This window comes from Bombina bombina, chromosome 7 (genome assembly GCF_027579735.1).
Source record: "Bombina bombina isolate aBomBom1 chromosome 7, aBomBom1.pri, whole genome shotgun sequence".
NCBI classification, from domain to species: Eukaryota; Metazoa; Chordata; class Amphibia; order Anura; family Bombinatoridae; genus Bombina; species Bombina bombina.
The window spans coordinates 441321049-441393137 of record NC_069505.1 but is presented as its reverse complement, the minus strand read 5'-3'; positions in this window follow the sequence as shown (position 1 = coordinate 441393137).

Here is a 72089-nt window from a genome sequence, read left to right as displayed (position 1 = left end):
CGGATATTGTGGATAGGGAGTGGGAGAGACCAGGTGTACCCTTTGTTCCCCTCCCTATCTTTAAGAAAATGTTCCCCATAATTGATCCCAGGCGGGACGCATGGCAGACGGTCCCTAAGGTAGAAGGGGCAGTTTCAACACAAGCCAAGCGCACAACCATACCAATTGAAGACAGTTGTGCTTTCAAAGATCCTATGGATAAAAAATTAGAAGATTTACTAAAGAAAATATTTGTTCAACAAGGTTTCCTTCTCCAACCTATTGTCTGCATTATTCCTGTAACTACTGCAGCGGCTTTCTGGTTTGAGGCGCTGGAGGAGTCGCTCCAGACGGAGACCTCATATGACGAAATTATGGATAGAATTAAGGCACTAAAGCTGGCTAATTCTTTTATAACAGATGCCGCTTTGCAATTAGCTAAGTTAGCGGTGAAAAATTCTGGTTTTGCCATCATGGCGCGCAGAGCGCTTTGGCTAAAATCATGGTTGGCCGATGTGTCGTCTAAAACAAAGTTACTGAATATTCCTTTCAAGGGAAAGACCCTTTTCGGGCCCCAGTTGAAAGAGATTATTTCAGATATCACTGGGGGAAAGGGCCATGCCCTCTCGCAAGATAGGCCTTTTAAGGCTAAAAACAAGGCTAATTTTCGTTCCTTTTGCAACTTCAGGAGCGGTCCTGCTTCAACCTCTGTGACCACAAAGCAAGAGGGTAACTCTTCACAGCCCAAGGCAACCTGGAATCCTTTGCAGGGCTGGAACAAGGGTAAACAGTCCAAGAAGCCTGCAGCTGCTACTAAGACAGCATGAAGGGGTAGCCCCGATCCGGAACCGGATCTGGTAGGGGGCAGACTCTCTCTCTTTGCTCTGGCTTGGGCAAGAGATGTTCCCGATCCCTGGGCATTAGAGATAGTTGCTCAGGGATATCTTCTAGAATTCAAGGACTCTCCTCCAAAGGGAAGGTTCCACATTTCTCGTCTGTCTACAGACCAGACAAAGAAAGAGGCGCTGTGTAGAAGATCTACTCAAGATAAGAGTGATATATCCAGTTCCAATTACAGAACAAGGACTGGGTTTTTACTCAAACCTGTTTGTGGTTCCCAAAAAGGAAGGAACTTTCAGACCAATCCTGGATCTAAAAATTCTAAACAAATTCCTCAGAGTTCCATCCTTCAAGATGGAGACCATTCGGACAATCTTACCAATGATCCAGGAAGGTCAATATATGACTACAGTGGATCTAAAGGATGCGTACCTTCATATTCCTATCCACAAAGATCACCATCAGTTCCTAAGGTTTGCTTTTCTGGACAAGCATTACCAGTTCGTGGCCCTTCCCTTCGGGTTGGCCACCGCTCCCAGAATTTTCACAAATGTGCTAGGGTCCCTTCTAGCGGTACTAAGACCGCGGGGCATTGCAGTAGCACCCTATCTGGGCAACATCTTAATACAGGCGTTGTCTTTTCCCAGAGCCAAGGCTCATACGGATATTGTTCTGGCCTTTCTAAGGTCTCACGGGTGGAAGGTGAACACCGAAAAAAGTTCTCTGTTCCCGCTCACAAGGGTTCCCTTCCTGGGAACATTAATAGACTCGGTAGAAATGAAAATATTTCTGACGAAGGTCAGAAGGTTAAAGCTTCTAAGCACTTGCCGAGCTCTTCATTCCATTTCTCGGCCATCTGTAGCTCAGTGCATGGAGGTAATCGGATTAATGGTAGCAGCAATGGACGTAGTCCCTTTTGCTCGAATTCATCTCAGGCCACTGCAATTGTGCATGCTCAAACAGTGGAATGGGGATTATGCAGATTTGTCTCCTCAAATCCAACTGGACCAGAAAACCAGAGATTCTCTTCTCTGGTGGTTGTCTCAGGATCACCTGTCTCAGGAAATGTGCTTAAGCAGACCGGAGTGGATCATCGTAACGACCGACGCCAGTCTGTTAGGCTGGGGCATGGTCTGGGGCTCCCTGAAAGCTCAGGGCCTATGGTCTCGGGAAGAGTCTCTTCTCCCAATAAACATTTTGGAACTGAGAGCGATATTCAATATGCTCCAGGCTTGGCCTCAGCTAGCGGCGGCCAAGTTCATCAGATTTCAGTCGGACAACATCACGACTGTAGCATACATCAATTATCAGGGAGGAACAAAGAGTTCCTTAGCGATGAAGGAAGTAACCAAGATAATCAGGTGGGCGGAGGATCACTCTTGCCACCTATCTGCAATTCACATCCCAGGAGTAGACAACTGGGAAGCGGATTTCCTAAGTCGTCAGACTTTTCACCCGGGGGAGTGGGAACCCCACCCGGAGGTATTTGCTCAGCTGACTCAGCTTTGGGGTATTCCAGAGTTGGATCTGATGGCGTCCAGTCAGAACACCAAACTTCCTCTTTACGGATCCAGGTCCAGGGACCCCAAGGCGGCATTGATAGATGCTCTAGTAGCGCCTTGGTCCTTCAATCTGGCCTATGTCTTTCCACCGTTTCCCCTTCTCCCTCGGCTGGTAGCCAGAATCAAACAGGAGAAGGCCTCGGTAATTCTGATAGTGCCTGCGTGGCCACGCAGGACTTGGTATGCAGACCTAGTGGACATGTCATCTGTTCCACCATGGACACTGCCAATAGAGCAGGATCTTCTAATACAGGGTCCATTCAAGCATCCAAATCTAGTTTCTCTGCAGTTGACTGCTTGGAGATTGAACGCTTAATTCTATCCAAGCGTGGGTTCTCTGAATCAGTCATAGATACTCTGATCCAAGCTAGAAAACCTGTCACCAGGAAAATTTACCATAAGATATGGCGGAAATATCTTTGTTGGTGTGAATCCGAGGGTTACTCGTGGTGTAAGATTAGGATTCCAAGGATATTGTCTTTTCTCCAAGAAGGATTGGAGAAAGGTTTATCAGCTAGTTCCTTAAAGGGGCATATATCCGCTCTGTCTATCCTTTTACACAAGCGTCTGGCAGAAGTACCAGATGTTCAAGCGTTTGCACAGGCGTTGGTTAGAATCAAGCCTGTCTATAAACCTGTGGCTCCTCCATGGAGTCTAAATTTAGTTCTTTCAGTTCTTCAAGGGGTTCCGTTTGAACCTTTACATTCCATAGATATTAAGTTATTATCTTGGAAAGTTTTGTTTTTGGTAGCTATATCTTCTGCTCGAAGAGTTTCAGAATTGTCTGCTTTGCAGTGTAATTCACCCTATCTGGTGTTCCATGCAGATAAGGTAGTTTTGCGTACCAAACCTGGTTTTCTTCCTAAAGTTGTTTCTAATAAGAACATTAACCAGGAAATCATTGTTCCTTACCTGTGTCCTAATACAGCTTCTAAGAAGGAACGGCTTTTACACAATCTTGATGTGGTTCGTGCTTTGAAATTCTATTTACAAGCAACTAAGGATTTCAGACAAACATCATCTTTGTTTGTTGTCTATTCTGGTAAGAGGAGAGGTCAAAAAGCGACGGCTACCTCTCTTTCCTTCTGGTTGAAAAGCATCATCCGATTGGCTTATGAGACTGCTGGGCAGCAGCCTCCTGAACAAATTACAGCTCATTCCACCAGAGCTGTGGCTTCCACTTGGGCCTTCAAGAATGAGGCTTCTGTTGAACAGATTTGTAAGGCAGCGACTTGGTCTTCACTGCATACTTTTGCCAAATTTTACAAATTCAATACTTTTGCTTCTTCGGAGGCTATTTTTGGGAGAAAGGTTTTGCAAGCAGTGGTGCCTTCCGTTTAGGTTACCTGTCTTGTTCCCTCCCTTCATCCGTGTCCTAAAGCTTTGGTATTGGTATCCCACAAGTAAGGATGAATCCGTGGACTGGATACACCTTGCAAGAGTAAACAGAATTTATGCTTACCTGATAAATTACTTTCTCTTGCGGTGTATCCAGTCCACGGCCCGCCCTGGCAATTAAGTCAGGTTAAAATTTATTGTTTAAACTACAGTCACCACTGCACCCTATGGTTTCTCCTTTTTCTCCTAACCGTCGGTCGAATGACTGGGGGGCGGAGCCAGAGGGGGAGCTATATGGACAGCTCTGCTGTGTGTTCTCTTTGCCACTTCCTGTAGGGAATGAGAATATCCCACAAGTAAGGATTAATCCGTGGACTGGATACACCGGAAGAGAAAGTAATTTATCAGGTAAGCATAAATTCTGTTTTTTCATTCCACCTTCTATTATCAATAGCAATATTTTTAGCCTTAATTTCAAGCATATCCATATAATCATTTAAATCACCCGCAATATTACACCTCTTTTTAATGTGGCCTATAATGTCCATCTTAAAGGTACCATTTTTGAGTCACCAGATCCTACTGAGCATGTGCAAGAATTCACAGACTATACGTATATGCATTTGTGATTGGCTGATTGCTATCACATGGTACAAGGGGAGTGGAAATAGACATAACTTTGAAATTTGTTATAAAAAAATCTACTACTCATTTGAAGTTCAGACTAAGTGCTATTGCATTGTCTTGTTATATTGCATTTGTTGATTATGCAAATCTAATGTGTTGACTGGTCCTTTAAGGACATCCCCCTGAGTGAGGGGAAATTTCAGGGGAACAAATTTCAACACTATGTACAGATTCAAATGATGCACTTCTGGTTACAGAATATTGGCTTAGTATTTAGTTAAATTAAAATGCTAATACAATTTTGGCCAATAAGAAGAAAGAAAAAAATATTTTCAAAATATTAATATTAATTTTGAGATATGAAAAATTAAAAATTTTTTTATCAATTTTTAAAAAATTAATTTTTAATATATATATATTTTTTTTAATAATAATTTCTATTTACTACAATATATATCATATCAATGTGATGAATATTAATAATATCTAAAGCAGTACCTCCAAATAATATGTTAGTATATGGCCTGGTTATAATAATTATTTTTTTAAATAAACCCGAATAAAAAAATGCATATACAAAACAATAAAATTAATGTAAATTCCTAAATTCTTTATATTAGTTAAAATTTATAGACACATTGAAATATATTTATAGAAAACCAGATATGAATCAAACTATACATGTTTAAACGTGTATAGTATTTAAATTCAACTCTGGTTTGAGAGATTATTGTGAATAAGGTAATTTTTATGATCTTTGCATAGCATATTATAACAGTTTAAACATGTATAGTTTGATTCATATCTGGTTTTCTATAAATATATTTCAATGTGTCTATAAATTTTAACTAATATAAAGAATTTAGGAATTTACATTATTTTTATTGTTTTGTATATGCATTTTTATTGGGGGTTTATTTTAAAGAATAATTATTATAACCCGGCCATATACTGACAAGAACTCAGTGAGCTCTAGAGTTGACCTTGCTGGGGTTAAACCAGTATCTGCAATAAGTGCTATAAATGCTCCTATTTCCTTCTATTATAAAGTTACTTTTTTCTCATGTTCTTCTTTGTTGAAGATACCTAGGTAGGTAGCGTGCACATGTGTCTAAAGCACTACATGACAAGAAATAGCGCTGCCATCTAGTGCTCTTGCTAATGCAGCAACATAGTGCTACAAACACGTGCGCACTCCTAAGTTTACAATCTCTTCTTTCAGCAAAGGATAACAAGAAAACGAAGAACATTTGAAAATAAAAGTAAATTATAAAGTTGTTTAAAATGTTATGCTCTATCTAAATCATTAAAGAGAATTTTGGGGTTTTATGTCCCTTTAAGGACATTACTTTATTAGCTTGGTACACACTATACACAAGGTATCCTCACTATACAGCGTACAGAGCCCTCCAACATTAAACAGTATGAGACTAAAGAATTAAATTGGGCTATAAAATTGTTTGTACAAACAAGGCTGTGTAGAACATTTTATTTTAAGTATAATATTTTGCTTTGAATACCTCAGACTGCTGTCTAGCATGTGACAGTCTACTACAAAATATTTTATTGTTTAAATAGATAATCCTTTTATTACCCATCCTGTTTTGCATATCCAACACAGTTATATTAATATACTTTCTTTCTAATGACACGGTGAGACCAAGGATCATCTAATTACTATTGGGAATATCACTCCTGCCCAGCAGGAGGCGGCAAAGAGCACCAAGCAAAGCTGTTAAATATCACCTTCCCTCAAACCCCAGTCATTCTCTTTTCCTACGTTAGAGCAAGGAAGTGGTAAAGTTAGGTGTCTGAAAAGATTCTTCAATCAAGATTTTTTTTATTTTATTTGCAGTACAAGTATGTGCTGTTTTTCCTCCAGGATGTAGCTGTAGTCCATTTCAGTATCTTCAGTAGAGCATTGGTGGCTTTTAAACAAAGGGAACTTGTGGGACATAATTCTCACTGCGCCTCCCTCATATTTAAATAAAAGTGCTGCCCTTTTATTTTTTAAGACACGATGAGTCCACGGATCATCTTAATTACTATTGGGATATTCACCTCCTGCTCAGCAGGAGGAGGCAAAGAGCACCACAGCAGAGCTGTTAAATAGCTCCTCCCTTCCCTCACACTCCAGTCATTCTCTTTGCCTACTAGTGATAGGAAGAGGTAAAGTGAGGTGTTAGTATAGATTCTTCAATCAGGAGTTTATTATTTTTAAAGTAGTACCAGATTGTGCTACTTTGTCCTGGGTTGTAGCCGTAGTCCATATCAGTCTCTATAGTAGAGCTTTTGGTGGCTTTAAAGCAATGGGAACTTGTGGGACATAATTCTCACTGTGCCTCCCATAAATTGTATGCTGCCCTGTCTCTGAAAGTCTGAGGGGATATACTCAGTCCTTTCTTTTCTACACAGGCCCATGTGAGGGAGAGGACCTCGCAAGCCGGGTGTACTGCACTGCTGTCTGGCAGCAATTTAAGGTAAGTGCTGACTTTCTTATATTCTGGGGAAGGATTTCTCTCAGACTAAGTGGGCACTTTATTTGCTAAGAAGAGAATAAGAGGGGGCTGCTTAAGATTAAACTCCTTTCTTCTCTGGGACACCTTATCTCTCCTACTGGAGAGAACGTGACAGCATTGCAAGCACTGGGGCTCAGGAAACTTTTATTTGGTGACGGTTCTCTGAAGACTTAAGTCGCTAATCTGAAGAGATTCAGTGTGAGGTGTTTGTTTGTGTAGACCGCTGTCAAATAGCAGGCGGTAGACCCAATCTGTCTTCAGGTTAATTATCAAAGAATAAGGGGATAGCGCTAAACAGCTGAAGAGACTTAACAATTCTCTGAAGAGGTACAATATTGTGATAGCAAGTGAACTTTAATTAGTCTAATGTCTAATGTGTATAGAGCAAAAATTCTAAAGTGAACAAATAAATAAATATAATTTGATATGTTGTTTATAAATAATTTCTCACTACGATGTGTGCAATACAATATGTGATACGTTGTAAAAAATGTTCCGTAACAGTCTAGCTATGATTTATAATGTTCTGTACAATCTAGCTATTGTCTATAGTTTGATATAGGAAGAGAAAAGCAAATGTGTCTATATAATTGTATTTAATATTTAAATAAAATTGGTTAAAAAAAGATGCCGGCATCCGACAATAAACACGTTATTGAATATATAAAATAAAATAATATAATAACAATGTTATTAGTGACAAATATAGATAGTAAATACAGCTAGAAGTAGCTGATATAAATGGACACAGGTACCTGATACAAATACAGTTCTTTAGGACACAGTCCTGACTATAGGTATAGAGTTCCTGAAAAAGCTTCCAAAGATCGTGAGTCTCCTTGAGATTAATGCTCCAGTTGTCTGAGGTGGCTGAGAAGAGAATGAGAGGGGGCTGCTTACGATTAAACTCCTTTCTTCTCTGGGACACCTTATCTCTCCTACTGGAGAGAACATGACAGCATTGCAGGCACTGGGGCTCAGGAAACTTTAATTTGGTGACGGTTCTCTGAGGACTTAAATCGCTAATCTGAAGAGATTCAGTGTGAGGTGTTTGTTTGTGTAGACCGCTGTCAAATTGCAGGCGGTAGACCCAATCTGTCTTCAGGTTAATTATCTCCCGGTGGCGTTTTCTGTACTATAACAATGGCGACTGGGAGATTATTTGGTGTACCACCCACGATGGGCAGAGTTTGTGTGTTGCTCCAATTTGGCCCGTGCACTTCCTATTCAAGAGTCACTGGCCTAGATTTGGAGTTTGGCGTTAGCCATGAAAACCAGCGTTAGAGGCCCCTAACGCTGGTTTCTTACGGACTCTGGTATTTAGAGTTCAGTTACCGACACTCAAAAATCACCCAACGCTCAAATTTCTACCGACACCTCAGACCCAGTAGTAAACATATACCGACAAAATAAACATTCACGAATCACAAAACAAATATTACACAAAGTACACTTACACTCATACAAACACTACACTATGTTTATTTTTAAGATTTAATAATTTTTCATCAAAATACAAAGGATCAAAGTTGCGAGATCTCGGGTGTTAGAAAAAAAAATACACAAATCCATTTTCCCATTGACTTACATTGACACACGGGAAAAGACCCTCATATACCTACATCTAACTAATAACATTATCACAAATATACACTCATCGATGCATACAAACAATATACACCACATGACATACAAAAAATATTTATTTATTACAAAAAGAACACGATTTAGTTACTTTTTCACACAAGCTCATGATGTCACTCACTTTACGAGGAAAACCAGTCTTAGAAAAAAAAAATTACCAAATTTTAGAGCCTCCATTGACTTCTATTGGGAAGACGTGCTCGTGCACGCGAAACCCACATTTCCCTAACGCACGCAAATAGCGTAGACCGAAAAACTCCAAATACCAGCGCTAGAAAATACATACTTTTATGCGTTAGACCCAGCTATGATAAATAGATCAAGAAATGACTATTTCCCTATGGTGGATTTATGGATTTTACTTATTGAATATTCACAACACCATTAAATTGTTTCAGACTTTTCTATTACATCAACTACAAATCAACATCACTAGTAACAAACTTTTTGTTATCAAAATATTACATTTAAACGGACACAAAAATAATGTAAACTTTTCAGGATTCACAAACACTACACAATGGGAAACAATTCTCATTTACCTTTATTATTGCATTTCAGTTATTCAACTCATATGCTTGCAGCAACAGCATATCTACATAGGCTTAACACATGATCAGTCATGGATGCACATACATTACTTTTAACATTCACTCATACATGTGCATTCAAATGATGGGGGAAAAACACATTACATTCTCTCTAGGAATCACAAAACAGAACATATGGATTTTACTGTACTTTTAACATCATGATTCCATCACCAGAAACCATTAGGAATTACGTACAACAAGAACATCATTACACCAGATTACAGATGTCACTTTATGGGAAGGAACAACAATGCCAGACCGCTATATAGAAGTCAGCATATGTGGGACACAATCACAATATATACGTACATGTACATAACACGCATCACCCATCACGCAACCACAAAGCACACATTTAGATTTTATTCAGCACACAATAACAATGTAGCACAATACAACAACACAATGAGGATTTCAGAACTACATAGGCAGGTTAATAATATCATGACGTCATTAGAAGATTCAACCATACACATCACAGATTCACGACTGTACCGCCCCTTTCTGAACTTTAACACTCAATACTACAATACAACATATACGTAAAGAACAGTTTGGAACAGCATTATTAGGGAGATTTGAATGGGACAATTAATAAATATTGTCAGATCGCAAATCACTTATATATATAATACTACAGATGACAGCCGGAAGTTATTCAGCATTAGTGCGATTTGAAAGGGACGCATACAATATTGACATCTCGGCAATCACTTATATATACAATACTACAAATGACAGCCGGAAGTTCTTCAGTATTAGTGCGATTTGAAAGGGATGCATACAATATTGACAGCTCGGCAATCACTTATATATACAATACTACAGATGACAGCCGGAAGTTATTCAGTATTAGTGCGATTTGAAAGTGACGCATACAATATTGACAGCTCGGCAATCACTTATATATACAATACTACAGATGACAGCCGGAAGTTATTCAGTATTAGTGCCATTTGAATGGGACGCATACAATATTGACTGCTCGGCAATCACTTATATATACAATACTACAGATGGCAGACGGGAAGTTCTGAATTCTTATTGCGATTTTAAAGGGACGCATACAATATTGACAGCTCGGCAATCACTTATATATACAATACTACAGATGGCAGACGGGAAGTTCTGAATTATTATTGCGATTTTAAAGGGACGCATACAATATTGACTGCTCGGCAATCACTCATATATATACAATACTACAGATGGCAGATGTTAATTTATCGTTTACAAACAATATTGCAGCAACATTGATCGATCACATTCGATGCACATTATACACAACTATGCACTTTCATTCATTTTAGCCTGGACGTGTGCTTGTTACTATAAGATCGCGTTTAATAAATATTGATTACGCATATGATCAAACATTACAAACATGCACTGTATGTGTGATATTTGACACTTTCACATTGAGATTCATTGTTGGAAAACAACATTTCAGCAAACAACCAAAAAACGCCCACTGTGAAAGCATTCGCGCCGCTCACATACAAACAAGTGAATACAATTAGCAATCATTACAAACCACCATTGGACTAATTGTACTATAAATCCCCCAAACAACATGGCCAAAGCATCACTTGTGATCCACATCAGATCAAGTGCATACCTTGTTACGCTGTTTTGAAAGATGGATGACGATGACATGGTAGACGCTGCTGGTGCTGCTATTGGCGAACTAGCTGTTGGTCGAATCAGGCAGCCTCGGCGGCTCAGACTGAGACGAAGGGGTCGTCGGTTCGAGGTCCTCCTGTCTACAGGGTGAGACCCACCTTGGAAAACATGAGCGACTTTGAGGTTTATGATAAGTATCGTCTCAATCGCGAACAGCTCATTGGCCTTTACGATCTTCTTAAACCTCATTTGGAGCCACGTATAAGAATAAGGACTGCTGTTCCCGCCATGAGTAAGATGCTAAGCTGTCTATACGTCCTGGCCTCCGGGAGTTTTCAATCCGGAGAACTGTACATGCATGGCCTGGCTCAAGGTACATTCTCTGTGGTGTTTGATAACTTTCTGGACGCCATGGTACGTATCAGTAAGCAATACATAGGATTCCCACAGAATGATGGTGATTGGAGGCGCCTGAAGCGGGAATTCTTTGATATTGCTGAATTGCCCAATGTCTTGGGAGCCATTGATTGTACCCACATTGCGCTGCGTGCTCCAATTGATGACTTGCCCTTCAGAAATCGCAAACATTTTCATAGCCTCAACGTGCAGTATGTTTGTGACGCACAGATGAGGATTATGCATGTGTGTGCGAATTTTGGAGGGGCTAGTCATGATGCCCGCATCCTCTCTCTGTCGTCCCTGTGGAGACCGTTTGAGGAAAGACAAATGCCCCCTGGTTATCTCGTTGGTGAGTATTTGTGCACAACATGGTTAATTAGTTTGACAATTGCCACTGTAGTTTTAAAATGTTAGCGTAATGTTCAGCTCTCGGATGCAATTTAACCATTTATTTTTCCCCCGCTAATGTCTACTTTTAGTTCAATGCAGATATGTAGCATGTCTTACCTTAAATGCTCAGATAGAGAATGCAATGTAACCATTTAGTTTGCATTTTACACAAGGTTTGGTTTAGGAGAAATACGCATATGTAGCATGTCTTAGCTGAAATGGCAAGATATTAGCTAATGCAATTTAACCATGTCATTGTCTCTTTCCGCTAATGTCTAGTTTTAGTTCAATGCAGATATGTAGCATGTCTTACCTTAAATGCTCAGATAGAGAATGCAATGTAACCATGTAGTTTGCATTTTACACAAGGTTTGGTTTAGGAGAAATACGCATATGTAGCATGTCTTAGCTGAAATGGGAAGATATTAGCGAATGCAATTTAACCATGTCATTGTCTCTTTCCGCTAATGTCTTTTAGTTCAATGCAGATATGTAGCATGTCTTACCTTAAATGCTCAGATAGAGAATGCAATGTAACCATGTAGTTTGCATTTTACACAAGGTTTGGTTTAGGAGAAATATGCATATGTAGCATGTCTTAGCTGAAATGGGAAGATATTAGCGAATGCAATTTAACCATGTCATTGTCTCTTTCCGCTAATGTCTTTTAGTTCAATGCAGATATGTAGCATGTCTTACCTTAAATGCTCAGATAGAGAATGCAATGTAACCATGTAGTTTGCATTTTACACAAGGTTTGGTTTAGGAGAAATATGCATATGTAGCATGTCTTAGCTGAAATGGGAAGATATTAGCGAATGCAATTTAACCATGTCATTGTCTCTTTCCGCTAATGTCTTTTAGTTCAATGCAGATATGTAGCATGTCTTACCTTAAATGCTCAGATAGAGAATGCAATGTAACCATGTAGTTTGCATTTTACACAAGGTTTGGTTTAGGAGAAATATGCATATGTAGCATGTCTTAGCTGAAATGGGAAGATATTAGCGAATGCAATTTAACCATGTCATTGTCTCTTTCCGCTAATGTCTTTTAGTTCAATGCAGATATGTAGCATGTCTTACCTTAAATGCTCAGATAGAGAATGCAATGTAACCATGTAGTTTGCATTTTACACAAGGTTTGATTTAGGAGAAATACGCATATGTAGCATGTCTTAGATGAAATGGGAAGATAGAGAATAATATTGAACTAGATTATTTTTTTTTACAATAAACATTTGTTAGTGGATTATCGTGTACAAAACTTTTTATTGGACTCCAAATACTATTTTGAGGATTCTGTTTGAATTATGTTCTGTTCATAATTTATAGGTGATTCTGGGTACATGAGCCGGCCTTGGCTCATTACCCCCTTGCGTAGCCCGACTGATGTGTCTGAGGAGCGCTACAATAGGGCTCATAAGAGAACCAGGGCGGTGGTTGAAAGGATGTTCGGGCTCCTGAAGATGAGGTTCAGGTGCCTGGACAGGTCGGGAGGAGCCCTCCAGTACAACCCAAAGAAGGTGGCTAAGATCGTTGTAGCCTGTAGCGTCCTGCATAATATTGCACAGCGGGCTGGGATGCTGCAGAGCGTCCCGGCGCACCGAAACCTCCTCAGAGATGAGGAGGATGATCCTGTTCTAGAGGGGCCATTCCGGGACGAGGGGCTCAATGTCAGAGCAGACATCATCAACCGCCACTTTAGACGGTAAATAATAGAAGTTAGACTGGAGTATTGTCAATAGATGTGAACTCTAGGGAAATGACAAGTAGAGAATTGTGCAAACATGTTAGGATTGTTCATCAAATGCTAAAAATGTGTTTCATTTATTAATATAGGTGATGCTCTGGGCATTGGGTCCTGTAGCGAGTCTTTGCCACCTGGTTTTTAAAGAGGACATCAGATGGTAAGTATAAATGTATGGACTGTTGCTGGCATGAATTGTACACAAATACATCATATGGCATACATTTTCTAAACTAGTATTTAGTTTACACATTACTTAAAATGTAAATACTCAGAAAGGGATCCTCTAGCATAACTATCCTCTAGCATGACTATGGTTCAATGTCACACATTAGAGGTTCGTCCTGCTCAATATGACTCATCTTCACACTTGATAGAACATAACACAAGATGCTACACACGCTTAGTAAGCTAGTGACAGAAATTTATTCTGAAATGGGGGGTGGGAGAGGGGTACAGAACTGATTCACACACTTGTAGTAATTTTTATTAAACTTTTTCTGCCATTAGGGAGCTGACTTAATCTAAAGACTGAAAGGGAAGAATTAGAAGCCTGACAGTGAAGATTGCCCAGACTGACAGTGGAAAAAGCCAAGATTGAAATTGAAGTATACCAATGGGATCATGTCTGGCATTATCTTTCCAATCTGCTGACCTTGAAAACCATACAAAGACATGTTCACATGGTAAGTGCCAACTATTTGATAGAATAAGGCTGTGGAGGCATCCTATTGGAGACACTTAGATTATTTTCTAATTTTTAGATGGTATTTCACAGTCCTCTATTTTGGAAATGATGAATAACACACCTATTGAAGATCAACTGTTTACCCCTGAATTGACTTTCAAAGACCATGCATTATCCAGGTTGGTTTACCAATGCATGCTAGTTAAGAATCACAGGAAGAATGTTGAATATTAGTAGCTTACATACATTAGTCATATTTAGTTCATAATTAGATATTTAGGGATCACAATCAGACACTTAGATGATTTTACTTTTTTAGATGGTATTTCACAGTCCTCTATTTTATGAACTGATGAATAAGACACCTATTGAAGATCAACTGTTTACCCCTGAATTGACTTTCAAAGACCATGCATTATCCAGGTTGGTGTACCAATGCATGCTAGTTAAGAATCACAGAAAGAATGTTGAATATTAGTAGCTTACATACATTAGTCATATTTAGTTCATAATTAGATATTTAGGGATCACAATCAGACACTTAGATGATTTTACTTTTTTAGATGGTATTTCACAGTCCTCTATTTTATGAACTGATGAATAAGACACCTATTGAAGATCAACTGTTTACACCTGAATTGACTTTAAAAGACCATGCATTATCCAGGTTGGTGTACCAATGCATGCTAGTTAAGAATCACAGGAAGAATGTTGAATATTGGTAGCTTACATACATTAGTCATACTTATTTCATAATTAGATATTTAGGGATCACAATCAGAAAAAGGAATACATATTATAGTTGATATAGAGGTATTTGAATGGACATGAAATATTACATTTATGTTCAGCATACATATATATTATTGAAATGTGATATACATTATTATGTAGAATTAGAAATTCAGATATTTAAATTTATTTTTTATTACACAATATAATGGTGTATGTTTTTTTTTTTTTAATTTAATTAATAAATATCTTGATAAAATGTTGAACAAAGTTAGAGCATAGACAAAAGATGATTGTAAATGTATTTTATGAATATTTGACAACGTGTGTATTAACTTTGTTAAAAAAAAATTTTTTATTTCAGATTGTCATCTGATGACTTCCAGGAATATTTTTTTGTTTTTGTTTCAGAAACTTTTAATTTTTTAAATGGTAATAATAAACATTTTAGTATTAAATACACTCTTTTGAACAGATTATAATAAATATCCAGATAATCTGTCAATAAAAAACAATTTGACTCCCATGACTGGTAGTTGGATATTTGACAAGCACATGCATAAGATCAAATAATGCATTAATTTTAGAAAATCCACTGATTCAGAGAATATTACATTAAACTATCTTTTTTTAAATTAATTGGGGAGTGAGATCCATCGATGCTTTTCTTTTGAAATTCTTAGATGTTAAAATAATTTCGGATATGTAGTCAAAATTTGACATAAATTATTTGTTTTCACTTTTAAGAAGGGGAAGTGGTTCAATTACATTAAAGTGACAGTGTTGTTGAATGTAAAATTAATTTTATAAGATCTTGTATCTTCCTTAGGTATCTCAAAACATTATTTTCTAAATTCTTTTAATTTTTACATTTATAAATGTTAGGTCATTTAACTTGATATTTTTCACAAGCTAGTTATTGGATGCCAGGTTAATCGATTTAATTTTCTAGTGGAGTCATTTAACTATAGTTATTAATATTATGTAGTTTTTACCTCTTGGGTTAGACATCACATATCTATATATAATTTTCATTCCCCTTTAGTTTATTTTGACAATGTTAAATCAACATTCCAAATGTTTTGGTCCTTAAAGGGACATTCACAAAGTATATTGTGTATTGATTTTTCAATAATTCATAAAAGAATTTAAACATATTTAGAAAGTACTATAGAATTACATTTAGTCTTTAAATATACTTTTAAAAAGATACATCAATGCACATATCTTAGTCAATTACATAAGGCATCTATGTGCAACCAACAATCAGCATCAAAATAGCCTATGTAGATATGTATTTAATCCAAGAATATATAATTACAATCTAATGATTGAATACCAAAACATATTAAGTTGTTCAAATATTATAATCTTATCCAAAATGCATACATAACATATAGCTTAATGTCCCTCTAAGCTGAAGACTCCGAAATACCTCCTTTACAATATATATTTCAGTCAGTGTGTAAAACAATGCAGAAGTTAATTTAAATTTGCTTTACTCATATGTTATACTAATTTAGCAAAAGGAAGGTGCTTAGGTTTCTGATTTTTCAAGCATTATTGTGAAATGTTTCTTTAAAGGGACATGAACTCAAAATATACTTAAAGGGAGACAGTTAAAAAATTAATGATTTATACATTCTGAATGAGTATTCTATTTTAAGCAACTTTAAAAATTGTCTCATATTATGAATGCTCCTTGTGATGTTGCTATCATTACTTTAAAAATAAGGCATTAAATAGATCATTTATTTGCTTCAGTACTCTGGACAGAACTTGTTTTTTTTGGTTGGATTAATTTATCCAACAATCATCAAGGACAACCCAGGTTTTTGGAAACAATTGTCCGTAATCTAAAATATCATTATTGATTCGCAAAGAAAGATAACAAGATAATTCTTAACATTTGAGAATCGGATTAAATTATAAAGTTGTTTAACATTTCATGCTCAATCTGAATCACGAACGCTAAATTTGTTTGGACAGTGTCCCTTTAAGAGATTTAAAGAGTGTATTTACTACTCTTCTTATCTGGACATACTTTGCTTGAAAAGCATATCGAGATAGGCTCAGTAGATGAAGATTGGTGGATGCACAGAGATGCCTTATGTGATTGGCTCAACCATGTGCATTTAAATTTCTTCTGTTGAGGATATCTAAATACTAAGATAAATTGAGTTACATTTTAAAGTCTAAACAATTTTCTATCTCTACAGATCATTTGATACAATTGTTTGTTTGTAATGTCTATTTAAAAATAAAGACGCCATTGCACAATAACATATATGAGCACTTCAGACAAATACAAGCTCGAGGTTTATTTACTAATAACAAACAAACCTGTAGTTTAACATTTATAAACAGATTATCCAAGTTACTGACATTATAACCTGAATTTGAACATTCAGAAATATTGCGTGGGAAACGCATCTTGAAACACCAGATTAGCATCTTTAAACATTAGAGTCTAATGTCACGCAATAGCACACAATCAATGTGCATTATAAATACATTTAATAGAGCAATATCAATACTTCACAATAAGTCAAGAAATGGATTTTATGAACAATAAAGACATACAATATTAAATGTGTATTTGTATTAAAGAAACAGACCGTTATTAAACCGAGAAATGTCTACAACATTTAATAATGTGACAGTATTAGATTTTAAAGAGAATTTAATCATTAATATTTAATGGATCACGGATATTAAATCTGCGTCACACATATCCGCATGACAGGCCCATGAGTTACAAATAAGTCTACATGAAAAATGAAGTTACAGCACCACCAGGAGGTATGTGTATGGAAGTTGCTAAGATATGAAACATTAAGGAACGGCCAATCAGAGTTCATCACACAAACACAACTTGAGTCAGGATGGTCTCACAGACATTCTAACAATATTTCAAACTTTTATCCAATCAGATGTACAGATAACTTGTCCCATGGTGCATCTCATGTTTACTTCACCATATAAAAGTCCATTACACGTTGCCATCTTTGTCAGTTCTCTAATGCCTGCAGGCGTATATATATATTATTATTATTATAATTATTAGATTATTATACAACCCAGCAGGCATGAAACCTCCCAGGTTCACCAAGCAGGAGAGCGCTGCACTGGTCCACGCCATCAAGGACTTTTATCCCCAGCTGTTTGGGAACAAGAGGAGGTTGACAGATGCGCCTGTTAAGAAGGCCCTCTGGGAGTCTATCACCAATGTGGTTAAATTGGTGTGTGACGTCCAGAGGAGCCAGGATCAAATCATGAGGAGATTCGGAGATATGAGGTTGCGCTTAACAAAAAAAGTCAACCTCATAAGGGACTGGGTACAAGCCCGTAAAAGAGGGGGCCAAAGAAAGGCCCCGCGGAAACTATACCTACTCCCTTATGAGGTGACTTTATGCGAGCTCCTCAATCTCCGGGTCCCCAAAAGATTTAGATCCTCGCCATCCTCGGCCTCCTCTTCTTCCCTCCCAGCTGCGGGATCTGAAAGTCCTGACGCGGGGGCCAGGGCAGCTGCTTCTCCGTCCGGTGGCCTGGGAGGAGATGATGGAGAATCTGAACCAGGTAACTATCCAACTTCATATAATATCTTAATATTTGATTTATTTTTAAAAAATGTGTATATAGTCAGATACTAAACCTATACAGATCTCACAACATACACTACATATGATGTTTAGATATCTGATTTTAGATTAGTGACACATGAAATAGGAATGATGTTTCTTGCGCTCTACAGAATATGCGTCACAGATCGAAAATGGAATTGCGCATACACGTTAAAATGGGTTAGCTGTAAGTGGCATTGCTTTATACATGTTGGTCAAATGACGGATGCGTAATTCCGCTTGGAATCATTGCGCAATGATCGCGAAAATGGAATTGCGCATACACGTTAACATGGGTTTGCTGTAAGTGGCATTGCTTTATACATGTTGGTCAAATGACGGATGCGTAATTCCGCTTGGAATCATTGCGCAATGATCGCGAAAATGGAATTGCGCATACACGTTAACATGGGTTTGCTGTAAGTGGCATTGCTTTATACATGTTGGTCAAATGACGGATGCGTAATCCCGCTTGGAATCATTGCGCAATGATCGCGAAAATGGAATTGCGCATACACGTTAACATGGGTTTGCTGTAAGTGGCATTGCTTTACACATGTTGGTCAAAATGAAATGTGAATTATTATATATGTGAAGAATACAGTATTCTTATTTTCAATATTATACATAATAAAAAAAGAAGAATCCAAATAAATTATAACATATGCCCGTCAATTGATGAGAATGAAATAACACAAAAAAATAATTTAAGCTACAGTAAACAACACAACTGATTGAAAATAAGAGTACAGGATATATTTATCATGAATAGAATTGAGGAAACAATTAACTCATGGGACTACCAAAGGATTAATAGTTTTTAATTGATTTGCTAATAATGTAAAGATTTTAAACATGGCATGATTTGTATTAATGATATCCAATCCTCATTTAATATATTACAGATCTGGATGTTGGTGCTGGATCCTCAAGGCAGAGCTTGTCACAGTATGGTATGTCTCATTTTAATTGACATTTGTCTTTGAAACATGGACAGAACATTACATACTAAATCCACATTGTTCAATATTTATATGTATCTTCAAAATGGATTTTAAAACGTTTTGCAAATAAGAATAAATAAAACCAAAAAATAGGATTACATTGTAAGACTACTCTGATTTTGTTTGGAATTTAAGATATCCCATCTATTCTGGATGTCTTAATTTTAATGTAAGATTCTTTGAATGTCCAATTTATATTCTTCCCTTGTGTATTGCTTAATCTTATTTGTATACATTTTTAAAAAATACACACAATTTTGCATATGTTTAGATTTTAAAAATATAGATTCCATTTTTGAAATTGATCACGTCATTTAAGGGACATGCCAACTAAATTTTACATAGAATTATTTTTAAACGTGATTTTATTGTTTTGTTTAAACATTTTATGAGCTACATTGGTTCAGTCTATTGTTTTAGTTCTTAAAAAAAATTAATGGATTTTGGTTTAGGTTAAACAATGCATTACTGGTATTATCCGGCTGTTTTTCTATGCATAAATTGGCATATTTACAAAAGTTAAAATCATGTGTTCAGATAACAGTAGTACATAGTTTAAAAAAGTATACAATTACACATTTAGAGCTTCATGTCCCTTTAATAGATGAAAATTAAATAATTCTTAGGATATCCTTAAATAACATATTAGATTGGAATTGCATGCTCATTCCCATTCATTACATCAACATATGGAGTAGAGAATTCATTAACACCAACATTGTCAAATCAATATAATTTTATATTAAAGGGATACTGAGCTAAAATTATTAATGTTGTCATTCAGATAGAGCATGCAATATTAATCAACATTTAAATATAATACTATAATCATATGTGAAATATTCTATTGCTAAATGTATTTTAAAATCAAGAATGTACGTTTATCTGCAGCTCAATTTTGGTTGACCAACCTGGGTTTTGATTGATGATTGGTGGATACCTTCAACAAACAATATTTATTGAATCCAATATTGCTTATCTGCCTTTAAGATTAAAATGTAGCAACATTCAAATTATAATAGGAGTCAATGTTAAATCATTTGGAACAGTTTGAACAGTGAAATCAATGATTGAAATAAATCATGTCAGTGTCCCTTTAATAAACAATAGATTCATTCATCTTTACATTCTTTGGATTAGACAATATTGATATATAATTCACATATTCACTGTTGGAGTTACTTTATAGATATCAGCATACTCTAACAGCACCATGATTACATATTTGTACTAATCAATTTGGTTTTGTATTGTGATAAATATGTGTTGTGTCCTAAACAAGATTACTGTACATTGCACAAATGGCTCGATGTGCCACATGTCTTTGTTTATATTTGTCAACAGCTGTTATTCAAAATGTGGTTTGTGTGTATTCTTTTAAGAACATTGATCAATGGGTATATTTAGATATGCAATAGCATCGTATGAGATGAGTTTGATGTCTAATATAGTCAGAAATTAAACATATGTTCAATACATCATTTTTAACAGAATCCCCTTGATTCAATCAAGCATTTTTTTGTTTAATGACTGCTCTATTCTTCACATTTTCAAGTTGATTATTCTTAAAATTCGCTACAGATGTGATTTAGTGCTATCCCAAATGTGTTCACTAATATATATCTATATCATTCATAGAGAGAGTTGGTGTGGGGAGCCCAGAGGAATCCAGCACTGACACAGAGCCGCCTTTGCGGTCTCCTGGTAAGTCCATTGACTCATTTATATGTCATTGAAGGTGTATTGGTAATCAATATTATGAGCATGATTCTGATGAAGCATAACATTTGAAACAAACATATAATTTACTCCTCTGATTATATATTAATTTTCTTGGAATATTGAAAGATTAATAATTAAAACTTTCTTAGTCTACACCTTTGTTATTCAGAAGATGTATAGCATATGTTTGTTTCCATGTTCATTTTTGACAACAGTCATCAAGTGATACACACATGAGAAATCTTAAATGTTCTATGTACTATGCTTTTATGATTTTAAAATTAATACAAACAATACATCGAAAATCTGAATAATTGAGAATAACAAATCTAATGTCATTTGTATGCTCCATCAAAATGATGTAAATCATAACTTTGGGTGTGTATATCTTTAATGCAACATTGATGTGTGTCTTTGATCAACAGTAACATATGTTATAATATCTGATCTTAACGTGTACACAACATGTTATGTTTTACAGAGATTGATTTAACATGTGTGACGGAGGAGGAAGAGGCTGCCTTGAAGTCTGATGGTATGTGAAATATATCTATCATGTTTCCAACATGTTGCTTTATTGGAAATCATTTTATTGAAGACATTCAAAGTCTACAGCTTTTGCACTTTAAAAAGGAATATTATTTGTCTGTTCAAATACACTACTGCCCCCTTTCTATATCAGGCAGCATGAAAATATGCTTGGATGTTTTTTGTTTTTTTAATTTATAATTCATGCCATCATTATGTCACATGCATATTCCAGGCCAAAACACAATAATAATGTTATAATTTTACAGACAGTCATTGATATTCATCTGAGTGCCTATATGCATACCATATCCTCATTTCATAATTGTTTAGAAATTCAAACACACTTCTAAGTATATTGAAAACATAATCAATTTGAAATGCTTTGATTTGATTTCATGATGTATGAGATGTTAATATATTTGGATTATTTTTTTCAGATGGATCCTCCACCTCTGGTCATCTGGTTTCCGCCCCTGCCCAGTCCCCTGCCCAGTCAAATACCACTGCCCAGGCCCAGACTCCTGCCCAGGCCCAGACTCCTGCCCAGGCCCAGACTCCTGCCCAGGCCCAGACCCCTGCCGGCCCTTCCCATTTGTCATTTCCTGTCCCTCCCAAAAAACGCCCCTTCCCTGTCCCTCCCAAAACACGCCCCTTCACCCCCCTTTGCCGCTCTCCCCGTATTATGGCCCGTACAGCTGCCCAGACCCCAACTCACCACTCCCCAGCTGTACGGCCTACCCCGGAGCAGCAGCTCATCCCTCCCCAACCCAATCCCATCCCTCCCCAACCCAATCCCATCCCTCCCCCCTGTCTCAACCTTCATTGTCCTGGGTGTCGGATTGTCCTTCCCAGGCACAGCTGTAAGTATCATTAAAAATCCACATTATAAGATACTTAAAGGTACACTGAAGGCAAATTGTTTCTATTGTGATTCAAATAGAGCATGCAATGTTAATCAAATTTATAATTTACTACTCTTATGAATTATTCTTCATTCTCTTGCTATCTTTATTGAAACAAAGAAATGCCTAGAATTAATTTTAAATAGAAAATAATTGTGGACATCATTTCTTTATTGTTGGATGAATGTATCCATCAACCAGCAGGGACAACCAACGTTGATAAACAAATATGGCCTGCCCTATAAACCGACATTCTTGCATTCAAAATCTAGCTAGAGAATTCTAACATTTAAAGAATATGTGTAATTTTTTCATATTTGTAATGTCATGCTCTATCTGAATCAGTCAATTAAATATTTAGGTTCAGTGTCCCTTTAATTTGATATCACTACATATACCAATCACCACTACTTGGATCCAACAATTTATGTACAAATGTTGATACATTATCTCTTGTCTAACCCAGTGGGAATGTAATTTCTTCAGGTTGCTATGTTTACACAGCTTGTCCTCAACGCCAAAATGTTTAAGGATAGGTGTGCCTACCACAGTATAATTAAAATATTTAAATTGCTAATGTAAGTACAATGTAAATCCTTTAACAAGATTTGATATACTCAAGCTGTATAAGTGGATCATCGAAAACCAATTAAAGGGGACAACATGTTTGAGTAAACTGTCCCTTTAATGATTTCGGTCTGTCTGAATAACATATTTAATGTGTAAAGAATCAATTTAAACAAATTGATGTAAAGAATGATTTGTCTTTATGATGACAATGTATCTTTGCTTATTTTTTCGTCTATTGTGTAATTATCCTTAATATTTGATTTATTCTTTATTTTAGGCTGTGACTCAGCATGGCTCATGCTAGAAGGTATAGCACGAGTAGAGCAGGCCGTGTTGAGGAACGCAGCTGTCCTGAGAGGGATGAACGACACCATGCAGGCCCAGCTCCGGGTTCAGGATTTGACTCTGCAGCAGATCATGCTATTAAATTCAAGGCCTGAATCTGGAGCTGGACATGCACAGGACGATTAAGAGGATGACCAGTAAGTGGAGGATCTGGAGATGCTCCAAGGGCGCAGATAAGAATCCTCCGTCCACATGTTGATGTTTTTGTTATTGTTGCCATTTGGCCTTTTTTTAAGTTTATTGTTGTGCCTGTTGCACTCTTTTACCTTGTCATATGGCTCCAATGGGGCTATGCTGGCCCTTGGCAACTCTCTTCATGGACTGTGATGCACTCTGTTACCTTGTCATATGTCTCCAATGGGGCTATGCTGGCCCTTGGCAACTCTCTTCATGGACTGTGATGCACTCTGTTACCTTGTCATATATCTACAATGGGGCTATGCTGGCCCTTGGCAACTCTCTTCATGGACTGTGATGCACTCTGTTACCTTGTCATATGTCTCCAATGGGGCTATGCTGGCCCTTGGCAACTCTCTTCATGGACTGTGGTGCACTCTGTTACCTTGTCATATGTCTCCAATGGGGCTATGCTGGCCCTTGCCAACTCTCTTCATGGACTGTGATGCACTCTGTTACCTTGTCATATGTCTCCAATGGGGCTATGCTGGCCCTTGGCAACTCTCTTCATGGACTGTGATGCACTCTGTTACCTTGTCATATGTCTCCAATGGGGCTATGCTGGCCCTTGGCAACTCTCTTCATGGACTGTGATGCACTCTGTTACCTTGTCATATATCTACAATGGGGCTATGCTGGCCCTTGGCAACTCTCTTCATGGACTGTGATGCACTCTGTTACCTTGTCATATGTCTCCAATGGGGCTATGCTGGCCCTTGGCAACTCTCTTCATGGACTGTGATGCACTCTGTTACCTTGTCATATGTCTCCAATGGGGCTATGCTGGGCCTTGGCAACTCTCTTCATGGACTGTTATGCACTCTGTTACCTTGTCATATGTCTCCAATGGGGCTATGCTGGCCCTTGGCAACTCTCTTCATGGACTGTGATGCACTCTGTTACCTTGTCATATGTCTCCAATGGGGCTATGCTGGCCCTTGGCAACTCTCTTCATGGACTGTGATGCACTCTGTTACCTTGTCATATATCTACAATGGGGCTATGCTGGCCCTTGGCAACTCTCTTCATGGACTGTGATGCACTCTGTTACCTTGTCATATGTCTCCAATGGGGCTATGCTGGCCCTTGGCAACTCTCTTCATGGACTGTGATGCACTCTGTTACCTTGTCATATATCTACAATGGGGCTATGCTGGCCCTTGGCAACTCTCTTCATGGACTGTGATGCACTCTGTTACCTTGTCATATGTCTCCAATGGGGCTATGCTGGCCCTTGGCAACTCTCTTCATGGACTGTGATGCACTCTGTTACCTTGTCATATGTCTCCAATGGGGCTATGCTGGCCCTTGGCAACTCTCTTCATGGACTGTGATGCACTCTGTTACCTTGTCATATGGCTCAAATATTCCTTGTTTTTACAAGATTATTTATAAACTTTGTTGATGTTTTCTTACATACTAATAAAAGACATGTCATTGCACGATTCTTTGTCCTCATTATTCATTTTATTGATTGAAAGCTCTAGTTAAAGGGACCTACCAAAAATAATGGATTTTCAAGAATCATATATGTAATACAATTGTAAATGACTTTAAGATTAACATCTCCAATGTAATTTTATTATTTGTCTTTATATATTTTTCTCAAAGCTTTATCATTGCATGATTATGATTAGCATAGTAATTCTTTTATATATGTATATATAGATTGTTATTTGTGTATATATATGTATATTTCAAATTTCACATCCATGTGTGTATTTATAAACTCTGCATGAATTGATGCACCTTTAACAAATGATCTGAGGATTGATACAATGATATAATCCCTGTAAAGTGTTCATTTTATTGAAATAGTATTGTCTTTGTGTATCCTCTTTTTAAAAAAAAAAATCATGTCCCTTTAAGTGATGGTGAGCACAATTGTTAATGAATGTATTTCCATTTTTAAAGCGTTTTTGTCCTTTTTACATGAACAAGGAGATATAATCTTATTAATAAACAATCTTATTGTAATGTTGACAGCACATGTATTTCATTTTCAATTCTATGTTATTGTATAAGTGTAACCAAATAAATCTCTGTGTGTAATGCGCATATTTTAGATGATGAATATTTTTTACCAAATATGTTAACAAAATACTTCTCCTCCCATATATGGCTATAGGTAGGCTGACCATATTTCAACTTGAATAAATGACATGTTTAATCAATACATGTGTCATTATTGTTATTCCAAAACAATCTAAACATATCTTAAAACATCAATGGCATATGTATTTCTCATGTGTATCTTTTAAATGTTAAAGATATACACCATAGCTATAGTTCAAGGGACAGTCAAGTCCGAAAAGATGATTCATGATTTCGTGACATTCCTAGATAGCAATCTAGACACATACTAGTTACTAAAATATAAATACGTTTCTTAGTGATATGCCAAGCTGTCAACTGAGTCCTTGTATTGGCTGCGGTTTTTCAGCGATCTCGGATGCGCCATGTTGCTTAAGACGTCACCTGCCAGGCTGTCCAATGATTCCTTGTATTGGCTGACGTTCTTACGTGATCAAGAATGTGCCTTTTATTGGATGGCGTTTTGACGCGATCAAGGATGCGCCTTTTTTTTTTGGCGTTCTTACGTGATCAAGAATGTGCCTTTTATTGGATGGTGTTCTTACGTGATCAAGGAAGCGCCATTTTAATTAAGACGTCACATGCAAAGGTAAAAAAACGTCTGATTGTATTACGTAGTCCCGCAATATTTGTTTGTGCACGTTAAAAACGTTTGTGAATGAAGCCAATTTTAAAAACCTTGCGAATATGGATTTTTTGCATCATGTTACATTGTTGACCCGTAGCTGATAAAGACCACCACATTCTCTTTTGCTGGATGTCTGGTTGAATAAACGAACGAAAGCAAAATGTTTTCATGCATATGATATTTCGAGGCAAGTGCAAATCTCTATAGTCCATGTTGTTTAATATGTTTGTCAACAATATGTTCCTTTTTCTGAAAAATGACTGTTGTGTTTAATGTTAAAGATATCTAATTCATAAATATGCGCTATTGTGTTAGAATAAAGTAATCAATATGCATTTATCTTTATCATATGCAAAATATATGATGCCGACTTCTTCTAAATGTAATTTCATCGTATATTTTATTAAAGGTTCATTAGACACTCACATTATAAATCAAATTTTTTAATTTGGTCTCTAGTTAGATAGTCCATTGTTTAACAAATACACGTTTCATTTTGCTTCTGTTCAAATAAAATGTAAGTAACTTTCAGACTCCTCGCCAAGCCTCTAAGTTTCATGTGAGTACCATCTCCAGCTTTCTCCTGTTTTGTGTATGATGGTGTATTGTCTTGTTTTACGGTTGTAATGGGGGTTCATCTATATTTTCAATAGAGCTAACCCGATTTTCTTTGAAAGCGTTTAAAGCTTTGTAATATTGATATCAGTATATGTTAATCTTGTTGTTTCTAGTAGTGTCTATTACATACAGTTCTGTTAAAAATATAGTATACTGTCCCTTTAATGCAAATGTTTATTTTTGTATCATGTATGAGTTCCACATTGGTTAATCTCCAAATATATTATTGTTAGCATATTTTCACCCCCCACTCCTAAAAGGACTTTAAACCATATTCATTGTTAAAACAAATGTCTTTATAAAAAGAAATTAACACAATAATGTCTCTTTAAGAAAATAGACTTTATTTAACACGTCAATATAAATCTGATTTCAATATTTATTGTTTGAACAAGTACATGTAGATATACCAACAATCTTCAAATATATGTTAGCATATGTAATTTTGTTAAAGGGACAGTTTAGAAAACAAATAATGTTTTGCATTATTCTAAAAGTCAATTTTGTAATATCAATGATATCAAATGTTTCTCACCAATTAATCATTTGTCTGTGTTTATTTTAATTTGCTAGCTAAACCTATGAGGTTCGTGTGCTCATTTCTTCGAGCTTGAAGAGTGCATGTAATCATTATACAATTTGACCACTAGAGGGCATTTGGATAGCATTTGTATATGTAAAACCTTGTGCTCATACAGCATATTATTTACCATGTATTGATCATTGATATCTAAAATGTTGTTATGTCAGAACAACAAATAAGTGGTAATTTTTCATAGTCATAGATACAAGGGTAAGCACATAAGTCACACGTATTTCTCCATGTTTTGTTGTTTCCAACTTGATAATGCGTAATACAGTGTTTTCTTTGTAATCAATAATTTTCTGACTGTCCTTTTAAGCTGTGTTATTGGCATTCAAACAGTAATATGCCATCATGGATAATTGTAATGGTAATTTTGGTTGCGATTCGGGAAACAGTTTGGACATCACATCACAGAAACCAATCAATATCATGAACAAGGATAGGTATGTGATGATGTGGTTTTCACACACTTATAACCCACACTCTGCAAACAATCTGCCTCCATGGACCTGGTCCCATAGAAGTAGATTATATACAGAGTGTGGTCCACAAGTGTATGAAAACCACATCATCACATACCTATCCATTACACATTAAATAAAAAAAACATTAAACATGAAAACAAATACTTACTTCCTCTTCCTTCCCCTCTTCCCACGGGGCTGAGGCTCTGGGAGGGGCAACTGCCAACTCTGACGAGTTCTCCTTGGAGATGTTGTGGGAAGAGTGGAAGGAAGAGTACTGGGACGACCAAGGTGAGGAGGAGAAGATGGCTGAGGAGGAGAAGATGGCTGAGGAGGAGAAGATGGCTGAGGAGGAGGAGATGGCTCGGCAGGAGGAGATGTCCCGGCAGGAGAAGATGGCCCGGCAGGAGAAGATGGCCCGGCAGGAGAAGATGGGCCGGCAGGAGAAGATGGCCCAGCAGCAGGAGGCCCAGCAGCAGGAGGCGGACCAGGAGGCAGACCAGCATGCGCCTCCCGGAAAAAATTAAACATCTCTTGGTGTAGATTAATGATTCTGTTTTGCCCTTGTTCTATTCTATTAAGTATGTTTATTATTTGGTTTTGGCCTTCAATTATTTGGTTTTGTCCATCAAGAATTCGAGTTCGGCCTTCTATATTTTGTATCCGGGAGTTATGCATCTGGTCTATGTAGTCTAGTAGAACCCGCACCTCCGCTATTTCCTCTTGTTGTGCTTGGCGGGGTACCCGTGCACGGCGGGGTGCCCGTGCACGGCGGTGTGCGGGTCCTTGAGGGGCCTCTGGTTCCGCGGCCTCCTCCTCTGCTTCCGGGGCCTCTTCATCTGCTTCCGTGCCCTCTTCGTCACGGGGGGCCTCTTCCCTCCGAAGTGGAAATTCCTCCCCACCACTCTCATCCCGGGGAGATGGAGGAGGCTGTATTTGTTGTGCTGCCTCCTCCCCAGACTCTGTATATTTAAAAAAAAAAATGTATATATTAGCATATTTCCAAATGAAGCTTTAAATGAGCTTACGATACAATTACAAATGCAGAATCATTAATCCACTTTGAAATCTAACAATCAATACGATTTCCGCATTTTCTAAACCGTGTTTGTGATATCTCTGGTCAATCTGAATGTTTTAGCGTTTGTTTTCAGTCTGTTTAAATGCACACCTAACCTATAGCCTAGATACTGATGTAACCGCAAAGTAATTGTGAATGCGTGTAAACAGCGTAATAGCATTAATCTGATCCTTAAAGGGACATGAAACCCAATGTTTTATCTTTCATGATTTAGAAGCATACATTTATAATCAACTTTCTAATGTACTTTTCTTATCTAATTAGCTTCATTCTCTGGATATTTTTTGCTGAAAAGCATATCTAAATATGCTTAGATGCTGATTGTTAGCTGAATATAGCTGCCTCCTGTGATTGGTTCACCGTGTGCATGGCTATTTCTTCATTAAAATATATCTCAAGAATGATTCAAATTAGGTAATATAAGTACATTTGAATGTTTTGTCAAATTGTATTCTCTACCTCAATCATGAAAGTAAAGGTTTGCGTATAGTGTCCCTTGAAATACATTCGTATGTGAATTTATTCTTCAATGAGCTTACCGTCAGATGAGAATGGCAGGTTCCCGGTATCAATTACTCCGATACCGACTACATCCACCTCGGAGATGCTGGGCCGCAACATTTCCTCCCATCGGCAGTACTCGATTTCCAGGGCAGGGCCGCCACCGGTTTCTGCGGAATGTCGGGCCTCCAGGCTTAACTTTTTCTTGAGATCCATCTTACAGTCCCGGTAGCGATGTTTTATAAAGTCCATATCTCTGTTCCGGCCACCCACTGCATTGACTGCATTCCTTATCTCATGCCAGAGCTTCCTCTTCTCAGTCGGGGTGGTCTTCTGGTGCTGCAGCCTCCTATACCTGGCCATATAGGCCTCTACGAGGGCCTCCTTCTCCTCCATCGAAAACCTCGCCTCCCTAGTCGCCTTGGCCTTCCCCTGTGACGATGCCCTCTGTTTCCCGGACTGTGAAGCCCTACTCTGTCCGCCACTGGGCCCAGCCACTTGTTCATCTTGAACCAAGTGGCTGGGTCCACCCACCGCTTCCACCCCCGCTTCCTGCCCCCCTTCCTGCCCCCCTTCCTGCCCTGTTCCTCTCCCCCTCCCTCTCCTCCCCCCTCTACCTCTCCCCTGCCTGCCCTCCATCTGTTCCCTAAACTAAACCCCAAATAATCAAACAAAAAGTGAGTGTGATGAAATGAAAGGGGGTCAAAATAAAGAACTAATAAGACAAAAAAAGTGCTGAAAGTGTGAGAGGGATCTAAAAAAACAAAGAGGGTAAGGAGTATTTAAATAAACCAAAAGAAGAAGAAGACTAAAAGGAGGATATGTAAACTAAATGTAACTAGGGGATGGGTATGGGATGGGTATGGGGTATGGGATAAGAGTAAATGGGATGAAAGGGAATGGGACTACAGGGAATGGGGTATGGAGTGTAGTATGAGGGGGTATGGGGTATGGAGTGTATGTAGTGTTATTGATAAGTGTATGTATGTATTGAATGTGTTTGCGTGTAAATGTGTTAAGTGTACAGAAAAATCACTTGCTCGCTAACTCACACTACTAATAATTCTCACTAACACACTACTACTAATTCTCACTAACTCACACTCCCACTAACTCTCAATAACTCACACTACCACTAACTCACGCTCCCACTAACTGACTCACACTACCACTAACTCTCACTAACAACTCCCACTACCAATAACTCACTCACACTCCCACTAACTCCCACTCACTCACGATAACACTAACAACTGACTCTCTCACACTAACACTAACTCACTCACAATAATGCACAAACTCTCTAATCTTAAACCTCCAATCTCCAAAGACCCACCAGCAACACAGTCAAAGAAGCCATGCTTGTGTGGTGCTTATATACCCTGTGTAAATGTTTAATGATGTACCAATTTCCGTTGTAAATTGTGTTCAGGTGTGCTTTATTAGCAATTAATATTAGTGCAATGTGTATTAGTTGTGTGAATTTGCGCATGCTCATTTGGAGTTAGTATTTGTGGAATGTGTAGAATGCGATGATGTCATAGTGGTCGTTTTCTCTAACATTGTCCAATAGTATTCTGTTTAAATGTGAATTTGCGATGGTGTGTTATTAGTGAAGTGTTGTATATGTATGTTTGTCCTAATATATAGTGATATTGAATGCAATTATTTTGCTAGTGTATGTATATATTTTTTATTCCTTGTTGTTATTTTGCGAATTTCCGCATCTTAAAGTATATGCGTATTCCCTGTATTAAATTTTATTAAAAATCCCCCCGCTTGTGAATGTGTAATGCTTGTGTGCTTTGTTGAGTGATTGTTGTTGTGACATTTGCGGCGTGTTATTGTTGTGCATGATGTGGTATGCGTCATATGACCGAGCTGTGCGTATTTCTCGCGAGATCGAGTGTTAGGTGAAAAAAGAGTTTTTTTTGCTTTTCCATTGATCTCTATGGGAGACTGTCTAACGCGGGCAGGATTCCGCGTGTGACATACACGCGTTAGGAGCATCGTTAGATGGTCTTTTTTGTACTCTAAATACCGGAGTCAAACAATGCCGTGCGTTAGACATAAACCACGCGTAGCGTTAGCAGCCCATCTACCGCCAAACTCCAAATCTAGCCGACTGTGAATAAAGCTGAGACAGTGACGTAGGGGTAGAACTGGATATCGCTTCATCTAGACACCGGTTAATTACAATTAAGACAGTAACGTCCAGTGCTAGACTTGCAGTCTTTAACGTCTACACAGAGGTCGGACAGCGTTCAGCTGACTTCTGGACATGTTTCCAAAACATTGGTTACTTTCAAATAAGACCGTATCATCAAGTGCTGGACTTTCAGTCTTTAATGTCTACACAGAGGTCGCACAGCTTTTCAGCTGAGTTCCGGACCTTTTTTTGGGCTAAATTTCTGTGATATGTTTTTTTTTAAAAAAAAAATACACTTGGTAGCAGGGCTCCTCAGCAAGGTCAGGCTGAGGGGTAAATGTAATCTGCAGTAGTTTCGTACTATGATAGATTCTTTCAGCACTCAAAAAATAAAAAGTTACACTTTACAATTTAAAGAGACAGTAACGTTTTTTATGTATAAAAAATGTAACCTGTTTTCTTTGTCTAAATCATCTTTTGTGACTCAGAATGGACCTAGAGGCCCTGCTAGGGGTCTAATGTGTCATAAAGGTAGATTTTTATGAAACTACTCCTTCTAAGCCAGATTATTTAGGAGTCTATTGACAAAGGTAATGGTTGTAACAAATGTTTCCTATTATGTCCCACAACTTAACAGCCCACTCGCAGTGTCCTGCGCTTCCTCTCACGCTCCACCTGGAGTTTAATAACTTCTCATGCATTGTCTGTTTGTTTCCATACTGCAGGGAAAAGTACAATAGGACATTTATTCAATCAATGAATAATGTGACTAATTCAGTAGTATCTACGCTGAATGTTTTTTTTCCCTGTAACTCGAAAAAGGGGGAATTCTCGGACTCGGATGGGGTAATTCCTTTATCCGATTCTGAGATTGCTTCCTTTAGTTTTTAGCTTGGATACCTTGATTTGTGACTTGGAGGTTTTTAGCTACCCTGGACGGCTACGACACTACCGGCGTAGTCTATCTTAGAGAGTCCAGTAAAACTATATTAATATGGTGACGTGCCCTTCATGGTGTAAGTATGTTCTGTACCAGATAGGGTTATACAGATATTTCTTTAGGAATAGGAGAAACCAGGTTCCCCTGTTTTTATCCTAAAACCCCTATATTTAAAGGGATGGTTTCTATAGCAGACTCTATCAAGGAGTTGTTGCAGAAGGGAGATACTATTCCCATGGAGGATAGTAGTTTCTTTTAGACCCTATGCAGGAGAAGTACCCTTTGGTCAGAAGAGTTAAAGGGTTTACATTGTCAACCTGCAGTTGGTATGCTGTCACCAGTGCGGTGGTGTACTGGTTTGTTTTGGACACTCTCCCCTTTCGAAGGGATAGTATGAAGTACAGAGGTTTCTTAAACTGGGAGCTATAATTCAGGCTTTGATAGCTGTAGTAGCCTGATGGTTAGCCAAGCTGCCTAGCAAGTGGAAGGTTTGCCGTTGGAATCCAGCAGCAGCTATTTGCATATTAAGTGTACCTGCAAGGTGGCATTATGGTTAAAATTTTAGTCTGAGTATGTTTCATCCACAGGATGAGAGAAATAAGCGAAGGGACGTCAGAGATAATTTTAGGTCCTTTCGAGATTTCTAGGGAAATTCTTTCCCTCCTTTTCCCTTGCAGGAACAGTCTTAGTCTTCATGGAAGACCCAATCTGTCTTTGAATAGGAGAAAGCAGTCCAAGAAGCTTGCTGTCCAATTGAAGACAGCATAAGGGCCTGCACCCGATCAGTAAGGGGTCAGGTTTTACTACTTCTATCAGGCTTGGGTTGGTGTTTTTCATGATATGTACATTGTGGCCCAGGGCCTCACTAGGACAGGTGTCTGTTTTTAAGTCGACAGAAAATAGAGAGGCGATTTGTCGCTTGCAAAGCCTCTCTGACCTGAGAGTGATAATTCCTGATACAATCCAGGAATAAGACCTGGGCTGCTACTTCTATCTGTGCGTGGTTCCAAGAAAGAGGGAACCTTCAGACCTATTTTAGAACCCACTCAGGGTTCTTAGCCTGACGTATTTAAGATAGACGCTATCGTTCCATTCTTCTTTTGGGCCACTTCGTCTATTTCTAGATTTCTAGGGTTTGCCTTTCTAGACAAACATTCCAACCTGCCTTTCAACATGCAGGATATCACTATATTTTTCCTGTGGTCTCCCGGATGGGTGAATTTGGTAGAGAGTTCCTTAGTTCCTCCTACAATGGTAGTTTTTCCTTGGAGAGATATATTAGTCTCCTCATCAATGAAGCTGACAGTAGTCAGGAATCGAGGATCGACTCTTACCTAACACTTCAGTTCCAGCAGTGGTTCAGTGCATGGAGGTACTTGGGCTGATGGTAGCGGCAATGGACATCATCCCGTTTGCTCGGTTCCACCTCAGTCAAAGGAACGGAGATTATGCGGACTTGTCTCCTTGAATATCTCTGAATCAGGAGACAAGGGATTCTTTTCTATGGTGGTTGTCTCTGGATCATCTTTCCCAGGGATTGCAGACCATCTTTGATAATTGTGACAACAGTCGCCAGCCTTCTGGGATGGGGAGCAGTAGGGGGCTCCCTACAAGCTCAGGGAATTTAGACTCAGCCAGAGTCTATTCTTCCTTTAAGCATTCCAGAGCTGAGAGCTATCTTCAATGCTCTTCTGGCCTGGTATGATTTATCAGGTTTCATTCAGACAACATAACCTCTGTGACTTTCATCAATCATCAGGGAGGAACGAGGAGTTCCTTGATGATGTCTGAGGTAGCCAAGATATTTAAGTGGGCGGAGCCCATTTTTGCTGTCTATCGGCGATCCACATCCCAGGGGTGGAAAACTGTGAGACGGATTTCCTGAGTAGGCAGACCTTTCATCCGGGGGAGTGAGAACTCCATCCGGAAGTGTTCTCCAGCCTGATTCTCAAGTGGGGTCAGATGGAATTAGATATCATGACATCACGGCAGAATGCCAAGCTCCCAAAAGACGGGTCTAGATCCAGGGACCCCCAGGTGGAACTGATAGATGCTCTGGCGGCCCCTTGGACCTTCAATCTAGCATACCTGTTTCCTCTGTTTGCTCTTCTTCCTTGAGTAATTGCTCAAATTAAACAGGAGAGGGCCTTGGTGATCCTCATAGCACCGGCCTGGCCTTGCAGGATTGGGTATGCAGATCTGGTGGAGATGACATCTCTACTACCTTGGAGACTTCCGTTGAGGAACGACCTTCTGATTCAGGGACCCTTTCTTCTCCCGGATCTAGTTTCTCTGAAGCTGACTGCGTGGAGATTGAAAGCTTAATTTTATCCAAGCAGGGATTTTCTGATTCTGTTTTAGAGACCATGATTCGGGCTAGTAAGCCTGTTACTAAAAAGATTTACAATAGATTTGACGTAAATATCTCTATTGGTATGAATCCAAGGGCTACTCATTGAGTAGAGTTAGGATTTCTGGAATTTTGTCTTTTCTCCAAAAGGGTTTGGAGAAAGGTTTATCGACGAGTTCACTAAAGGGGCAAATCTCGACCTTATCTATTTTGTTACACAAACGTCTGGCTGATGTTCCAGATGTACAATTGTTCTGTCAGGCCTTGGTCAGGATCAGTCCTGTGTTCAAACCAGTTATTCCTCCATGGAGTCTTAATTTAGTTCTCAAAGTTCTTCAAGGGGCTCCGTTTGAGCCTATGCATTCCTTAGATATTAAGTTGTAATCTTGGAAAGTTTTTTTCTGGTTGCTATTTCTTCTGCTCGGAGAGTGTCAGAGCTCTCAGCATTGTAATATGAGTCTCCTTGTCTTATATTCCATTCAGATAAGGTAGTTTTACGTACTGAACTAAGATTTCTTCCTAAGGTTGTTTCTGATCGGAACATTAATAAGGAGATTGTTGTTCCTTCATTGTGTCCTAATCCTTCTTCTCAGAAGGAGAAACTTCTGCACTATTTGGACGTGGTCCGTGGTTTAAGGTTTTACCTACAGGTGACTAAGGACTTTCGTCAGTCTTCTTCTTTGTTTGTGGTTTTCTAAGGAAAACGTAAGAGACAGAAGGCTACGGCTACTTCTCTTTCTTTTTGGCTGAAGAGTATCATACGTTATGCATATGAGACTGCTGGACAACAGCCTCCCGAAAGGGTTACGGATCATTCCACTAGGGCTGCTGCTTCCTCATGGGTGTTCAAAAATGAAGCTTCTGTGGAACAGATTTGCAAGGTTGCAACTTGGTCCTCTTTTCACACTTTTTCAAAGTTCTGCAAATTTGACACTTTTGCCTCGGCTGAGGCCGCTTTTGGGAGAAAGGTTCAAGTAGTGGTGCCTTCCGTTTTGGTTTCCTGTCTTGTCCGTCCCGTATCATCTGTGTACTCTAGCTTTGGTATTGGATCCAATTAGTTATTAAGATGATCCGTGGACTCATTGTGTCTTAAAAAAGAAAAGAAAATTTATGCTTACCTGATAAATGTATTTCTTTTTTGACATGATGAGTCCACGGCCCACCCTGTTCTTTTAGACAGGTTGTGGGTTATGTAAACTTCAGACACCTCTGCACCTTAGTTTTTCCTTTCTCTTCCTAACGTCGGTCGAATGACTGGAGTGGGAGGGAAGGGAGGAGCTATTTAACAGCTCTGCTGTGGTGCTCTTTGCCTCCTCCTGCTGACCAGGAGGTGAATATCCCATTAGTAATTAAGATGATCCGTGGACTCATCATGTAAAAAAAGAAATACATGTATCAGGTAAGCATAAATTTTCTTATTATTATTCCACAGGTCCATGTGAGGGAAAGGACCTTTCAAACCTAGTGAGCTGCCTTGCTGCCAGGCAGATTTTATTGAGGTAAGTGCTAATTTTATTTTCTTAAGCAGTATTAAGGAAAAATATATAGCACTTTATTATTTCCCTGCAGGGGGATGTTAAGGGGATTATGTAAGGCAGTGTTTGCAGGGACTGGAGAATTTGGCTCAATGTTTGTGATATTTCTTTTATTTCATAACGAAGATTCACTTTAAATGTTGGACAGACGTTATTTGACATGCCCATGATGAGCAGGGCTTGTGTGGCAGTTATTTTAGCTGTTGCTCACTTATTATTCTCTCACTTTCTGTATAGGAGGAGAGATTCATTGCAGCTTGCCATTTTTTGTTCATAATGGACAAACAATCGTTTATGGTATCATTTGTAGCAGCTCCGATTGTTTACTCACACGGAGGCTGTTTTTACATACACATATTTCCTGTATAAGCAAGGTAGGCACCTCAGCAGAGCTAAAGCAGAGGTATAGAGGCTGTTTTTGTTTTTTTTGAAACTTTATTGTATTACATGATAAATCAATTTCGTTTTTTGCATTGCTTCAAAAATAAAGCAGTTTCGTTTTAAAATTTAAAGAAATAGTAACGGTTTTGTCTAAATAAAATTTTATTAAAGTTTGAATAATTTTAAAGATGGATCATAACTCTGCTATAGATTACAGATGTCATTTATGTTTGTATCCTAACATTGAACCACCAATCCTTTCTGTTCCTGAGTGATTGTGACAACGGACGCCAGCCTACTAGGTTCGGGAGCAGTCTGGGGCCTTCTAAGGGCTCAGGGGACATGGACTCGGCCTGGCCTGGCCTCAGTTAGCTTCAGCCCGGTTTATTAGATTTCAATCGGACAACATATCCTCAGCGGTTTACATAAATCATTAGGGAGGAACTCGGAGCTCCTTAGCCATGTCAGAGGTGTCCAAGATTATTCAGTGGGCAGAGACCCACAACTGCTGTCTATCTGCGACCCACATTCCAGGAGTGGACAATTTGGAAGCAGACAACCGGATCTAGATCTAATGGCATCTCGTCAGAATGCCAAGCTCCTGAGGTACGGGTCCAGGGATCCTCAGGCTGTACTGATAGATGCTCTGGTGGTTCCTTGGAATTTCAGTCTAGCATACTTATTTCCTCCATTCGCTCTCCTTCCTCGGGTAATTGCTCGAATCGAATAAGAGAGTGGCCTCGCAGGATCTGGTATGCAGACCTGGTGGAGATGTCATCTCATCCACCTTGGAGTCTTCCTTTGAAAAAGGACCTTCTACTTCAGGGGCCCTTCCTTCATCTAAATCTAGTTTCTCTGAAGCTGACTGCTTGAAAATCCACGCTTAGATAAAATCAAGCATTCAATCTCCAGAGTTGGTCATTGAGACCATGATTCAGGCTCGTAAGCCTGTGACTAGAAAGATTTACCATAAGATATGGCGTAAATATTTCTATTGGTGTGAATCCAGAGGCTACTCTTAGAGTAGAATTCGGATTCCTAGAATGTTGTCTTTTCTCCAAGAGGGCTTGGAGAAGGGTTTATCAGCAAGCTCCCTAAAGGGTCAAATATCTGCCTTGTCTATTTTGTTACATAAACGTCTGGCGGATGTACCAGACGTGCAATCGTTCTGTCAGGCCTTGGTCAGAATCAGGCCTGTGTTTAAACCGGTTACTCCTCTCTGGAGTCTTAATCTAGTTCTTAAAGTTCTTCAACAGGCTCCGTTTGAGCCTATGCATTCCTTAGATATTAAATTATTATCTTGAAAGGTTTTGTTTCTGGTTGCTATTTCATCTGCTTGTAGAGTTTCAGAGCTCCCGGCATTACAGTATGAGTCTCCTTCCCTTATTTTTCATTCGGATAAGGTAGTTTTGCGTACTAAGTTAGGATTTCTCCCTAAAGTGGTTTCAGATCGGAACATTAATCAGGAGATTGTTGTTCCTTCCTTGTGTCTTAACCCTTCTTCTCAGAAGGAACATCTGCTGCACAATCTGGACGTGGTGCGTGCATTGAAATTCTATTTACAGGCGACTAAGGATTTTTATCAGTCTTCTGCTTTGTTTGGGGGTTTTCTCTGGAAAACGTAAGGGGCAGAAAGCTACTGCTACTTCTCTTTCTTTGTGGCTGAAGAGTATCATTCGCTTGGCTTATGATACTGTTGGACAGCAGCCTCCTGAGAGAGTTACGGCTCATTCTTCTAGGGCTGTTTCCTCTTCCTGGGCATTAAAAAATGAAGCTTCTGTGGAACAGATTTGCAGGGCTGCAACTTGGTCCTCTCTTCACTCTTTTTCTAAGTTTTATACATTTTAATACTTTTGCCTCGGCTGAGGCCGCTTTTGGGAGAAAGGTTCTTCTAACAGTGGTGCCTTCCATTTAGGTTCCCTGTCTTGTCCCTCCCTTATCATCTGTGTCCTCTAGCTTGGGTATTGATTCCCAATAGTAATTAGATGATCCGTGGACTCACTGTGTCATTAGAAAGAAAACAAAATTGATGCTTACCTGATAAATGTATTTCTTGACACGATGAGTCCATGGCCTGCCCTGTGTTCTTATGGACAGGGGAGGGGGGTTTGTTATAAACTTCTGACACCTCTCCACCTTGTTGCTTCCTTTCCTCCTTTGCTTCGGTCGAATGATTGGGGTTGGAGCGAAGGGAGGTGATATTTAACAGCTTTGCTGGGTGCTCTTTGCCGCCTCCTGCTGGGCAGGAGTGATATTCCCAATAGTAATTAGATGATCTGTGGACTCACTGTGTCAAGAAAGAAAGAAATTTATCAGGTAAGCATAAATTTAGTTTTTACCTCTGTGATTACATTATATCTAAGCCTCTGCAGACTGCCCCCTTATTTCACTGCTATTGACAAACTTGTATTTTAGCCTATCAATGCTAACTCATAAACAACTTCAGAAGTAGGGAGCACAGCATGTGCTTCTGAGACTGCAGTTGGTGCAGAAGGCATCTGCCTTCATATAGTAAGGGAGCACTGAGCAAGCACCCTTACCATATGAAGCAAATTGACAATTGTTACAGAGAGAGAAGCTGTCTGTGTCGCTGTATCAATCATTTGTTGGTGCCAAGTGGGAGTGGTAAGAGGGAGGTAGGTGGGTGGTCCAGTGGAGGAGATGCGGGGTTCCTTACACTATGGAAAAATTATGAAGGAAGAGAGAGTGATGGGGCCCTACACTACAGTTAAAAGCAATCTGAGAGGAGGCCCTACGCTACAGTAAAAAAGAGAAGTCTAGCTGCCAGTAACAAGCATGGCAGACAGCAGGGGGAGAGTTAATGAGCTATTTGGGGGAATCAGAGAAGGAGGAGGGAACCCTACACTACAGAAATATTTTTAAAAATATATAAATACCCTACTAAACTGCAGACTGTCTGCTAGTACCTAAGACGGTGGTGACAAGTAGGGGGAGGAGGGAAGAGAGCTCTTTGGGAGGATGATCATTACACTAGAGCAAATTACCCTTTCCAGCTAACTGATTAACCCCTGGACATTTCAGAAGTGTGGTGACCCCTCATAAGCTGTCACATCTGTCTTATGACTGCAGTAGTTCTGTGTAAATCTCAGTGAGAAAACCAAAGTTTGCAAAAAACATTTTATTTTATCATCTAATATACCAAAACGGACCTAGATCAATACCATATGTATATTTCATAGGTAAATTAAAAAACAAAGGCTATTTCTGTTTAAATGGATGGATAGCAAATTTGCTATAAAGTCTCCAGCAAGTTTTTCTCTGAAATTGCCAGTAGCGAAGGGGTTAAGCTTGGATCCCAAATATCTAGTTCCTTCTGCTTCTCTTCTGGCTTGGTATCTGGTACAACTGCAAAACACATTTTTATACTTAACATTCATTTCATGTCATCGTCTTGTGTTCATCAGGGCAGCGTGCGGAGCAGGTGTATTCTAAAACAATTCTCTTAATACTGCCCACTTGTCTCTCCTCCTTCTAAAATGAAGCTGATTTTCTATAACTGGTCTGACTGCATCTGTGCCAAAGGACGGATCATCAATATAGATTAATATAAAACAAGACCCGGGGGAACCTCCCTCCTCTATCAGGCCTGGCTTAGCTATTGCTTCCTTTAGGCAAAAGCAGTGAGTGTTAAAGGGACAGTCAACACCAGAATTTTTGTTGTTTAAAAGATAGATAATCCCTTAACTACCAATTCCCCAGTTTTGCATAACCAACACAGTTATAATTATACACATTTTACTTCTGTAATTACCTTGTATCTAAGCCTCAGCAAACTGCCTCCTTATTTTAGTTCTTTTGGCAGACTTGCATTTTAGCCAATCAGAGCTGTCTCCATAGTAAATTCACGTGCATGAGCTCAATGTTATCTATATGAAATACGTGAACTAATGCCCTCTAGTGGTGAAAAACTATCAAAATGCATTTAGATTAGAGGCAGCCTTCAAGGTCTAAGAAATTAGCATATTAACCTCCTAGGCTTAGCTTTCAACTAAGAATACCAAAGAACAAAGCAAAATTGGTGATAAAAGTAAATTGGAAAGTTGTTTAAAATTACATGCCCTATTTGAAACATGAAAGTTTTTTTGGACTTGACTGTCCCTTTAAGCAGTTACCATTATATATTTTTTATGCACACAATCACATAACAGATACCTCAGACTGCTGTGAAAGAAGATATTGTACAAGTAAGGAGATGTCACCCTAAAGCAGGGGTATCAAGCTCAATGTATCCAGGGGCCACTCGCCAAGTGTTCTTCGCCAGTGTGGGCCACTTTAACAGAATGAGTGCTCTGGAATTGCATATACTAGAAATTGGAAGTGACATTTACCCAAACATTACATGGTAGAAGTTGCAGTCCACAATAGACATACATAGTGTATATAGTGAGTGCCAAGTGAAGTGATCATTCTGGAACTGAAGAAAATGTGACATTTATCCAAGCAGTGCACATTGGGCAATACATGCTTGTCTTTATATATATATATATTGTGAGTGCCTATATAGAACATCAACTTGTTACACCTCTTAGAACCCTAAAAAATTGATGAGGCCAAATTAGTTATTTACCTAATAAACAAGGAAGGGCCAGATTAAACTATCTTGAGGGCCACATATGGCCCCAGAGCCAGTATTTTGAGACCACTGCCCTAAAGGGTTGTGGTGTCAGGTAGCAGGGTCACACCAGAATAAAGGATGGTGGTGTCAGGTAGCAGGGACACACCAGAATAAAGTATGGTGGTGTCAGGTAGCAAAGTCACATCAGAATATGGGATGCTGGTGTCAGGTACAAATGTCCCACCAGGAAAAGGGATGGTAGTGTCAGGTAGCAGGGTCACACCAGAATAAAGGATGATGGTGTCAGGTAGCAGGATCACACCAGAATAAGAGATGGTGGTGTCAGGTAGTAGAGTTACCCCAGAATAAGAGATGGTGGTGTCAGATAGCAGGGTCACACCATAATAAGGGATGGTAGTGTCAGGTAGCAGAGTCACACCAGAATAGGGTATGGTGTAGGATAAAAGAAGGTGGTGTCAGGTAACAGGGTCACATTATAATATGGGATGGTAGTGCCAGGTACAAGGATCACACCAGAATAAGGTATGGTAGTCTCAGGTAGCAGAGTCACACCAGAATAAGGGATGGTGTAGAATAATAGAAGGTGGTGTCAGATAGCAGGGTCACACCATAATAAGAGATGGTGGTGTCAAGTAGCAGGGTCACATTATAATATGGGATGGTAGTGTCAGGTACAAGGATCACACCAGAATAAGGGATGGTAGTGTCAGGTAGCAGAGTCACACCAGAATAAGGGATGGTGGTGTCAGGTAGCAGGGTCACATTATAATATGGGATGGTAGTGTCAGGTACAAGGATCACACCAGAATAAGGGATGGTGCTGTCAGGTAGCATAGTCATACCAGAATAAGGGATGATGTAGAATAAGGGATGGTGGTGGCAGTTAGCAGGGTCACACCAGAATAAGGGATGGTGGTGTCAGGTAGCAGAATCACACCACAATAAGGAATGGTGCTGTCAGGTAGCAGGGTCACACCAAAATAAGGGATGGTGGTATCAGTTAGCATGATCACACCAGAATAAGGATGGTGCTGTCAGGTAGCAGGATCACACCAGAATAAGGGATGGTGGTGTCAGGTAGCAGTGTCACATCAGAACAAGGGATGGCAATGTCTGTAGCAGCATTACTTGAAGAAGCTCTCAATACAGGATTATTAACAAAAAATGAATTTGATTTTCTTAATATAAAAACCCTATCACACCAACATTCTACATCCTTCCCAAAATTCATAAACATCTCACTAAACCCCCTGGACGCCCGATTATATCAGGCATAGGATCATTAACTTCAAACCTTTCCCAATATGTTGATTTTTTTCTGCAAAATTATGTCGTACAACTTCCTTCATATCTAAAAGATTCTACCCAATTGCTTAATATATTAAGAACCACATCATGGAAAGATAACTATCGGTTAGTGACATGTGATGTCAATTCCTTATATACTAACATAGACCATCAAAAAGGCCTCATAGCAACCCAACACTATCTGGATCAAGACCCTAACCTACATTCAGAACAAAACAGATTTATATTAGACTGCATTAATTTTATCCTGTATAATAATTAATTTCTTTTCAATGACGATATATATTTGCAACAAAAAGGTACGGCGATGGGCACAAGGTTCGCCCCCAGCTATGCCAACCTTTTCATGGGTTACTTTGAGAACATTTTCATTAATGGAGGCCAGTGGGGGGCGAACCTTGTGCACTATTTTCATTATATAGACGACCTCTTTATCATATGGAAAGGTGATTTGGATCTATTAGAACTTTTTATAGAGGATATGAACTCAAATCCTTTAGGGCTAAGCTTCACTTATGAACATATTACTAATCTAATCCATTTTTTAGATATTGAGATAGAGATTGTTGAAGGAGAAATTAAAACCTAAAACCACTTTTTTTTAAAAAAACGATGACAATAATTACATTCACAATAACAGCTGTCATTTAACTAAATGGAAGTCAAACATCCCAAAAGGACAATACCTAAGAATTAGAAAAAATTGTTCTGACCTTAATCAATTCTCACAACAGTCTGATATATTAACCAAAAGATTCAAAGAAAAATATTATAACCCCCAATTTTTAGAAAAAACAAGAACAGAAGTCCTTGAAATGGACCGAGACACTATACTCAATCCCAAACCCAAAATATACTCTGAACTCAGAACTAAAGACCCCTTTTTCATTCCATTCATAACACAATATAGCTCGCAACATCAGCATCTTATACAACAAGATCAAATTTCAGGACACAGAGTAAAAAATAGACCAGACATAATTTTTAAAAAGGCAAAGAATCTAAAAAATATACTTTCACCTAGCGAGTTCAAAAATTCCAAAAACTCTGATCCCTCAATAACTAATCTTAAGAAAGAAAAGATTGAAGGTTTTTTTTCTTGTCTGTCATGCAAGTCCTGCAAACATAGCACAAAAACTAAAATAATTAAATCTAATAATAATGACAATTTTATTAACATCAAAGAAATTATTCGATGTTCTGACAGAAATGTAATCTATTGCATTCAATGTTTATGTGGCCACCAGTATTTCGGACAAACAACCCGAATGCTAAGAGATAGGATAAGAGAACATCTCAACCAGATTGAACATAAAGCAACAAACACTAACTAATATAAATATTTCACAGAACACCACAAAGGTAACACCAATCATATGAAATTTTGGGGAGTGAAAAAGGTTTTCTTAAATCCAAGAGGAGGTAACATAGAAAATCTCCTACTAAGGAAAGAAGCAGAATATATTTACACTTTCAAAACCCTGTATCCACAGGGACTCAACAACGAGTTTGACCTAAATTTTCTAATTTAAATTATTCTCATTTTTTACAACTCTATATGGGATCTTAAAATAAATAAAAGACTTCTCCAGTTCACCTACTCCAAATATGATACATTTCATCCATCTTTAAACACAGGACATATTTTAAACCAGCTAAAATTATTAGATCCATATTCCTACTAATAGACCCTTTTTCTAAAATTAAAAACAGTATTAATTTAATAAAATTATAAAAACCATTTAAGATAATATTCCATCAAATACCGTCTATCCTTAACTCATTTTTTACTATCTAGAGACCTCTAAATAACTAACACATAACACTTAGTTCCTTTTTTAACATAAATTGACATCTCTTTTGCACACATGTGCTATTTGCACATTTTCCCCTCTTTTTATTTTATTTATTCTTATGCTTAACTTATACTGATAAAATAACCAATATTAACAACCCTCTCATATATGTTTATTTTCAAAATTTTTATATACAAAAATAGATTTTAATAAAAATTTTACCCACTCTGCAACACACTGTTATTATTTAGACAAATATACTTAGGCATATCCAATCTATTGTGGATTTTTAAAGAAACAAAAGTATAACTATTTAGGGGTTAATCCTCACTCAATACCTTTACAAATCACATCCTATTCACTTAGCCAATCCGATATTTGACACTATTTAAAATATTAGCTTAGACTTTTAAAATAGTATTTATGAACACATGAAAAACTAAATGTTACACTCCATTCTTCACATAATTTTTTTCCTTAAAGAATGTTTTAAAAACTGATTCAGGTTCATGTAATAATACTCCCGTTTTCATCAAACTGACACTTACTTAATAATTTACATAAATATAAGCTCACAAGTTGTGTTTTTTAGATTCTTTTAAATTCATTCATTCAAGAGAATGATCATAAACCTAATTGTTGAATTACATCATGACAACAAAATATTGCCAGTAATTAAGACTTGCTATATGTTACAAGCTGACTATGGACCTGTGAAACTTTCTCACCTGATGTATAATTAACCACGGACTGTTCCGATAGGCTAGAGCCTGAACCAATTTCCACCAATAGGACACTATCCACTCCTTTAAAAAGACTACCAACGGACCAGTGTTAATTTTGACAGCAAGTTTCAATTTAGTCTTAGTTTTAGTCTTTTGACTAAAATGCCATTTTAGTTTTAGTCATATTTTAGTCATCTGAATTGTTTTAGTTTTAGTCTAGTTTTAGTCGACTGAATCTCCAATACATTTTAGTCGACTAAATCTCCAGTAGATTTTAGTCAACTAAAATCTAAGGAGTTTAGTTAAAGTGTAATGCATTATTTAAGCATTTCTCTATCATTTGCAAACTCCAGGAGTAAACATAACACCTGTTAATATTTATGGTATTAAGGTTTAAACATGCAATACAGACACAGATTTAGCCGTTGTGATATGTAACATCTTTATTAAACTTAAAATTAAATAAAACCAAGTTTCATAAACAAACAGAAGTGCAACTTTAAAATATAAAAAAAAAAAAAAAACTTTATTGGCTGTATTGAACATATTACCCAATATAAAAACTTTAACAGTTCTCTGTTATTAATTAAAACAAGTATCAAGAAACTCAACACAACAAAAAGTTTCTGCAGCTAGCACAGGCACAGCATAACTTAAACCCATATTCGTGGTTTATGCTTATTTCTATAGGAATTGATTGTTCACAGATTCAAAAACGTTTCTGCAACAATATTAGCACTGCTCTAGAACTTCCAAACTCATTATATACTCCTGGAGTAAAGGTTTATTAACCTGTTTTCTTTTATGGTATTAAGGTTTGAACATGCAATACAGATTTAACAGATTTAACTGTTGTGGTATATAACATGTCTTTAGCTTAAAATTTCATAAAATGAAGTTTCGTAAATTTTACAAAAGAGCAGTAATTGAATATGGATTGATTATAACAACTTGCAGAAAATGTTTTTGTCAGCAAATTTTGATTTAGTTTTAGTCATAGTCTTTTGACTAAAATGTCATTTTGATTTAGTTTTAGTCATAGACTTTTGACTAAAATGTCATTTTAGTTTTAGTCGTATTTTAGTCATTAGAATTTCTTTAGTTTTATAGTCATTTTAGTCTAGTTTTAGTCGACTAAATTAACACTGCAACGGACCTTTTGGGCATCTTGATAAAGGCCACGGCTGAAACGCGTAGATTTGCCCAATTCTACTACCAAGCAACCTGAAATACCCATTTTAGGTACACAGCAACCTAACTATCGTAGCTATCCTATATGCACAAAAACGCTCCGCAAAACCGGCACCCCTGCAAAAACCTTACAAAGGCGGAACTCTTGCAGTTTGGGAGGATTCTATTCTTTTTCCAAATCGTTTGGACTTTGAAAAAACACAAATCCTTAAAGAGCCAGCATCTCTGCAGACCTTAATAAAGTGGAAGCCTTCTAAAATTGGAAACCTATCCTGCTTGCAGACTTCAATTTAATCCAGATCGTCTGGATTGCTGAAAATAAAAGCCTCAACAATTAAAGTTCCTATAAAACCGGCACATTCATAAACCTTATGAAGGTATTAACTTTGTCTCTCTAGCAGATTCTGAGCTGTGAAAAACCACCAAGACATTGTTCACTAACAAGCTATAAAAACAAAATTTATGCTTACCTGATAAATTTATTTCTCTTGTGGTGTATCCAGTCCACGGATTCATCCATTACTTGTGGGATATTCTCCTTCCCAACAGGAAGCTGCAAGAGGATCACCCACAGCAGAGCTGTCTATATAGCTCCTCCCCTAACTGCCACTCCCAGTCATTCGACCGAAGACAAGCAAGAGAAAGGAGAAACTATAGGGTGCAGTGGTGACTGTAGTTTAAAAATAAAAAACACCTGCCTTAAAATGACAGGGCGGGCCGTGGACTGGATACACCACAAGATAAATAAATTTATCAGGTAAGCATAAATTTTGTTTTCTCTTGTAAGGTGTATCCAGTCCATGGATTCATCCATTACTTGTGGGATACCAATACCAAAGCTATAGGACACGGATGAAGGGAGGGACAAGCCAGGCGCTTAAACGGAAGGCACCACTGCCTGTAAGACCTTTCTCCCAAAAATAGCCTCCGAAGAAGCAAAAGTATCAAATTTGTAGAATTTAGAAAAAGTATGAAGCGAAGACCAAGTCGCCGCCTTACAAATCTGTTCAACAGAAGCCTCATTTTTAAAAGCCCATGTGGAAGCCACCGCTCTAGTGAAATGAGCTGTAATTATTTCAGGAGGCTGCTGGCCAGCAGTCTCATAAGCTAAGCGGATTATACTTCTTAACCAAAAAGAAAGAGAAGTTGCTGAAGCCTTTTGGCCTTTCCTCTGTCCAGAGTAGACAACAAACAATGCAGATGTTTGACGAAAATCTTTAGTAGCTTGTAAATAAAACTTTAAAGCACGAACCACGTCAAGATTGTGTAAAAGACGTTCTTTCTTTGAAGAAGGATTAGGACACAGTGACGGAACAACAATCTCCTGAATGATATTCTTATTAGATACCACCTTAGGAAGAAACCCAGGTTTGGTACGCAAAACTACCTTATCTGCATGGAAGATCAGATAAGGGGAATCACACTGCAAGGCAGATAACTCTGAAACTCTTCGAGCCAAAGAGATAGCTACCAGAAACAGAACTTTCCAAGATAAAAGCTTGATATATAAGGAATGCAGAGGTTCAAACGGAACCCCTTGAAGAACTTTAAGAACTAAATTTAAACTCCAAGGCGGAGCAACAGGTTTAAACACAGGCTAGATTCTAACTAAAGCCTGACAAAACGCTTGAACATCTGGAACATCCGCCAGACGCTTGTGCAAAAGAATAGACAGAGCAGAGATCTGTCCCTTTAAGGAACTAGCTGACAATCCCTTCTCCAATCCTTCTTGGAGAAAAGATAATATCCTGGGAATCCTGACTTTACTCCATGAGTAACTCTTGGATTCACACCAATGAAGATATTTACACCATATCTTATGATAGATTTTCCTGGTGACAGGCTTTCAAGCCTGAATTAAGGTATCAATGACCGACTCAGAGAAACCACGTTTTGATAAAATCAAGCGTTCAATCTCCAAGCAGTCAGACGCAGAGAAATTAGATTTGGATGGTTGAAAGGACCCTGAAGTAGAAGGTCCTGCCTCAGCGGTAGAGTCCATGGTGGAAGGGATGACATGTCCACCAGATCTGCATACCAAGTCCTGCGTGGCCACGCAGGTGCTATCAAAATCACTGAAGCTCTCTCCTGCTTGATCTTGGCAATCAGATGAGGGAGCAGAGGAAACGGTGGAAACACATAAGCCAGGTTGAAAGACCAAGGCGCTGCTAGAGCATTTATCAGCGCTGCCTTGGGATCCCTGGACCTGGATCCGTAACAAGGAAGCTTGGCGTTCTGACGAGACGCCATGAGATCCAGTTCTGGTTTGCCCCAAAGTTGAATCAACTGTGCAAACACCTCCGGATGGAGTTCCCACTCCCCTGGATGAAAAGTCTGTCGACTTAGAAAATCCGCCTCTCAGTTCTCTACTCCTGGGATATGGATAGCTGATAGATGGCAAGAGTGAACCTCTGCCCATAGAATTATTTTTGAAACCTCCAACATTGCTAGGGAACTCCTTGTTCCCCCTTGATGGTTGATGTAGGCTACAGTCGTGATATTGTCCGACTGAAATCTGATGAACCTGACTGCAACTAGCTGAGGCCAAGCCTGAAGAGCATTGAATATCGCTCTTAGTTCCAGAATGTTTATCGGAAGGAGTGTCTCCTCCTGAGTCCACAAGCCCTGAGCTTTCAGGGAGTTCCAGACTGCACCCCAGCCCAGAAGGCTGGCATCTGTCATTACTATTGTCCAATCTGGCCTGCGGAAGGTCATACCCTTGGACAGATGGACCCGAGATAGCCACCAGAGAAGAGAATCCCTGGTCTCTTGATCCAGATTTAGTAGAGGGGACAAATCTGTGTAATCCCCATTCCACTGACTGAGCATGCAGAGTTGCAGCGGTCTGAGATGTAGGCGGGCAAACGGCACTATGTCCATTGCCGCTACCATTAAGCTGATAACTTCCATACACTGAGCCACTGAAGGGCGAGAAGTAGAATAAAGAACACGGCAGGAATTTAGAAGTTTTGACAACCTGGCCTCTGTCAGGTAAATCTTCATTTCTACAGAATCTATCAGAGTTCCTAGGAAGGAAACTCTTGTGAGAGGGGATAGAGAACTCTTTTCTTAGTTCACTTTCCACCCATGCGACCTCAGGAATGCCAGAACAATGTCTGTATGGGACCTGGCAATTTGAAAATTCGACGCCTGTATTAGAATGTCATCTAGGTAAGGGGCAACTGCTATACCCCGCGGCCTTAGGACCGCTAGGAGTGACCCCAGAACCTTCGTAAAGATTCTTGGTGCCATAGCTAACCCAAAGGGAAGAGCCACAAACTGGTAATGCCTGTCTAGGAAGGCGAACCTGAGAAAACGATGATGATCTCTGTGTATCGGAATGTGCAGATAAGCATCCTTTAAGTCCATGGTAGTCATATATTGACCCTCCTGTATCATAGGTAGGATGGTTCGAATAGTCTCCATCTTGAAGGATGGGACCCTGAGGAATTTGTTTAGGATCTTGAGATCTAAGATTGGTCTGAAGGTTCCCTCTTTCTTGGGAACCACAAACAGATTTGAATAGAAGCCTTGCCCCTGTTCCTCCTTTGGAACTGGGTGGATCACTCCCATAACTAGGAGGTCTTATACACAATGTAAGAATGCCTCTCTCTTTATCTGGTTTGCAGATAATTGTGAGAGATTAAATCTTCCTTTTGGGGAAGAAGCTTTGAAGTCCAGAAGCTATCCCTGGGACACGATTTCCAACGTCCAGGGATCCTGGACATCTCTTGCCCAAGCCTGGGCGAATAGAGAAAGTCTGCCCCCTACTAGATCCATTACCAGATCGGGGGGCTGATCTTTCATGCTGTCTTAGAGGCAGCAGCAGGTTTTTTGGCCTGCTTTCCTTTGTTCCAAGCCTGGTTTGGTCTCCAGACCGGCTTGGACTGGGCAAAATTTCCCTCATGTTTTGTATTAGAGGAAGTTGAAGCTGCGCCACTCTTGAAGTTTCGAAAGGCACGAAAATTAGACTGTTTGGTCCTTAATTTGTTGGACCTATCCTGAGGAAGGGCGTGACCTTTTCCTCCAGTAATATCAGAAATTATCTCCTTCAGTCCAGGCCCGAATAGGGTCTGCCCCTTGAAGGGAATGTTGAGAAGCTTAGACTTTGAAGTAACGTCAGCTGACCAGGATTTAAGCCATAGCGCCCTACGCGCCTGAATAGCAAAACCTGAGTTCTTAGCCGTTAGTTTGGTTAAATGAACAATGGCGTCAGAAACAATTGAATTGGCTAGCTTAAGAGCTTTAAGCTTGTCAAGGATATCATCCATTGGGGTTTCTACCTGTAGAGCCTCTTCTAGAGACTCAAACCAGAAGGCCCCAGCAGCAGTGACAGGGGCAATCCATGCAAGGGGATGGAGAATAAAACTTTGTTGAATAAAAATGTTCTTAAGGTAACCCTCTAATTTTTTGTCCATTGGATCTAGAAAAGCACAACTGTCCTCGACAGGGATAGTTGTACGCTTCGCTAGAGTAGAGACTGCTCCCTCCACCTTAGGGACCGTTTGCCACAAGTCCCGTGTAGCGGCATCTATTCGAAACATCTTTTTAAAAACAGGAGGGGGAGAGAACGGTACACCTGGTCTATCCCATTCCTTAGTAATAATTTCTGAAAACCTCTTAGGTATTGGAAAAACATCAGTGTAAACAGGCACTGCATAGTATTTATCCAATTTACACAATTTCTCTGGGACTACAATGGCGTCACAGTCATCCAGAGTTGCTAAAACCTCCCTGAGCAACATGCGGAGGTGTTCAAGCTTAAATTTAAATGTAGACATATCAAAATCAGGTTGAAGTGTCTTCCCTGATTCAGAAAAATCATCCACAGATAGAAGCTCTCCTTCTTCGGCTTCTACACATTGTGAGGGTATATCAGACATAGCTACTAAAGCGTCAGAGAGCTCTGTATTTGTTCTAGCCCCAGAGCTGTCTCGCTTTCCTTGTAACCCTGGCAGTTTGGACAATACTTCTGTAAGAGTATGATTCATAACTGCCACCATGTCTTGTAAAGTATACGCAATGAGCGCGCTAGATGTACTTGGCGCCCCTTGAGCGGGAGTTAAAGGCTCTGCCACGTGGGGAGAGTTAGTCGGCATAACTTCCCCCTTGTCAATTTCATCTGGTGATAAATCTTTTAAAGCCAGAATATGATCTTTATAACTTATAGTAAGATCAGTGCATTTGGTACACATTCTAAGAGGGGGTTCCACAATGGCTTCTAAACATAATGAACAAGGAGTTTCCTCTATGTCAGACATGTTTAACAGACTAGTAATGAGACCAGCAAGCTTTGAAAACACTTTAATTAATGTGAAAAAGCAGAATATAAAAAACGGTACTGTGCCTTTAAGGGAAAAAAAACAAACATAAAAACTGCAAAACAGTGAAAAAAGCAGTTAACTCTATGAAATTTTTACAGTGTGTATAACAGACTAAAATAGCATTGCACCCACTTGCAAATGGATGATTAACCCCTCAGGTTAAAAAACTAAGCAAAAAAACGGTAAAAACCGTTATAACAGTCACAAGCAAACTGCCACAGCTCTACTGTGGCTCCTACCTTCCCATAAAACGACTTTTGTAGGCACAAAAACCCTTTACAGAGATCCAATATGTCAGGGGACTCCTTCAGGGAAGCTGGATGTCTCAGAATGTAAAAACAACTGCGCAATTAGAGCACGAAAATAGGCCCCTCCCACCATGCACTCAAAGTCAGAGGGCCTTAAAAAACAATTCCTAGGAGTAAAATAACAGCCATGTGGAAACTAGGCCCCAAATAAAGATTTATCACCTCAGTAAAAAACGTTCTTTATATATATGCAAACGTTTTACATACTAAGTCATAATATAAAGTAATATGAAAATTACCCTTTACTGCAAGCATGATGCCAGTCGTTTATTAAATCACTGCAATCAGGCTTACCTTAACTATATCAGGCACTGTCAGCATTTTCTAGTTCTTATCATCCTCTAGAAAATAATATACTGAACATACCTCAGGGCAGTTAATTTTGCAGGCCGTTCTCCCAGCTGAAGTTTCCCCATACTCTTCAGTTATGTGTGAGAACAGCAGTGGACCTTAGTTACAACCTGCTAAGATCATCAAAAACCTCAGGCAAATTCTTCTTCTAATTTCTGCCTGAGGTAAAAAAACAGTACAATGCCGGTACCATTTACAAATAACAAACTTTTGATTGAAGATAAACTACACTAATTCACCACATCTCTCTAGCTACTTCCCTTGTCGAGAGCTGCAAGAGAATGACTGGGAGTGGCAGTTAGGGGAGGAGCTATATAGACAGCTCTGCTGTGGGTGATCCTCTTGCAGATTCCTGTTGGGAAGGAGAATATCCCACAAGTAATGGATGAATCCGTGGACTGGATACACCTTACAAGAGAAAACTATTGCTCCCTCTCAGGACAAATTAGCTAATACTATTAGCCTTGGGATTGTAACCAGAGGAAGACAACAGCAATTGCTAATAACGTTTTCCTACTTTGTACTATAACTTCTACTTAGTACTATAAAGGCCGGACACACACAGCCAATCAGGTTACAGGATATCACATCATCCATTTGGTAACAAACCCTGAAACACCAATCTGTCATCTTGTTGTAACCGTGAGTAAACCAGTCTGAACTCTAACACAGCTTATACCTAAGTCGAGAAATAAGAATAGAACTTACAGTACAGCATCAAAATCATTGATCGTATCAAAGAATTTAGAACGACTAATTTAAATAGCTTATATAAGCCTTTTTTTTGGAACCTTGGTTACTGTTCAAAAAAAGATTTTTTTGCTAGCACCTTATCAACTTATATTGTTATTTCTCTTCATATATATTTTTTATCAACAGTTTTTTACCCGCTGTGTATCAACTTTTTAATACACGCATGTTTAAACAACATTTTTAACAATACATTTTATGAAAATCTATATCCACTGCAGTGTGATTTACTCTAATAGAGTTTATTAATTCGTAATTTGTTTGTATATTATAGTATTATCAATTTCTCTTGAGCCATTTCTATCTTATCATTGTATATAATAAAATTATGTCATTTGTATACTATTGGTTACAACTTATATATTTTTTATTTTTTATTTCAACAAATGTTGCAATTTTCAAGGTACAATCCTCACTTCATTTAAATACACGATCAGAAGCTCTTCTCTCACACTACAAGTTGTATTACCTTCATTATTTCCCATTTATAAATATTTAATATATTCTTTTCCACTTATAATTTTTTCCACGTGTATAATAAAACACGTTTCCAATTTGCACACAAAAATATTTGCACTTTCTTGCGTTACTCTTTAAAAATCAAGTAATTATTTTCACACGGCTAGATTTAGAGTTTTGTCGGTAACGACCCGCGTAGCTAACGCTGGCTTTTTTTCCCCCGCACCTTTTAAATACCGCGGGTATTGAGAGTTCACAGAATGGCTGCGTTAGGCTCCAAAAAAGGAGCGTAGAGCATAATTTACCGCCACTGCAACTCTCAATACCAGCGGTGCTTACGGACGCGGCCAGCTTCAAAAACGTGCTCGTGCACGATTCCCCCATAGGGAACAATGGGGCAGTTTGAGCTGGAAAAAAACCTAACATCTGCAAAAAAGCAGCGTTCAGCTCCTAACGCAGCCCCATTGTTTCCTATGGGGAAACAGTTTCTAAGTCTGCACCTAACACTCTAACATGTACCCCGAGTCTAAACACCCCTAACCTTACACTTATTAACCCCTAATCTGCCGCCCCCGCTATCGCTGACACCTGCATATTTTTTTTAACCCCTAATCTGCCGCTCCGTACACAGCCGCAACCTACATTATACCTATGTACCCCTAATCTGCTGCCCATAACACCGCCGACCCCTATATTATATTTATTAACCCCTAATCTGCCCCCCACAACGTCGCCGCCAGCTACCTACAATAATTAACCCCTAATCTGCCGACCGGACCTCACCTCTACTATAATAAATGTATTAACCCCTAATCCGCCTCACTCCCGCCTCAATAACCCTATAATAAATAGTATTAACCCCTAATCTGCCCTCCCTAACATCGCTGACACCTAACTTCAAGTATAAACCCCTAATCTGCCGACCGGACCTCACCGCTACTCCAATCAGCCAATCAGATTGAGCTCGCATTCTATTGGCTGTTCCGATCAGCCAATAGAATGCGAGCTCAATCTGATTGGCTGATCCAATCAGCCAATCGGATTGAACTTGAATCTGATTGGCTGATTCAATCAGCCAATCAGAATTTTCCTACCTTAATTCCGATTGGCTGATAGAATCCTATCAGCCAATCGGAATTCGAGGGACGCCATCTTGGATGACGTCCCTTAAAGGAACCGTCATTCGTCGGGAAGTCGTCGGTGAAGAAGGATGTTCCGCGTCGGCGGGATGAAGATGGATCCGGAAGAAAGAAGATTGAAGATGCCGCTTGATAGAAGACTTCAGCTGGATCATGGACCTCTTCAGCTCCCGCTTGGATGAAGACTTCAGCCAGATCATGGACCTCTTCAGCTCCCGCTTGGATGAAGACTTCAGCCGGATCATGGACCTCTTCAGCCCCCGCTTGGGCCAAGACTTCAGCCGGATCATGGACCTCCTCAGCCCCCGCTTGGGCTTGGATGAAGATTTCGGAGCCTCCTCTGGACCGATCGGTGATACCCGGTGTGGTGAAGATAAGGTAGGAAGATCTTCAGGGGCTTAGTGTTAGGTTTATTTAAGGGGGGTTTGTGTTAGATTAGGGGTATGTTGGTGGTGGGTTGTAATGTTGGGGGGGGTATTGTATGTTATTTTTTACAGGCAAAAGAGCTGTTTTCTTTGGGGCATGCCCCGCAAAAGGCCCTTTTAAGGGCTGGTAAGGTAAAAGAGCATTTTTTTTATTTTGGGGGGCTTTGTTATTTTATTAGGGGGCTTAGAGTAGGTGTAATTATCTTAAAATTGTTGTAATCTTTTTCTAATGTTTGTAAATTATTTTTTTATTTTTTGTAACTTAGTTCTTTTTTTATTTTTTGTACTTTAGTTAGTTTATTTAATTGTATTTATTTGTAAGTGTTTTATGTAATTAATTTATTGATAGTGTAGTGTTAGGTTTAATTGTAGATAATTGTAGGTATTTTATGTAATTAATTTATTGATAGTGTAGTGTTAGGTTTAATTGTAACTTAGGTTAGGATTTATTTTACAGGTAATTTTGTAATTATTTTAACTAGGTAGCTATTAAATAGTTATTAACTATTTAATAGCTATTGTACCTGGTTAAAATAAATACAAAGTTGCCTGTAAAATAAATATAAATCCTAAAATAGCTACAATATAATTATAATTTATATAGTAGCTATATTAGGGTTTATTTTACAGGTAAGTATTTAGCTTTAATTAGGATTAATTTATTTAATAAGAGTTAATTTATTTTGTAAGATAAAAATTATATTTAACTTAGGGGGGTGTTAGTGTTAGGGTTAGACTTAGCTTTAGGGGTTAATAAATTTAATAGAGTAGCGGTGAGGTCCGGTCAGCAGATTAGGGGTTAATACTTGAAGTTAGGTGTCGGTGATGTTAGGGAGGGCAGATTAGGGGTTAATACTATTTATTATAGGGTTACTGAGGCGGATTAGGGGTTAATAACTTTATTATAGTAGCGGTGAGGTCCGGTCGGCAGATAAGGGGTTAATAATTGTAGGTAGGTGGCAGGGGGGAGCAGATTAGGGGTTAATAAATATAATATAGGGGTCGGCGGTGTTAGGGGCAGCAGATTAGGGGTACATAGGGATAATATAGGTGGCGGCGGTGTGCGGTCGGCAGATTAGGGGTTAAAAAATTTAATAGAGTGGCGGCGATGTGGGGGGGCCTCGGTTTAGGGGTACATAGGTAGTTTATGGGTGTTAGTGTACTTTAGAGCACAGTAATTAAGAGCTTTATGAACCGGCGTTAGCCCAGAAAGCTCTTAACTCCTGGCTTTTTGCTGCGGCTGGAGTTTTGTCGTTAGATTTCTAACGCTCACTTCAGCCACGACTCTAAATACCGGTGTTAGAAAGATCCCATTGAAAAGATAGGATACGCAAATGGCGTAAGGGGATCTGCGGTATGGAAAAGTCGCAGCTGGAAAGTGAGCGTTAGACCCTTACCTACACGACTCTAAATACCAGCGGTAGCCCAAAACCAGCGTTAGGAGCCTCTAACGCTGGTTTTGACGGCTAACGCCAAACTCTAAATCTAGCCGTAAATACCTACACATTTTTTTCTCATAAATTATTTTAGATACCAAATAGCTCCCCATACTTGCCCTATCTTCGTTTTATTTGACAATCGTTTGGAGGAACAATTGTCGTTTTTTGGGTTGTAGCATAACTAATTAATTGTACTCTCTTATCTCTTGGTGCACTCACTCTACACCTGTTTTTTTCACTAATGTCTGTAGCAGCGTCACACCAGAATAAGGGATGGCGGTGTCATGTACAAGGGTCACATCAGAATAAGGGATGGTGGTGTCTAGTAGCAGGGTCACATCAGAATAAGGGATGGCGGTGTCATGTAGAAGGGTCACACCAGAATAAGGGATAGTGGTGTCAGGTAGCAGGGTCACATCAGAATAATGGATGGTAGTGTCAGGTAGCTGGATCACACCAGAATAAGGGATGGTGGTGTCAGTTAGCACGGTCACATCAGAATAAGGAATAGTGGTGTCAGTTAGCAGGGTCACATCAGAATAAGGAATGGTGGTGTCAGGTAGCAGGGTCACATCAGAATAAGGGATGGTGTAGATTAAGGGATGGTGGTGTCAGGTATCAGTGTAACACCACAATAAGGGATGGCGGTGTCAGGTAGCAGGATCACATCAGAATAAAGGATGGCAGTGTAAGGTAGCAGGGACACATCAGAATGGGATGGTGATATCAGGTAGTAGGGTCACACAAAAATAAGGGATGGTGGTGTCAGGTACAAAGGTCACATCAGAATAAGGGATGGCGGTGTCAGGTAGGAGGGTCACACCAGAATAAGAGATGGCGGAGTCAGGTATCAGGGTCATACCACAATAAGGGATGGCGGTGTCTGCTACCTGACACCACCGTCCCTTATTCTGGTGTGACCCTGTTACTTGACACTGCCATCCCTTATTCTGGTGTGATTCTGCTACCTGACACCACCATCCCTTATTCTGGTGTGACCCTGCTACCTGAGTCACACCAGAATAAAGGATGGTGGTGTCAGGTAGCAGGGTCACCTCATAATATGGGATGGTGGTGTCAGTTACAAGGGTCACACCAGAATAAGGGATGGTATGTCCGGTAGCAGAGTCACACCAGAATAAGGGATGGTGGTGTCAGATGGCAGGGTCACACCAGAATAAGAGATGGTGGTGTCAGGTAGCAGAGTCATACCAGAATATAAAATGGTGGTGTCAGGTATCAGGGTCACATTATAATATGGGATGGTACTGTCAGGTACAGGGATCACACCAGAATAAGGGATGGTAGTGTCAGGTAGCAGAGTCACACCACATAAGGGATAGTGTAGAATAAAAGAAGGTAGTGTCAGGTAGCAGGGTCACACCATAATAAGAGATGGTGGTGTCAGGTAGCAGGGTCACATCATAATATGGGATGATAGTTTCAGGTACAAAGATCACACCAGAATAAGGGATGGTAGTGTCAGGTAGCAGAGTCATACCAGAATAAGGGATGATGTAGAATAAGGGATGGTGGTGGCAGTTAGCAGGGTCACACCAGAATAAGGGATGGTGGTGTCAGGTAGCAGAGTCACATCATAATATGGAATGGTGGTGTCAGGTACAAACGTCACACCAGAAAAATGGATGCTAGTGTCAGATAGCAGGGTCACACTAGAATAAAGGATGGTGGTGTCAGGTAGCAGGGTCACACTAGAATAAAGGATGGTGGTGTCAGGTAGCAGGGTCACACCAGGAAAAAAGATGGTGTAGAATAAGGGATGGTGGTGTCAGATAGCAGGGTCACACCAGAATAAGAGATGGTGGTGTCAGGTAGCAAAGTCACACCAGAATAAGGGATGGTGGTGTCAGGTACAAAGGTCACATCAGAATAAGGGATGGCGGTTTCAGGTAGGAGGGTCACACCAGAATAAGGGATGGCGGTGTCAGGTAGCAGGGTCACACCAGAATAAAGGATGGTGGTGTCAGGTAGCAGGGTCATACCAGAAAAAGGGGTGGCAGTGTCAAGTAGCAGGGTCACACCAGAATAAGGGATGGTGGTGTCAGGTAGCAAAGTCACACCAGAATAAGGGATGGTGGTGTCAGGTACAAAGGTCACATCAGAATAAAGGATGGCGGTTTCAGGTAGGAGGGTCACACCAGAACAAGGATAGGCAAGGTGTCCGTACACGGACACAGGTGTCCATACACGGACACAGGTGTCCGTGACTAGCCCTTGCAGTGTCCACCACAACTTTAGTATATCTTTTCTTTCTGAATTAATAATAGGAATAAAAAACATGTAGTGTGAATAAAGTTAGTGGCTTGTCAAGAGACTGCTAGCGATATTGGGTGATAAGTTATGGAATAAAGTCTGAGTGAAATACTGAATGTGTATCTGCATCTGTATAATAATATCTAGCTCTAAACAAAGACACAGTAGTGACACTGGCATATGCGTATAGCAAGACAAGGGCTGGTTATAGGGTCAGTGGTATCTGCATCAGTATAATAACACCCAGCGCTATATAATGACACAGTAGTGACATTGGCACATGAGTATAGCCAGAGGAGGCCTGGTTATAGGATCAGTGGTATCTGCATCAGTATAATAACACCCAGCGCTATATAATGACACAGTAGTGACACTGGCACATGGGTATAGCCAGAGGAGGGCTGGTTATAGGGTCAGTAGTATCTGCATCAGTATAATAACACCCAGCACTATATAATGACACAGTAGTGACACTGGCACATGGGTATAGCCAGAAGAGGGCTGGTTATAGGATCAATGGTATCTGCATCACTATAATAACACCTAGCACTATATAATGACACAGTAGTGACACTGGCTCATGGGTATAGACAGAGGAGGCTGGTTATAGGATCAATGGTATCTGCATCATTATAATAACACCTAGCACTATATAATGACACAGTAGTGACACTGGCACATGGGTATAGCCAGAGGAGGGCTGGTTATAGGGTCAGTGGTATCTGCATCAGTATAATAACACCCAGCACTATATAATGACACAGAAGTGACACTGGCACATGGGTATAGCCAGAGGAGGGCTTATTATAGAATCAGTGGTATCTGCATCATTATAATAACACCTAGCACTATATAATGACACAGTAGTGACACTGGCATATGGGTATAGCCAGAGGAGGGCTGGTTATAGAATCAGTGGTATCTGCATCATTATAATAACACCTAGCACTATATAATGACACAGTAGTGACACTGGCATATGGGTATAACGAGGAGGGCTGGTTATAGGGTCAATGGTATCTGCATCATTATAATAACACCTAGCACTATATAATGACACAGTAGTGACACTGGCATATGGGTATAGCAAGGAGGGCTGGTTATAGAATCAGTGGTATCTGCATCATTATAATAACACCTAGCACTATATAATGACACAGTAGTGACACTGGCATATGGGTATAGCAAGGAGGGCTGGTTATAGGATCAGTGGTATCTGCATCAGTATAATAACACCCAGCACTATAAAATAATGTTTTTAATTTCAAATGTACCTTGGTGTCCTTCACTGAGGTCTGTACTTTGGAAAATGTCCGCCACAGTCTTTGTCTGTGCCTATCCCTGCACCAGAATAAGGGATGGCGGTGTCAGGTAGCAGAGTCACACCAGAATAAAGGATGGTGGTGTCAGGTAGCAGGCTCACATTATAATATGGGATGGTGGTGTCAGGTAGCAGGGTCATACCAGAAAAAGGGGTGGCAGTGTCAAGTAGCAGGGTCACACCAGAATAAGGGACGGTGGTGTCAGGTAGCAGAGTCACACCAGAATAAAGGATGGTGGTGTCAGGTAGCAGGCTCACATCATAATATTGGATGGTGGTGTCAGGTACAAGGGTCACACCAGAATAAGGGATGGCATTGTCCGGTAGCAGAGTCACACCAGAATAAGGGATGGTGGTGTCAGATAGCAGGGTCACACCAGAATAAGAGATGGTAGTGTCAGGTAGCAGAGTCACACCAGAATATAAAGTGGTGGTGTCAGATATCAGGGTCACATCAAAATATGGGATGGTACTGTCAGGTACAAGGATCACGCCAGAATAAGGGATGGTAGTGTTAGGTAGCAGAGTCATACTAGATAAGTAGTGTAGAATAATAGAAGGTGGTGTCAGGTAGCAGGGTCACACCATAATAAGAGATGGTGGTGTCAGGTAGCAGGGTCACATCATAATATGGGATGATGTAGAATAAGGGATGGTGGTGGCAGTTAGCAGGGTCACACCACAATAAGGGATGGTGGTGTCAGGTAGCAGAATCACACCACAATAAGGAATGGTGGTGTCAGGTAGCAGGGTCACACCAAAATAAGGGATGGTGGTATCAGTTAGCATGATCACACCAGAATAAGGATGGTGCTGTCAGGTAGCAGGATCAAACCAGAATAAGGGATGGTGGTGTCAGGTAGCAGTGTCACATCAGAACAAGGGATGGAAATGTCTGTAGCAGCGTCACACCAGAATAAAGGATGGTGGTGTCTGGTAGCAGGGTCACATCAGAATAAGGGATGGCGGTGTCATGTACAGGGGTCACATCAGAATAAGGGATGATGGTGTCAGGTAGCAGAGTCACATCATAATATTGAATGGTGGTGTCAGGTACAAATGTCACACCAGTAGTAGTGTCAGATAGCAGGGTCACACCAGAATAAAGGATGGTGGTGTCAGGTAGCAGGGTCACACTAGAAATAGGGATGACCCTGTGACACTGGCACATGGGTATAGCCAGAGTAAGGCTGGTTATAGGATCAGTAGTATCTGCATCAGTATAATAACACCCAGCGCTATATAATGACACAGTAGTGACACTGGCACATGGGTATAGCCAGGGGAGGGCTGGTTATAGGATCAGTGGTATCTGCATCAGTATAATAACACCCAGCGCTATATAATGACACAGTAGTGACATTGGCACATGAGTATAGCCAGAGGAGGCCTGGTTATAGGATCAGTAGTATCTGCATCAGTATAATAACACCCAGCGCTATATAATGACACAGTAGTGACACTGGCACATGGGTATAGCCAGGGGAGGGCTGGTTATAGGATCAGTGGTATCTGCATCAGTATAATAACACCCAGCACTATATAATGACACAGTAGTGACATTGGCACATGGGTATAGCCAGAGGAGGCCTGGTTATAGGATCAGTGGTATCTGCATCAGTATAATAACACCCAGTGCTATATAATGACACAGTAGTGACACTGGCACATGGGTATAGCCAGAGGAGGGCTGGTTATAGGATCAGTGGTATCTGCATCAGTATAATAACACCCAGCACTATATAATGACACAGTAGTGACACTAGCACATGGGTATAGCCAGAGGAGGGCTGGTTATAGGATCAGTAGTATCTGCATCAGTATAATAACACCCAGCGCTATATAATGTCACACACTTTAGGGGAACTATGTATATATATATATATATATATATATATATATATATTAATAAAGAGTCACACTTTAGGGGAACTATTATATATATATATATATATATATATATATATATATATATATATATACAGTAGTAGTTTAGTCTATCACCACCATTTTTTCTACATATATACACATGAATGTATAATACATTGATTTGTATATATATAGAAAAAATGGTGTTTTGAATGGTTTTTTTTTGGGAGATTATTTTTATTGCACATATAATTTTTTTCCATACTTTTTTTTTTCGGGGGGGGGGGGGTAGGTGGTGGGGGAACTCCCTGAAATGAGTTTTTGCAGGTTGGGATGTCTGGCATCAGTATAATAACACCCAGCACTATATAATGACACAGTAGTGACACTAGCACATGGGTATAGCCAGAGGAGGGCTGGTTATAGGATCAGTGGTATCTGCATCAGTATAATAATACCCAGTACTATATAATGACACAGTAGTGACACTAGCACATGGGTATAGCCAGAGGAGGGCTGGTTATAGGGTCAGTGGTATCTGCATCAGTATAATAACACCCAGCGCTATATAATGACACAGTATAGTTACACTGGTACATGGGTATAGCCAGACAAGGGCTAGTTATAGGGTCAGTGCTATCTGCATCGGTATAATAACACCCAGCACTATATAATGACACAGTAGTGACACTAGCACATGGGTATAGCCAGAGGAGGGCTGGTTATAGAATCAGTGGTATCTGCATCAGTATAATAACACCCAGCACTATATAATGACACAGTAGTGACACTGCCACATGGGTATAGCCAGAGGAGGGCTGGTTATAGGATCAGTGGTATCTGCATCAGTATAATAACACCCAGCACTATATAAAGACACAGTAGTGACACTAGCACATGGGTATAGCCAGAGGAGGGCTGGTTATAGGGTCAGTGGTATCTGCATCAGTATAATAACACCCAGCACTATATAAAGACACAGAAGTGACACTGGCACATGGGTATAGCCAGTGGAGGGCTGGTTATAGGATCAATGGTATCTGCATCATTATAATAACACCTAGTACTATATAATGACACAGTAGTGACACTGGCACATGGGTATAGCCAGAGGAGGGCTGGTTCTAGGATCAGTGGTATCTGCATCAGTATAATAACACCCAGCACTATATAATGACACAGTAGTGACACTAGCACATGGGTATAGCCAGAGGAGGGCTGGTTATAGGGTCAGTGGTATCTGCATCAGTATAATAACACCTAGCACTATATAATGACACAGTAGTGACACTGGCTCATGGGTATAGACAGAGGAGGGCTGGTTATAGGATCAATGGTATCTGCATCATTATAATAACACCTAGCACTATATAATGACACAGTAGTGACACTGGCACATGGGTATAGCCAGAGGAGGGCTGGTTATAGGGTCAGTGGTATCTGCATCAGTATAATAACACCCAACACTATATTATGACACATAAGTGACACTGGCACATGGGTATAGCCAGAGGAGGGCTGGTTATAGAATCAGTGGTATCTGCATCATTATAATAACACCTAGCACTATATAATGACACAGTAGTGACACTGGCATATGGGTATAGCCAGAGGAGGGCTGGTTATAGGGTCAATGGTATCTGCATCATTATAATAACACCTAGCACTATATAATGACACAGTAGTGACACTGGCAAATGGGTATAGCGAGGAGGGCTGGTTATAGGATCAGTGGTATCTGCATCAGTATAATAACACCCAGCACTATAAAATAATGTTTTTAATTTCAAATGTACCTTGGTGTCCTTCACTGAGGTCTGTACTTTGGAAAATGTCCGCCACAGCCTTTGTCTGTGCCTATCCCTGCACCAGAATAAGGGATGGCGGTGTCAGGTAGCAGAGTCACACCAGAATAAAGGATGGTGGTGTCAGGTAGCAGGCTCACATCATAATATGGGATGGTGGTGTCAGGTAGCAGGGTCATACCAGAAAAAGGGGTGGCAGTGTCAAGTAGCAGGGTCACACCAGAATAAGGGACGGTGGTGTCAGGTAGCAGAGCCACACCAGAATAAAGGATGGTGGTGTCAGGTAGCAGGCTCACATCATAATATGGGATGGTGGTGTCAGGTAGCAGGGTCATACCAGAAAAAGGGGTGGCAGTGTCAAGTAGCAGGGTCACACCAGAATAAGGGACGGTGGTGTCAGGTAGCAGAGCCACACCAGAATAAAGGATGGTGGTGTCAGGTAGCAGGCTCACATCATAATATGGGATGGTGGTGTCAGGTACAAGGGTCACACCAGAATAAGGGATGGCATTGTCCGGTAGCAGAGTCACACCAGAATAAGGGATGGTGGTGTCAGATAGCAGGGTCACACCAGAATAAGAGATGGTAGTGCCAGGTAGCAGAGTCACACCAGAATATAAAGTGGTGGTGTCAGATATCAGGGTCACATCAAAATATGGGATGGTACTGTCAGGTACAAGGATCACGCCAGAATAAGGGATGGTAGTGTCAGGTAGCAGAGTCACACTAGATAAGGGATAGTGTAGAATAATAGAAGGTGGTGTCAGGTAGCAGGGTCACACCATAATAAGAGATGGTGGTGTCAGGTAGCAGGGTCACATCATAATATGGGATGATGTAGAATAAGGGATGGTGGTGGCAGTTAGCAGGGTCACACCACAATAAGGGATGGTGGTGTCAGGTAGCAGAATCACACCACAATAAGGAATGGTGGTGTCAGGTAGCAGGGTCACACCAAAATAAGGGATAGTGGTATCAGTTAGCATGATCACACCAGAATAAGGATGGTGCTGTCAGGTAGCAGGATCAAACCAGAATAAGGGATGGTGGTGTCAGGTAGCAGTGTCACATCAGAACAAGGGATGGCAATGTCTGTAGCAGCGTCACACCAGAATAAAGGATGGTGGTGTCTGGTAGCAGGGTCACATCAGAATAAGGGATGGCGGTGTCATGTACAGGGGTCACATCAGAATAAGGGATGATGGTGTCAGGTAGCAGAGTCACATCATAATATTGAATGGTGGTGTCAGGTACAAATGTCACACCAGTAGTAGTGTCAGATAGCAGGGTCACACCAGAATAAAGGATGGTGGTGTCAGGTAGCAGGGTCACACTAGAAATAGGGATGGTGGCGTCAGGTAGCAGAGTCACACCAGAATAAAGGATGGTGATGTCAGGTAGCAGGGTCACATCATAATATGGGATGGTGGTGTCAGGTACAAGGGTCACACCAGAAAAAAGATAGTGTAGAAAAAGGGATGGTGGTGTCAGATAGCAGGGTCACACCAGAATAAGAGATGGTGGTGTCAGGTAGCAGAGTAACACCAGAATAAAGGATGTTGATGTCAGGAAGCAGGGTCACATCATAATATGGGATGGTGGTGTCAGGTACAAGGGTCACACCAGAATAAGGGATGGTGATGTCAGGTACAAGGGTCACACCAGAAGAAGGGATGGTAGTGCCAGGTAGCAGAGGCACACCAGAATAAGGGATGGGGGTGTGAGGTAGCAGGGTCACACCAACATAAGGGATGGTGTAGAATAAAGGATGGTGATGTCAGATACAAGGGTCACACCAGAAGAAGGGATGGTAGTGTCAGGTAGCAGGCTCACGCCAGAATAAGGGATGGTGGTGTCAGGTAGCAGGATCACACCAGAATAAGGGATGGTGGTGTCAGGTAGCAGGATCACACCAGAATAAGGGATGGTGGTGTCAGGTAGCAGGGTCACACCAAAATAAGGTATGGTGGTGTCAGATAGCAGTATCACACCAGAATAAGGGATGGTGGTATCAGGTAGCAGGGTCACACCAGAATAAGGGATAGTGGTGTCAGGTAGCAGGGTCATATCAGAATAATGGATGGTGGTGTCAGGTAGCTGGGTCACATCAGAAAAAGGGATGGCAGTGATAGGTAGCAGGGTCACATCAGAATAAGAGATGGTGGTGTCAGGTAGCACAGTCACATCACAATAAGGGATGGTGGTATCAGGTAGCAGGATCACACCAGAATGAGGGATGGTGGTGTCAGGTACAAGGGTCACATCAGAATAAGGGATGGCGGTGTCCGGTAGGAGGGTCACACCAGAATAAGGAATAGCGGTGTCAGGTAGCAGGGTCAAACCAGAATAAGCAATGGCGGTGCCAGGTAGCAGGGTCACACCAGAATAAAGGACAAGATGTAGAAAAAGAGGGCGACCCCTAGTGCAGATCAATTATGGAGATATGAGTATCTACTTAAGATGACAAAGGAATACTCACAAATTGTATTGCACACTGTAGTGCAAATGGAGCATACTAGGTGTATTATGGTGACCTAGTGCACATATGAACCAAGGTGATGCTGCTGCAATAGGAGATAGACTCCAAGTGGGCTGCTGATGGACGTCAGGAACAAAGAAGAAGACTCCAGTGTAGAAATACGTAAAAAATGTTTAATTAAAAGAAGTAAAAAAATACACAGATAAAACAATGAACCTGTGTTGAAATGCTACGCGTTTCTAAGCGCTAACCGCGCTTTTTCCTCAGGCAAATGATACTAGCTGAACTGGAGTCTCCTACATATATACCGATGCACATTAAGTGTTAAGCAGCTGAGTTTCATTAAACAGGTGTTGCATTAATTGACCACGTTAGTTGCTAACAACATGTTGGGAAGTTGCAAAAACATTTTTTCAATACTAAAACATATTCCAAAAGTGCAATGTATTACTAAACAAATATACTGTGATAATATAACAAATGGATACAATAAATTGATCATAAATATTATGAACCGTCTCACTCTCATCCATATAGAATAATGCTGACATATAATGTTCGTTGCGATATTGAAAAATGCATGTCCAGTACATCTACATAGTGAGCTGTCATATTTCATATATACCTATACTTGATAAAATAACCTAGACAATGAAAATAACATTGAAATATAATAAATCTCGAAAAAATAAAAAAGTTCACCAATGAAAAAAAGGGTGTGTGAGACTAGACCAATGGGAGCACTCTAGTGAATCCCTCTAAGCTTAATGCATTACTCGTTTCTGTGTTAAAGGACAATATTATTTAATATATTTTACCCTAAGTATGTTGTATAAGGATGTATACACATTTGACCATTGAACTATTTCAGTATAAAAACGTTAATAAAAGATCTACGATTAAACCAAATGTAGCGATATTTAAAGTTTTTCATCTTTATCAATGATATAGTACAAGCTGTAGTTCTAATAGTATATTAACTGAATTAAAGTGTTTTTGATATTCTGTATCTTATCTCGAAGGCTAGGGAGCTGTATGATATAGATTTAAAGGTAAAATAACTAAATCTGTCTAATTTGCGTTATGTATTCCCTACATTGGTCTAATAAGGAGTGTGTGTCTATTTGACGTGAAGACTACATCTATTGGTTAGTAGAGGTTGTGTGTCCAATGACGTGAGGGCTGCGTCTATTGGCTAATAAGGGTGTATATATAAAATGTACACGTATGTACTGGAAATTTATTAAATGAAAATCAATAAAGTAAAACTAAATGGAATTATGGAATAAACAAAATGTGATATCAACTGAGACTATACGTAACTTGTGTGGAGAACGTGTATGGTTACAATGTATGTAAACAGAACTGGTGACATGATTTATATGTGGCCCGATCTATATTAGTGGAATGACAATCTAATAGTATATGTGTCTAAATGCTGAAATGTTTACGATATGTGAAATGTGTTATACCTATAACTTAACTTTAGTGGAATAATGTGTATCTACTAGAGGGTGTGTGTCCAGTGACGTAAAGACTGCGTCTATTAGTTAAAGGGTGTATGTATATATATATATATATATATATATATATATATATAACCTATACGTATGTACTCTGAATTTATTAAATGAAACTAAACAACGTGAAACTAGATGAATAAGTATATTAAACAAAAATATTTTAAGGAAATGATATGAACTGAGACTAAACGTGGCTAATGTGGATAGTGTGTATAACTACAATGTATATAAACAAAACTAGTGACATGATATATATTAATATGGCCAGATCCATATTGATGAAATAACAATCTATTAATGCAAATGGCATATGCTACATAGCTACATGTGTCTAACTACTGAAATATTTATGTGAAATATAAAAAACATGACATACATTGTGTGGAAAAGTGTGTATCTAATATTGTTAAAAGCCAATGGCAAAACGTCTATTTTATAACATTATCCCAGAACAATAAATAAACTACATAGTGAGATGATGTACTACTAAACCAAATTAATCTAAGTGCTTAACTAAATATAAAAAGACATAAAATGAATGAAGGAGTGGATGATGTATAAAAAAAGTGATGATATATGTGTAGAACTGTGTGTGTCTATATCATGTATATTGCCATATATGGTATGGATTAAAAAGCAGCAGAGTCAATGACTTCATTAAGACCTTCAGGGTACAGGGATTTACATTTGTATATCCAAAAGGTTTCCCTCTGGCGTAACTTGGTCATTCTATTCTGAGAACTAACAGCAGGGATAGTTTCTAATGGAGTAATGGTCATGACACATTTGCTTTTACCATGTGTGGAAAAATGGTGTCTAGAAGTGCTATATTTGTCAGATCCTCTTAAGATGCATCTCAAGTGTTCTGACCATCTCTGTCTGATTTTTCTACAAGTGCGGCCTATGTATTGTAGGCCACACAAGCATGTTATGCAATAAATTACATAAAAATACATACATACGTGTAAATTTTATATATACACCCTTATTAGCCAATAGACGCAGCCCTCACGTCATTGGACACACACCCTCTACTAACCAATAGAATAAAGGACGGTGGTGTCAGGTAGCAGGGTCACACCAGAATAAGGGATGGCAGTGTCAGATACAAGGGTCACACCAGAAAAAGGGATGGTGGTGTCTGGTAGCAGGGTCACACCAGAATAAGGGATGGCGGTATCAGGTACAAAGGACACACCAGAATAAGGGATGGCGGTGTCAGGTTGCATGGTCACACCAGAATAAGGAATGGTGGTGTCAGGTAGCAGGGTCACATCAGAATAAGTGATGGTGGTGTCAGGTAGCAGAGTCACACCAGAATAAAGGATGGTGGTGTCAGGTAGCAGGGTCACACCAAAATAAGGTATGGTGGTGTCAGATAGCAGTATCACACCAGAATAAGGCATGGTGGTATCAGGTAGCAGGGTCACACTAGAATAAGGGATAGTGGTGTCAGGTAGCAGGGTCATATCAGAATAATGGATGTGGTGTCAGGTAGCTGGGTCACATCAGAAAAAGGGATGGCAGTGTTAGGTAGCAGGGTCACATTAGAATAAGAGATGGTGGTGTCAGGTAGCACAGTCACATCACAATAAGGGATGGTGGTATCAGGTAGCAGGATCACACCAGAATGAGGGATGGTGGTGTCAGGTACAAGGGTCACATCAGAATAAGGGATGGCGATGTCCGGTAGGAGGGTCACACCAGAATAAGGAATAGCGGTGTCATGTAGCAGGGTCAAACCAGAATAAGCGATGGCGGTGTCAGGTAGCAGGGTCACACCAGAATAAAGGACGGTGGTGTCAGGTAGCAGGGTCACACCAGAATAAGGGATGGCAGTGTCAGATACAAGGGTCACACCAGAATAAGGGATGGCGGTGTCATGTAGCAGGGTCAAACCAGAATAAGCGATGGCGGTGTCAGGTAGCAGGGTCACACCAGAATAAGGGATGGCAGTGTCAGATACAAGGGTCACACCAGAATAAGGGATGGTGGTGTCTGGTAGCAGGGTCACACCAGAATAAGGGATGGCGGTATCAGGTACAAAGGACACACCAGAATAAGGGATGGCGGTGTCAGGTTGCATGGTCACACGAGAATAAGGAATGGTGGTGTCAGGTAGCAGGGTCACATCAGAATAAGTGATGGTGGTGTCAGGTAGCAGAGTCACACCAGAATAAAGGATGGTGGTGTCAGGTAGCAGAGTCACACCAGAATAAAGGATGGTGGTGTCAGGTAGCAGAGTCACACCAGAATAAGGGATGGTGGTGTCAGGTGCAGGATCACATCAGAATAAGGGATGGCGGTGTCAGGTAGCAGGATCACACCAGAATAAGGGATGGCGGTGTCAAGTAGCAGGGTCACACCAGAATAAGGGATGACGGTGTCAGGTAGCAGGGTCACACCAGAATAAGGGATGGTGGTGTCAGGTAGCCGGATCACACCAGAATAAGGAATGGTGGTGTCAGGTAGCAGGATCACACCAGAATAAGGGATGGCGGTGTCAAGTAGCAGGGTCACACCAGAATAAGGGATGGCGGTGTCAGGTAGCAGGGTCACACCAGAAGAAGAGATGGTGGTGTCAGGTAGCAGGGTCACACCAGAATAAAGGATGTTGGTGTCAGGTAGCAGGGTCACACCAGAATAAGGGATGGTGGTGTCAGGTAGCAGAGTCAAACCAGAATATAAGATGGTGATGTCAGGTATCAAGGTCACATCATAATATGGGATGGTAGTGTCAGGTACAAGGATCACACCAGAATAAGGGATGGTAGTGTCTGGTAGCAGAGTCAAACCAGAATAAGGGATGATATAGAATAAGGAATGGTGGTGGTAGTTAGCAGGGTGACACCATAATAAGGGATGGTGGTGTCAGATAGCAGGGTCACACCAGAATAAGAGATGGTGGTGTTAGGTGGCAGAGTCACACCATAATATAAGATGGTGGAGTCAGGTATCAGGGTCACATCATAATATATGATGGTAGTGTCAGGTACAAGGATCACACCAGAATAAGGGATGGTAGTGTCAGGTAGCAGGGTCACACCAGAATAAAGGATGGTAGTGTCAGATAGCAGGGTCACACCAGAATAAGAGATGGTGGTGTCAGGTAGCAGAGTCACACCATAATATAAGATGGTGGTGTCAGGTATCAGGGTCACATCATAATATATGACGTAGTGTCAGGTACAAGGATCACATCAGAATAAGGGATGGTAGTGTCAGGTAGCAGAGTCATACCAGAATAAGGGATGATGTAGAATAAGGAATGGTGGTGGCAGTTAGCAGGGTCACACCAGAATAAAGGATGGTGGTGTCAGGTAGAAGAATCACACCACAATAAGGAATTGTGCTGTCAGGTAGCAGGATCACACCAAAATAAGGGATGGTGGTATCAGTTAGCATGATCACACCAGAATAAGGGATGGTGGTGTCAGGTAGCAGGATCACACCATAATAAGGGATGGTGGTGTCAGGTAGCAGTGTCACACCAGAACAAGGGATGGCAATGTCTGTAGCAGCATCACACCAGAATAAGGGATGGTGGTGTCTGATAGCAGGGTCACATCAGAATAAGGGATGGCGGTGTCAGGTACAAGGGTCACATCAGAATAAGGGATGGTGGTGTCAGGTAGCAAGGTCACATCAGAATAAGGGATGGCGGAGTCAGGTAGCAGGGTCACACCAGAATAAGGGATAGTGGTGTCAGGTAGCAGGGTCACACCAGAATAAGGAATGGTGGTGTCAGGTACAAGGGTCACACCAGAATAAGGGATGATGGTGTCAGGTAGCAGAGTCACATCATAATATGGAATGGTGGTGTCAGGTACAAACGTCACACCAGAAAAATGATGCTAGTGTCAGATAGCAGGGTCAGACCAGAATAAAGGATGGTGGTGTCAGGTAGCAGGGTCACACTAGAATAAAGGATGGTGGTGTAAGGTAGCAGGGTCACATCATAATATGGGATAGTGGTGTCAGGTACATGGGTCACACCAGGAAAAAAAGATGGTGTAGAATAAGGGATGGCGGTGTCAAATAGCAGGGTCACACCAGAATAAAGGATGGTGGTGTCAGGTAGCAGGGTCACACTAGAAATAGGAATGTTGGTGTCAGGTAGCA